Source organism: Thunnus thynnus, chromosome 4 (genome assembly GCF_963924715.1).
Source record: "Thunnus thynnus chromosome 4, fThuThy2.1, whole genome shotgun sequence".
Lineage (NCBI taxonomy): Eukaryota > Metazoa > Chordata > Actinopteri > Scombriformes > Scombridae > Thunnus > Thunnus thynnus.
The window spans coordinates 30,114,196-30,176,997 of record NC_089520.1 but is presented as its reverse complement, the minus strand read 5'-3'; the positions used below and the strand labels follow the sequence as shown (position 1 = coordinate 30,176,997).

The 62,802-nt window shown below is 41.2% G+C and overlaps 3 protein-coding genes across 5 annotated transcripts in view; 2 read left to right on the top strand and 1 right to left on the bottom strand.

Moving 5' to 3' along the window:
- The first annotated feature begins 2,836 nt into the window (after window positions 1-2,836).
- Window positions 2,837-50,798, top strand: frmd4ba (FERM domain containing 4Ba). 3 transcript variants are annotated; one of them, XM_067588278.1, is made up of 24 exons: window positions 2,837-3,078; window positions 27,145-27,210; window positions 27,316-27,410; window positions 27,611-27,703; window positions 28,054-28,138; window positions 29,457-29,513; window positions 29,888-29,910; window positions 34,107-34,190; window positions 35,582-35,647; window positions 36,092-36,149; window positions 36,792-36,878; window positions 42,078-42,154; window positions 42,656-42,794; window positions 44,070-44,211; window positions 44,316-44,449; window positions 44,533-44,649; window positions 45,579-45,807; window positions 45,952-46,008; window positions 46,116-46,251; window positions 46,876-47,040; window positions 47,275-48,035; window positions 48,149-48,284; window positions 48,661-48,909; window positions 49,858-50,798. In XM_067588278.1, coding segments are annotated over exons 2-24 (3,057 nt in total). In that variant the 5' UTR covers window positions 2,837-3,078; the 3' UTR covers window positions 49,859-50,798. The 3 variants fall into 3 exon arrangements, with proteins under 3 accessions (XP_067444379.1, XP_067444377.1, XP_067444378.1); XM_067588276.1 differs by lacking the exon at window positions 2,837-3,078 and adding an exon at window positions 22,149-22,430; XM_067588277.1 differs by lacking the exons at window positions 2,837-3,078; window positions 48,661-48,909 and adding an exon at window positions 22,158-22,430.
- Window positions 50,799-54,960: 4,162 nt separating this feature from the next.
- Window positions 54,961-58,756, bottom strand: arl6ip5a (ADP-ribosylation factor-like 6 interacting protein 5a). Its single transcript, XM_067588275.1, has 3 exons — window positions 58,486-58,756; window positions 55,992-56,209; window positions 54,961-55,721 (listed from the first exon to the last, which is right to left on the bottom strand). Exons 1-3 carry the CDS (start codon window positions 58,662-58,664, stop codon window positions 55,546-55,548), a joined length of 573 nt encoding a protein of 190 aa, XP_067444376.1. The 5' UTR covers window positions 58,665-58,756; the 3' UTR covers window positions 54,961-55,545.
- Window positions 58,757-59,033: 277 nt separating this feature from the next.
- Window positions 59,034-62,802, top strand: part of trnt1 (tRNA nucleotidyl transferase, CCA-adding, 1) — a 7,485-nt gene continuing 3,716 nt past the window's right edge. The window contains exons 1-4 of the mRNA XM_067588273.1: window positions 59,034-59,181; window positions 59,374-59,503; window positions 61,847-62,040; window positions 62,697-62,802. The exon at window positions 62,697-62,802 is cut by the window's right edge and continues 33 nt beyond it. Of these exons, the coding sequence (XP_067444374.1) occupies window positions 59,374-59,503; window positions 61,847-62,040; window positions 62,697-62,802 (430 nt within the window). The 5' untranslated portion in view covers window positions 59,034-59,181. The remainder of the gene's footprint in view (window positions 59,182-59,373; window positions 59,504-61,846; window positions 62,041-62,696) is intronic.

Below are 62,802 nucleotides of genomic sequence, written 5' to 3'. Positions count from 1 at the left end.
CCTCCCATTTCCTTGTGGCTGTAGTTTCTGTGGATTACTGAGCTTTTCCATTGTTTAGCCTGCCATGAAACCACAAAAGAGTGGCACTCCTTTCCTTCCCTTTGCAGTGTAGTCACTGGAAAAACTACAGTATGTCCTAAATGCTACATGTAATGTTCCAACAAACCTGTAAACCCATCCTTGTAACTTATGATGATTCTGACTTTAAAGTGATAGATAAATCACAGCACAGCAAGATTCAGGATTGTTCTTGGATATTAAAAAATAATGAGATGTATTGAATACAGTCTGTTAGAAGTCTGTTATGTAATAGTCCAGAATTAAGGGCTAGCATATTACATATCAAGGATATGGTGATAATAATACTAAAAATAGTATTTAAACCTGCAGTGCGGAACTTTTACATATAAATGAACGTCCATTACATTCAAGCCTTTGCCAAATGAGTTCACACAATGCTGTTTAAGCCTGATAAATCTCTCTGTATTTCATTGTTTGACATTCCCGCGTTGGCCAGCTGAATGCATACTGCGCATGCGCAGCAGAGACTTCCGCTGGCCAGCTACTCAGTTTGCTCTCTGCTACCTTTAATGGGGATAAACACGACACGACTTTACGCTTTCAAATTGTGGGCAATGCATATGCAAAAGTCCAATTTTGCATGCAGGCGATACATGAATCCTTCCCAGGTAAGTGGCGTAACTATAATGCGACTTTCTTTTATTTTACAAGTTGGTTTTTGGTTTATTAGAAGCAGGTGGTTGGGTTGATGGCTGGATAATTTGTTGGCAAAAATTTGCAAAAGCAACAGGAGAGCACTGTTCAAGACCACCAACCGGACATCTTCAACGTCATATCGGACATCTTAACTGGAGATTTTTACCGTCACATTGGACATTTTAGCTGGAGATTTTTAGCATCACGTTGGGACATTTTTACTGCATTTTACTGTTTTAACCCAAACCATGATCTTTCCCTAACCTTAACCAAGTGGTTTTCGTGCCTAAACCTAACCAATGGCATTAAATGACATGCCAAAAGGTTAAAATGCGGCGTTAAATTACCATATCACCTACATGCAAAATTGGATTTTGGCATACGCACTGCACACAATTTTCATTTCATGGGGGTTGTGTGATGCTCAAAACAATTTATTCACCACTTTACAGCCACAACAGTAGTGACGGAGTAAGCCACAGCAGAGCTTATGACATAAGCATATGTCGAGAGTGTTTTTGTGATTACTCTCCCTGCCAGAAGGGGGAAACAAAAGTCCTGCACTCCAAAATTGGCTTTTGCTAGCAAACAATTGCCTCTTTACACATCCACCGATTCCTGAGGGAAAATTTAGCCACCAAATGCTCCACTATGTTGAGCCCTGACCTGCTGTTTGGTGCTGCAGGTAGTATACAGTGGGTTAGCTTTTTACTGAAAACAGCTGCCTGTGGCTGGCACCAATGCAAGCAGCGAGATTTAACTAAAACATGAGCTGAAAGACACTTAACTGGCCCACAGAGTTGACGGCAACTGCAGAGTTGGGGGGTAATTGTCTGTTGACTCACATCTGTCAAATCACAAGTGACCCATTTTACATTAGACATAGTAATTTGATCCATTTATAATATGAAAATGTTGATCGGTGCAGCTTTAAGAATACTTTATACTATGTTAAAGGACAGGTTCATAATTTTTCAAGTCTGTCTTAAAACAACAGTCAGGTGTTCATATGAACACTGAAAGAGGTTTTCCTTGCTGTAATCATCCCTCCTGTTCATACTGGCTATTAAAAGATCCTCTTCAAATACTCTTACAATGTAAGTGATGGAGGCCAAAATCCACAGTGTGCCCACACAGTCATTTTGTGCAAAAATGCATTTAATGGTTTATCTGAATCTTATATGAGTGTTCAGCAGTCTGAATCAGTCATATCAAGAGGATATCTGTCACATTTATAGTCGTTTTAGCATCAAATTCCCTCTTTGTGTTTCCTCAGACAGTGTTTCCCTGTTGAGCTGCTGTGGAAGTATAGTAACAAAAAGAGGAACTTTGGCACTAAAAAGACGTTGAAAGATATCTACTTGATTTGACTCATTTGGACGCTGAAGCTTCATATTAGCTTCAGATAAACTTTTAAATACATTTTTGCACAGAAGGAGGACTGTGAATTTTGGCCCCCATCACTTACATTGTAAGTGCATTATGAAGGATCTTCTAATGAACAGGAGGAATGATTACAGCAAGAAAAACATGTTTCAATGTTCATCTGGGCACCTGACTACTGTTTTAAGAAAGACTTGAAAAATTGTGAGCCTGTCCTTTAATCACAGGTTTTATGAATGGTGCCGTTACACTACCCAATTCCTTCCTGGGACGTATTTTTTGACTAATTAAACAATGGAAAACAAAGAATACTTTATTAGACTGAAACTGGTCTGACGTCTGACAAATTATCCCACAATGGGCCTCAGGTACACATTATGCGCCTGTCTTATGAAGAGCACAGACAGTTCAGAGAAGATAATTCAACAAATGGATGAAGACAGACCACATATAGTTTGCATATTCATGTGAAAGAGGCACATTTCCTACCAATCATATAGCCTAAAATTGCCCTTCGCAAACACAGACCTCAAATTATTCTGATCCACAATTTAATGTTTACACTTTCATTTGCACTGAGCAGTAGTGTGTTTACGCAGCAGAGAGCGCTCCTCCATTGGCCAACAGCCGTGCGCTGAGGCAGCGGCAGAGGGAAATTCGTCTGTCCCATCCTGAATGTGTGGAGGTAGCGGAGAGGAGGAGGCGGGGAGTGTGAATGGATGGGACTGCCTGTGTGGAGTGAGAGACAAGGTTATTATATGCCGAACAGGCAGCCGCTTCTTTTCCTGGACTTTTCACTCCGATCTCTGATTAACTCTACAGAACCAACTCGTCATTCATTCTAATAAATATTTTATTCTGTGTGAGCCTCGGCTTTTAAGGGGAGGGGAGGATTTATTTGACTGACCCGGTGCCGGCGGAGACCCTCAGCGCTCAGACAATAAGTGGGAGCGATCAGATCACAACAAAAGACACAAGGTGAGAAACGTCTGATTATCATATAAACACAGCTCATTGGAGCTTATTCGGGATAAAGTTTAACCGTAAAACAATATACGACTGTTTGCTCACCTGTAACAGCGTTTGTGGCTACCACACGCGTTTTGTTATCTTTATTTACAGTAACTTACACACTTTTCTCTTATTTTGTACTTTAAACATTTCTCTATGCGTTATTGTAGACTTTTGATCTTTTATAGCCTATGTATCATTCTTGTGGAGAAAGCGTGCTTATTCATCACTAGCCTACATCAGTGCAAGACACGTTCACTTGCTCTGTTTGATGATACAAACGGATCCACGCCTCCCTTTAACTGGCATGTAGTCTGAATGTCTCTTATGTGAAGTCTGGTGACTGAATGTCAGCTGGGTGTTGAATTGTTGACATGTAAACATGAGTGCTTTGCTGGTCAGAAACGTGTATTTTGTATATTTTGTTTTCTTTTCTGGGACAGTTTAAGCACACTGACAGGAGCTTGTGGAGACTTCAGTGATACCTGTGATGCACCTTATGCAGAGAGGATGCGAGAAAAATAAGAGCCTGTACTGTTTTTTCAGTAAAAATGGACATACTTTCTGCTCTGGTTCATGTGGTCAGCCGGTCAGCTCTGTGTGAATATCCTGTTTCCTGGACAAAACAAACAATGGGGAGGCAGGCATGTGATATCCTGTATGAGTCTTGTGTCACCTCAAACCATGAGAAATAGGAGTGTGTGGTGCTGGGGAGGCCAAAAAGTAGAATGAAAACTTTACAGCAGAGCTTTAAAATACATATATATATATATATAACTGGTTCGACAAAGTGAAAGGCCTTCTTCTTTTTCTCTCTCATTCATTTGTTGTGACACAGCAGGCCTGGCATGAGGAAGCTTAGTGACAGGAGGTGTGTGAGTGACACAGAACAAAGGCACAGGGCTGGTTTGCGTAGGTGACAATATTGAATTTGTGCCTCATGAGAGCAACATGTGCTTTCTCTCTTTCTGACACACACACACAAACTGCAAAGGCAGCGCGGCTTTGTGTTGACTTTAGTCTAGGATGTTCAGCTGCTTTTAATGGGGTCAGCACTTCCAATTCAATAAAGCTATTAACCGTCACAGAATATTCCAACGCTGCTGCTCAGCTCGGCACAGATATTTACCAATCAGGGTCCATTATCAGCCTTATCTGTACAAGGCAGTGTTTGAAAGGGTAAACAAGATTAAACACCACATCCAGTCAACATGGAGTGTGTGACCTGTGTCGATGAGGTGTTCCCACCTCTCCTCAAAGCCCCTGTTTTGTGTTAAAAGTTGTTCATCAGCATTTTTCTGTTTCTTTCCCACACATTGTCATTATCATGTTCTGTGCACACATTTGAATGAGAGCATTTGTCAGCTAGGCTATGTGATACTGTTGTCATGCAGGTTCATCCAATTCAACACTTCTGCTTGAAAACAAGTTCCTGCCAGACTGGTTCTGAGTACAGATTTTGTCTGTACAGATAGGCCAAACTATTTATTAAAGTCTGGCATGTGACGGATGAGAATGTAAATGGAATCCTTGGAAGTTAAGTCAGAGCACTTCCTCGTGCATGTAACAGTATCGGTGTACATACTTGTATGAATACATTCAACCAAGTTAATGAAGCTTTTACATTTGGTGTTTGGTAGCTTTTTTTTTTGGGAAAAAAGTCCTATAGGTGAAAAGAGGCAGACATTTAAACATATTACTGACAGAAACTTACAGGGCTTCTCTAGTGATTTTGTGTTGCACTCCCATAAAGTTGGGGTACTCACAATAGACAGATTTTAAAAAGAACAGTCAAAATGAATGCAGTAGTGGCCGAGAAATCCTAACTTTTAGTCCCTACCAGGAGATAAGTTTCAAAAACACTGGATCCTGCAGTATAACCCTGGTGACATCATCAGAGTAAGACTTTGGAGCCCTCTTTCTAGGGCCACAGCAGACATTATTCAACTCACAGGATGAGTAGGACTCCTCATGGTGAGTAAACTAAACTTCATGTGTAAAATCAGCAAAGTACACCTTTAACTTAAATAATATCCAAGTAAAAATATGTCACATCACTGAGAAAAGAGTAGCTGTTGTCAGAATCGAACAAAATATGGATCTTGTGCATTAGCACTTTAATATATATGTAAACAGGCTTGCTGCTGGAGGCCTAATTCAGGGTCAGGCACAGGACTATTTTCTAGCTAATGTGTTTGTGGGTCAGCAGTAATCTATAAGCTTAGAGATGTCAATTCAGACCCCATCCAGAGGGGACATCTGAGTGAAGAGGCTGGGGCCTTGCTTGTTGTGGATGTTTAATAAAGTGATTTAGTCCTAAAACTTTTATCACAAATCTCTCAGTTCTCCTGCATTTGTTGTAAATGTCCTCAGTGCTTCTAGAGCTTTCCGTGGCATAATCACAGCAAATACAGTTCACACCGAAAGTTGTACCAACAAGAATCTGTTCCTCATTGGCTGCAGACCAGCTCAGCGGTGTGCAGACACCACATCTCTTTTCCTTGTTTCATGTCTGCTTTGTGCCCTCAGAAATGACATCCTGAGTGAAACAAAGAGTCTGGTCTTGAGTTTCATGTGGAAAGCAGAGACACATTGTGAAACAGTCCACGCTGATTGTGTGTTTCAAAATTTACAAGAAATACCACGTGCAAACAGTTTTATGAGACAAATATACTGTTGTCTTTTCTTTGATTTTTGAGAGATTTGGTCCTTTCATGTGGATATGTAGTGAAAAATGATGTTCAGAGGTTGGTTGATGTGTTTATTTCCCATCAGAATACAGCAGAAAACACTCATAATCAGCCCTGGAGAGTGGCTCTCAGCTGGTTGGTAATTCCTCTGGGAGATGGTTTCCATGTCACTTAGATGAAAGAGATTGCATTAAAATAAGCTCCAATCTGTTTAAGGACAGACACGTAGCAGCTTGTGGACAAACTCCCATCAAAATGCAGTGCTCAAGCCCACCTCCTTATGAATTATTTAAAGAACGGACAGAAGGATGGATTTATAAGTTGTCCATGTGTATTAGTGGTTATTGACTGGGGCACTTCAGAGTAAAAACCTTCTGTCCCAGGGGAAGGTTTGTGGGAAATTAATCACAATTCCAACTGTGCGTGGTTTATACTAGTACGACAACCTATATAAATTAGGTGAAACAAATTGGGCTGGTGATATGTCATCATTTATCCTTTAAGCTACTCCTGCTTCATTTCTTCAATAGCGACCTCTGATCCTGGTTTCAAGGTGTTAATATGTAGCAGTTATATGCAACTTCCTCTTTTATATTTTAGTTAAGTGAATTGTCACTAAAACAATATGGCGCAATTCAACCCAAAATGTCTAAAATCACAGACAGCAGGAAGCTGCTTGTATGTTAATGCCAAGAATTATTCTTTAGTCTTTTGAATGATTTTGGATGATTTTCGACAAACTACATTGAAACTTACTTTATTTAGTGAAATAACAAACTGAAGATGGTGAAATCATTGTAACAAACAGTTCAATGGGCCACTTCTTAATTGGTGTTTCACAATGTAACACCCCCCTTTTCGAATAAGTGCTGTCAATGGATTGGTTTATTGATTGAGTACCTCCCATCCTTATTAACCAATGAGTGATTATTCTGTGTATATATAGGATGAAGACATAGTGCATGTCAAAATGTTAGTCGTTTGCACCTTAATAAATTACTAAAGTGAATTGTGTGCTCCAGTATCTTCTTTGGGTTCATTGAACTGTTTTCAACTGTTTACAATTTGTCCTTTTCTGTGAAAACTGACCTCTGCCTGTGGAGTGGCTGAAGTGTAAGAGATTCCTTCTACTATGGTGAAATCGTTGTTCGTGTGGGACACTTTAAGCTTCCTGGGAGTTAAAGTTTATCTTAGGAAAGATGCTTACTTGCTTTTTGCTTCAAGAGTCAGATAAGAAGGGTGATACCACTCTCATGGCTGTATGGTGAATATTGCCAGTAGCCGGTTAGCATAGCACAAAGACTTGAAGCAGGGTGAAACAGCTAGCCTCTTCCTGACGTTAATGAAATACACCTAACAGAAGCTCTAAAGCTCACTAATTAACACTGTATATCTTTCTTTCTTTGATACATACAAAACCCAAAGTGTAAAAATGATAACTTGTGGTGTTATAGTGGTGTTACATGCCAGTCAACCAGCTGAGACTTCAACACAGCCAGGCTAGCTGTTTCCCTCCATTTTCAGTCTTTATACCAAACTAAGCTAACTAGCTGCTGACGTTAGCCTGAGATGAGAGTTGAATCAATTTTCTCATTTGTCTAGACAAGAAAGCAAATTCACGTTGTTCCCCAAATATTGAACCATACCTTGAAAGGTCACATGTTTTGACAGCAGATTGCTAAAAAGTTGCAAAGATTCATTTAAAGACAGTGTTGGTGGATATCATTGATAGGTGAGAGTCACAGTAACAATAACATGTAATTAATGTTCTCATGCTGTGTTTGAATATTTATATCTGACATTCACACCTACTTCTCTCAGTGATTGTTCGGGTGTGAGAAGGTGAAAAAGTAGGTTTGAACTTCTTTCTCAAGCTCCCCTAATTCATTCTTCACTCTACTCCCTCTTTCAGAGACTTCCAAAAGTGTGCATTGTTCTATCTCCATGTATGATTAATTGCATCCCGCTGCCTGCTACCATGGCAGGATTTTTTAGAACAGCTAATACTTTTGCCTTAACAGATAGCTTCACAATTTTTCAAGTCTGTCCTCAAACAATAGTCAGGTGCCCTGATGAACAATGAAACAGGTTTTTCCTGCTGTAATCATTCCTCCAAGGACCAATCTAATGGCCATTACTGACCATTAGAAGATCCTCTCCAAATGCACTTACAATGTAAGTGATGGGGGACATAATCCACTGTCTTCATTTTAAGCAAAAAAATGATTTAAACATTTATCTGAAGATAATATGAGGCTTCATCTGTCTGAGTTAGTCAAATGAAGTGGATACCTTCCACAGTTACGGTCTTTTTAGTAAAAAAATCACTCTTTGTGTCTCGACAAAGTGTTTTCCTGTTTAGCTGCAGTGGAAGGATCAAAAAGAGGGAATTTTGCCCTAGAAAGATATTGACTTTATTTGACTAATGTGGACGGCTGAAGCTTTATATTATCTCCAAATATTTTTGGACAGAAGTAGGGGTGTTGTCCCCCATCACTTACATTGAAAGTGCAAGTGTCTCTGAATGTGTAGTATTAACAGAAGGAATGATTAAAGCAAGAAAAATTCAATTTTCATTTGGGCACCTGACACCTGAAAATTACAGTGAGAGTGAGATAAGACAAAGATTAAGGTTAAAACAGAAGAGGACAGTTTTTAAGGAACAAAAATGTAATTGTGTTTTTTTAAAGATTTATATCAAGAGCAGTTGTTGTTTCTGTTCAGATGGTCACCATCTAGATTTCTTATAGTTTACCCAGGTCTCAGTATTCATACGCCTTCCAAAATCAAAATACTGTATGCTACTGTGCAGGTGGGCAGGTGAAATGTAGATCTGGTACTGGATCCAAGCAGGGGGGGCACCTGCCTCCTGGTGAGTTCAACCACATCCTCGGGCAGTGAACCCAACAGATCTATGCAGCATCACACTCCAGAGCTGAATACCCCTCTTTTTGTTTGTGTTTTGCCTCCTCCTCCTCCTCCTCATGTGTCTCTCAGACTGGGATGTAATTGCTGTGAGGCTGAGAAAATGAAAATAACAACAAAGCGAAGCCCTCCACCACCTTTTTCTCTGTCTGTGCTGCTGTTGGCTTGCCTATAGGAGGTTTTGGAAAGATGGAAAGGGGATGGCCTTTCCTGTAATTATGCGGTTTGTGTGCTGCTCTCCATCCATATCCATCCATTCATCCCCCTCTTGTGATCACTCTCCATTTCTTGCTATTTTCCTCTTAAATACACACTACACAGGCACACACAGATCACATGCACTTACACACACAGACACACACACACACACACACACACACACACACACACACACCAGGAGAGCGGTGAGGTGATGATGTAGAGGGGATGTTTGAAAGCCCTGAATGGTAATGACCAGAATGAGACTCCCTACACCGCAAGTGTGTATAAGGTAAAGGAGGAGAGGAGGATGGACCAATAGGGCTTGAGCTGCTATTATTACCGTCTCAGGCGCAAATAGAGAGGTACATGGTGTCGAGTCTGGGGGAAAAAAAAAACATGCTCCCACTGCAGGCGTACCTTACAGTCTTGGATCCACAGTGATCAATACTACTCAACGCTTAAAACCCCATGCGAGTGTTTCACATGGTAAGTGCCAGAAGGGATGGAGGCACAGTAAAGAGACACGCTGGAGACTTGTGTGAATATGTGATGTACTCAGTCTCACAACCCCCCACCTCAGTCTCTCAAGCCCTAAGTAATTTCCTGTTGTGCTAGATTTTTCTTGTTTTTTTTAAACCTGGCCTGATGAGTTAATTTTGTTTGGGTTGGTTTGTTTAAAGTTGTATTGTTACAGACGGTGTAGAGCTGTGTCTGGTAAACATTAACTACATATTTGATCGTTTAACCTCATTATCAAACTTAAAATGTAAAACAAAACAACCAAAGAAAATGAACAGGAAAAGGTGGTTTGATACAGACTGCAAAACCATTAGGAAGACATTAAGAAAAGTCTCAAACTAAAAACACAGGAATCCAGACAGCCATGAACTCTGCCTTAGTTACTGTGAGACTCTAAAACGTTTTGTTTGAGACACTCTGAGAACAAAAATAGAACAATATCGACAAAAGCAATTACAATTAATTGACAAGTCTGTGGTCAAATGAATTCTGGGAAAAAAGAACTCATTTACCAAGAAATGCTACAATGAACAGTCCATTCAAAATGGACATAGATGGAAAATTTTGGAAGATCTCTATAGAAAACCTCCAAAGAATCAAGCTCAAGAGCAGATTTCATAAAAACTGAAAGATCTTTAAAGAGCTATTAAGAATGATCAGAGCCCACTGGGTTACCATATCGCAGAATTGGAACTGGAAGACAGTTCAGAGGCATCTGTAAGTAGTAACCTGGGGAAGTTATTTTTATATAGACTTCCCCATCGAGTGTCTGAAGCAAAAGTCAGATTGAATTCCTTCCAAATTATAGAACAGCCTACACACACTAAATGATAAATATGTCAATCAAAATAAAGTCACAATTCATGCATGCTTTGTTGATTTCCAAAAAGCTTTTGATTCAGTCTGGTGTGAGGGATTAATTTTTAAACTAATAATAAGTGGTTTATGAGGGAATTAAATCAATATATGAAAATAACAAATTGGCTGTCAGAATTGGAGATAAACAGACAGACTTCTTCCCACAGGGTACAGGGGTGAAGCAAGGCTGCAACCTCAGCCCCACCCTCTTCAATATGTATATTAATGAATTGGAATTGTTATTAGATCAGTCACCAGCACCTGGTCTCACTCTTCAAGACACAGAAATCAAGGGTGTTTTATGCAGATGACATGGTGATACTGCCTCCTGCTAAAGAAAGTCTTCAGCAGAGCCTGGACAAAGAAAAACCTCAAACTCTGCATGCAGGGCTGAATTAGGCCAATATCCTTTACTTCTAAGTATTCAAAAAAGATTTATCAAATTCTGAAGCCATATTGAAAAGAGCAACCCTGAGTCCCCTCAGCCAACTGGTCCTGAGACCGGCAGACATTTCATCTTCTGACATCACAAACCCCAGCCAGTGTCAGAGCAGTTACACTATCCCTCAGAAGACTAGACTTAATCAAATTATAACTAAAAAAAAGAGGAATACATCACTGGAAAACTCAAAATATAAACTAGAAACATATTTTTCCCTAAACAGACAGTGTACTGTGGCAGACTACCTAACCACAGTAACTGATAAGAACCTGAGAAAAACTGAGACTGACAATGTACAGACTGTGTGACCATAGTCTGGCAATAGAGAAATGCAGACACAGGCAGACCTGGCTGCCCAGAGAGGACAGGCTGTGCTGCCATTGTGTTGACAGAATTGCACTTTCTAACAGAATGTCAAAACTACAGAAATGTTAGGGAGGAATTCTTTCCAAAATCTGAAAAAAAATTGCCCCGAATTCCAAAGTCTGACAGAAATGGAGATATTACTTCTTTTTCTGAGGGAAAAGAAAGTATGTTCAGTTTGGCTGTTAGATATGTCACCTCCTGCCAGAATAAAAGAGACAACCAGTAGGATAGATAGCCGTTTATAAATATACTTATACTTACCATATTCTACTTACCTCCTCCATCTCCTTTTGTGTTTTCATTTTGTTATTTATAGATTAATTGCTGTCTATTTTATTCACATTATTTTTGCTAATTTCATTCGGTGACATTGTCTTTCATAATCATAATTGTGCTTTGGCAACGCATCTCAAATGTCTTGCCAGTAAAACCTATTGAACTGAATTGAAATAGTGGATTTATGCTTTGGGCGTCATGAGGTTGCTGTGTGGTAGACAATGAAGATGGAGGCTGTATAGACGCTCACCCACTAAACCTTAGTATTCATCATTAATGGAGTGTTATGTGAGCCTCCTCTTTTACTGGCTTCATACTGGAAACCAAAACCCCCACCTAGTCCAGTACAGATAACACACACACACACACACACACACATACACTGTATCCCAGACACAGCTCACCCCTCCGACTCCTATCCCCTGCAGTTTAGAAAGAAAGAAATCATCCAGCTGCAGTCACCTTCACCACTGCAGCTTGAGATGAGAAGGAGAAGCAGGGAGGGGAGTCATTATCACCTGCCCCATGGACCGAAACCAAGCACCCCGCTGGTCCACTCAGACAGGCCACTCTGTGACAGGGACAGAGGGCTGGGGGGGAGAGACAGCATGTTAACCAGCAACATGGAGGAAACATGGAAGTGTTTGGTGATACAATGACGAGGAAAATGTGTCAGAGGAAACCCTGTAATTCAACAGAAAAAGGCTGTGTTTGATCTAGAGGTCTTTTCAAGGTTGCATTGTGCTATTAGGAGGCTTGGCTACTTCCTTTTGAAATACATGGGTTGTCATATGAGTAAGTACATCCTTTCACATATTGTACTGTACTCTTTTGTAACAGCAACAGAACATGTCTCATATAACTGGATTGGTCACATTTACAGAAGCGTGCCCTCTCAAGACAACAACGTTTAGGTGTCCATTATCAACATTAGCCCTTTTAGTCATAGTCAGTCATTGGCCAGCAATGAATGATGTCAGGCCAGTGTTTGGTGATACTGTGGAGGGACTTGGATAGAAAGCTGATATGGAGGTGGTGCACAGGGCACAGTTGTAACAGGTGTCAAGCACACTGGGAGGAAAGATAATACTCAGTGTCCCCAGGGGACGGCAGGGGTTGTTAGACTGAGGAAAATGAATGGTGGTGTTAACGTTTGTGAAAATACATTTACAGTTATTTCTCTGCGTTTAGTATTGCAGAAATCTGTAACACTTATTTTGGTTGCTGTATAAATTTCTCTTTTGATTAAACTCAAAATGATATGAAGCTGAGAATTCAGTTTTTTGTTGCACTGTGGTTGACATTATGTGGCACATCCCTTGATTAGCATGTTCCCCCCTGTAATTTATTTAACTGTCCAGATGACTGATGATTTGTGTGGATGGTTAAAAGGCAATTACTGCAATCCCCTGGTAATACCAATTCCACAGAGATACAGCTTTACAGTTCATCTGGGTGACAGTAATCTGAATGCAGAGTCTCAAACTACTGTAAGGCTGCCATCATGATCAAGGAGCATCAGTAATTAGACACAACATAACACACAAATTAAATTAAATTAAATCACTTAATACTACTACTATCTACATTCTTGAAAATGTGTACTTTTGAATATACACTATACAGAAATGGATGTATTGTAAAGTCAATGCAGTTTTAATGATTTTTTTTTTTGCCAGCTTATTGCCATGGTCACAGGTCACATCATTTTGATTGGTTGCCAAACTTTAAGAGGGCTAATATAATATGAGCCTATTAGAGGGCAGCTGTTGAAGAAACAAAGAGTAGAGATAAGAACACACGAGAGTGGCATGCTGCTGATAAAGAGCAACTTTTGAGACTATTTACATATCCACCAGAGAGCATAATTAGCAGTCCTTTTTGTGTTATGTTTCTGGCCACCTGATGAATGTTAGGTCCAATATCCAATATTCTCCCTTTAGCTCTGTTTTGGTCTTTACCAATCCCTGATAAAATAATCTGTCTCTTTAGCTGCTAGCTAGATTTTTAGATTAGTCACTAACTTTGTCTGTCTGCTGTTTAGTGCTGGTCAGGTAGTGTACAGTGAGATGAGCCTTTTTGCTAAAACCAGCTGCCTGCTGAGGTTGGAAACAAAGGTGATGAGAGCAGTGAGAGTGAACCAAAACAGTAAAGTTAAGGACTGCAAAACCAAATCAACCAGCTGAAAGATGCTAAAAATCTCCTTAGAGGAGAGGGGAACTGCAGAATCAGGTGATAATTCTCTATAGGTTTTTCATTGCAAGTGAAACCTTTTACATGTATTTATTTGACCCATTCTTAGTATAAAACTATTAATTAGTGCAGCTTTAAGTTTCAGTGTTCAGCCTGATCTGATGGTATTTTTCCAGTAGTTGCCTCATCTCTTACCCTTTTTCGTTGGATCTAGGTCTGTTACTTAACTATGAAAAGAGAGCTCTTTTTCTGCCTCGACAGCAACTCTTCCTTTGAGAACATTTGCATTGTTAAAAACTTAATTTGTTCACATGTGGTGTCTATTCTAAGCAATAAAATATTGAAAAGCTATGAGACATGTTTTCCATCTGCATTGTAGCAGCTGTTTCAGAATATGAGATGGTGTAAACAGTAGAAGTACGGAATTAGACGTTCTAGCTGCAGTCAAGCAGGAACAGATGCCCTATTTTGAGGCTCTTTGCTCTACAAGCTCTACCAACTTATAAATCCCCATTTGACTCCCACCGAACTCACCCTCCCTTTAAATCATGGCACCTCTTGAAATCACTCTGACAGAGCTGGAACCTTTGAGAGTGTTCGGCTTACCGAGAGCTTTTGTATTCATACAGCAGGACAAAAATAGAGGTTTTCTGCCATATTGGTGGCTTATTACTGACAGGGCGGTGGCAAGTAATCCTCTGAGACCACTCTCTTTGTTTCAAAGTGATGTCTACTCGAGCCACACTGGTTGCAGTGTGTCTGTACAGCATCTACTAGAGGGCAGTTTTCAACATACAGCACCGATGCATCAGTTGTGATTTCTCAGGCATGTGTTGTCTGCTCAGATATGGCCATGTAATGGATCCGATTATCTAGTTAGTAAATTAGATTGAGAGTGATATGCCAGAGGGTCTTATATCATCTAAATGTATCTATTAACTGCCAAAACTCCACTAATTGCAGATTGTAGCTGCAAAATTGATTTGTATAGACACACTTCAGTGTGTCTATATATTATGTTAATATATTGGTTTAATTGAAGGGAGCTATAATCCTTGCAAGGACTCCAGGGCACTATTTCTAGTATCAGATTAAACCAGGCTAATACACTTATACATATATTACTGGTGTCAGACAATTTAACATCAGATACCACGTGCCAACAAGATTTCTGAGAACAAAGAGAAGTGCTTTCTCATTTTTCACAAACAGGATGTAGAGCAAAATGGGACAAATCACAGTGTTTAATGTCAACTTCCATTTCATTTGATGTGGAAATTTACCTTACAAGCTCCTGTGTTGAGAGGCTCAACGTGAACTGTGACTTTTTCCAGGTTCCCCACACATTCTCCCTCGGGCATCATTCACAATTATGGATGGAAATTGAACAGATGATGGTCTTGATTTATTTATAGTTTCCCTATAAGGGCTGTTATTCATATGTATTTACAGAGTAAGGACAATGTGCTTCCCAGAATGAGTCTGAATGATAACAATTGGTGCTGTTGTCATTCCCATTGAACTATGAGTGAACTATGATGGTTTGTTGAATGACAGATCATCTATAAAGGACATAAAGCATAATCACATGGCTTCTTTAAAATATCTCTTACTTGGCTCCTCAGTTTTAAATCTGCAACCTTTTTCATACATATATATATATATATATATATTTTCAGACACATTATTAGCACTGCAGAATATACATTATCAGAAGAACAATTTAAAATGATGCTGTTTTTTTTTTTTTTTTTGTTCCTTTAATAGTTCCACCCCCTCATTTGCCTCAAGGCTCATTACAGCCCCTCACCGGTGGTGTCTCCTCCCCTCCCCCTCCTCTGCTTCATCTCTCTTGCTTTCTCTTTGTTTCATTTGGACGCCTGTGGAGATGTCCACAGTGGCCATTCATATTTTCCATCACTTGGCTATGATATTGAAATCTAATGACACAGGCCCTTTATGCTGCTTCTAAGAAATGTCTCTGCAAATCTGGGCTCCCACAATCCCTCGGGGCAACATTTTGACACGGCAGACAGAGCTGCTGGCTGACACGGCAGCCTCTGTCCCCCACGCTTCCCCAGCTCTGACCTCCTCCTCATAGCATCTGGGTTATACACACACATGGTTTGTCATGGCCTGTGGCCTACAGTGTGCCCCTGAGCGCCGTCCCATACAGCAAACGGAGCTGGCCCCAAATCCCCAGACACAACTAACAAGCCTATAGGTGGATGGTGGCAGCCTGAAGTGCCCAGGCCATCGCTTCGCTCCCTGCCTTCTTTTCTTTTCTACCCCCTGCCTGGCCACACAAAGCCAGGCTTGACTGTACTGCGTAAACAAAAAGCTTCTCTGTCTTGCCATTCATTTGCCAAATGGAGCTTTATCACATGTTGTTAATTGGCTGTAATTAAGATGTCTTGTGGTTTTTTTTAAACAGATGCAGTGACAGTTTCAGTCAAAATATATAATGGCAACCTCTTACTCACTGGCATGGTTTGCAAATTTGAAGGCCTTAGGGTAGACATATTTTTAAATTTTGAGCTTCTTTTGTGTTGATTTGTGTTCTCAATGAAAGACGAGTCAGTGGTGTGTCTAAGGGAGATTAAACAGAAGCAGGATCAGGCAGAATGCGTGCTATTTCATTTTGAACTATTTAAACTGTTTTGTCAATTTTCAACCTAATCTTTAGCTATACAAATTAGGGATGTAGTGTGGAAAACGCTTGCAGTTGTTGCTGATGTTCTCAGTGTCTCTGGGGCTCAGCTGCAAAATCTGTTCTTCCGGCACCAGCAGTGTCATTTGACATATCCATTGACGTAGTTGGGGGCAAGGAAGAACTACAGGCTATATTGGTGGTGGTGCCTTCAAGAACAGTCAAATGTGGGTTTCCCAAAACACTCCGCCTACCATTTTATGCTAATTTTACGAAAAGCAGACGCTAAAATATTATACTACTAAATGCTTTAAAATATCAGTATATTTGGAAGAAAACTAGTGTCATGATAGGCGGCCGAATTGGTGCCGCAGCTTGAGTAGCTTTGCAGCATTGACCGGTGGCAAGTGAGGATAGTCAGAAAAAATGGAGACAGACTGAAAACTCTGCACTTCAACAAATGTAACAGTGCTTTGGCAAACCTGACTTTGTTTTCTGTCAGAATATTATATCGGACTATTATTCTGAATACAGAACAGCACAACAGCACCTGTGTTACCTGTAACTTTTACAACTGCTTCCAGCTTTGAGCACAGTCTGGTCCCTGCTCTTCGTCATCCAAAACAATGAAAGAAACAGTATTTGGTTGCAGTTTTTCACCCCTTCATCCAGGATTGTTTCCCAAACCAAGCTGAAATGGAGACAGCAGACTGTGAAGTTATTTGACTGTCCACGGGCAGCTCTGGCAGCATTCTGGCTAGTCAGTAAGTTTGCAATGATTTCCCTTAACTGACTCCAGCACACCGTTTGTGTTATGATCCTTGCACACCAGTATGATATATCCAGACTCAATGAGGAAAAACATTTCGTAAATGAAAATAAGCCTTGGTAAAAAGATATAACGCTGCTCACTAATGTTGTCTCTACTAACTGGCCACTGTGCTGGGAAACATACTCGCCACCTACGTTCCGTAAGCACACTGTCTGTAGCGGATTGGACGGGATGCGCACAAAGCATTCTGTTTGTTGTAGGATTCCCCCTTAAGAGCGATAGGAAGCGAGGGGAATCTACAGCCCATTCTCAGTTTTCTCTAGTCATAGGGCACCAATTTCAAAAATAATTGCACATTTCTGCTGCATAGGTGACCTAGTTCTAAGAAATCATCATTTTCACAGCGGTGAAGTTTCCCACTTTTTAATGTAGCAAAGCCCATTAAAAAGTGGGACATACTCTATGCATGACCAGAGATGACCTCTTTCATGTTTTATGAACTTAATCTATTCATGTATGATGTATGACTACAAATCATCCTGCTATCGAGTATCATGATTTCTGACAGCTGCGTCCACCTGCTCCATCTCTGGGAGTAAACCCTCCCGCATGTGTGCGTGTGTTATGCGGTGTGTCAGGCATACTGCACAGAATGTCTCCCATTCAGCCTGTCAGCTGCAGTCTCAGTATGTGGCATAGTTCGTCAGCTGTAGGTCCGTGTGGATGACAGCTGCTTCCCTGCCCCGCTCAGGCTCTGTTACCTTCACTCGGTGGCCTTCCTCTTTTAGACAATTAATCTACCACTTACTGTACACTCTAATTGCCATTGCATGTTGAAATGAGCCCGGGGACAGAGAACTGTGATGATCTTGGCAGCGCGGCTGCCCCTGTCATGCCCTGCCTTGTATTCTCAACAGATTCAGACCTATTAATTCTGAACTTCTGGGACTGAACAGAGCAATGGGCTAAATTGTAACAGCCTACCCATCTGTATTCTTATTAAACTTTCAATCCAGGCATCACGAGTGAAATGAGGCCCTTATATTAGCAAAAGGGGCATGGCATTGGCATATAGGTAATAGCAAAGCCCCCCAGACAGATCATAATTCACCACACAATTTCCAGCACTAAATGTATTTCCTCTTTTTGTCCCCAAGGGTTGTGTGACACTCAATTTCCCCATCTGCTGGCTATAAAGGGGCACTGCAGGGTGAACACTAAATATGTCAGTCACCGCTGCGCTTCCACAACAATTGATTGTACTCTGCCTGAGGGGGGAAAGTATAACAACAGCTTGACAAGAATGAGCCTTTAAATGAGCAGAGTCTTGTGTACAGCACATGACTTGCATAGAGAAATGTTTGCTGGAGTGACATCAGAGGGGGTGACTGACCATGGTGTGAGGTCATGGTGTTTACAGCCGTGGTGCCAGGCTGGGGATGGGGAGAGTTGGAGACAGTAGCCATTTAGAGTAAGTTACACAGGCAATGCACACTGCCTGTGAAAAGATATTACCTTTAAGAATGAGCCATATTTTCTCTGTATACTCCAAAACATGTGTGTTTGCCTTGAGAGTCGAGGAGAGTCTCCTCGGTGATGTCACCAAGGAAACAAAGAACCCTCATTTTGAGGACATTGACTTTATTTAATACACAAAGATTAAAGTTGCTGTGATCAATATTTTTATATTAAAAATGGCTCAAATGTCTATGTGTACCGTGAAAGGGATCGCTCATAGTGACAAACCCACAGAGAGTTATCAGCCTCTGCAGACTCTGCTTTTCCCCTCAGCTCTTTACTGTCTTTCAGCTTATTCTACAACTTCACTGTTTTGGGTTACGTTCACTAATCTTATAACTTCACTAGCAGCTAAACATATCTCAGGAGTTGGTTCAGACCAAAACAGAGCTGAAGGAAAGTGAATATTGGACTTACATTCAGAAACACAACTCCAAATGAATGATAATGTTGCTATTTGTCTGCTGTTCACTAACTAGCCACATCAACTTTATAAGGTGATAATATATTTACAACCTGTTCCACTGTCCTTAAGTGCCCAAAAACAAATCAGTTAATAAAGGTTTTTGCATGATAATGATACATACATTTAGTGAAAGATGCTACAGAGCTGTATCTTTTAAGATGGACATGGATAGTTGTTGAAGTCACACTGCTTATTATACATCCTTCAGAGTTAGCACAGACAGTTATTCCCACTTTCCACTGGGATGCCCTCTCTGAGTATAGACTCCCACAGATTGATTCTAGCTGAGGTCGTCGCCCCTTCCTACATCCCCACCCCACCAAAACCCCAGTATAGAGCATGGAAATCAACCGGGATTATCCACCGCCTGCAGGCATTTGGCATGTGCGTGTCTGTATGTGTGTGTGTTCACAAGAAGTGTGCATATGCGCTGCTCTCAGTAGACAATGCCTGCATGCCCTTGCATTGAAAAAACACTGTATTTTTTGTTGGACTAACATAGACTATTACAAAAGTAATTTAATTTATTTTGACTTTAAATCTTTTACTAGAAATTAGTTTTCAGTATATATTGAAAGTCAATTGCATATTCCTGAACTAATTTCTTGATCCTATCCGAGCTATCTGCAACTTCTTTTGATGTACTGACAACTGTCTTTTAAAAATTCCTGAAACAAACTGCTTCATCTGAAATAAGTAGAGTTGGCATTTTTAACCTCAGAAATATGTGCTGCAAATACATCTGAAATCCTGCATGTATTAACATGTGGACCTTAAAGTAATGCTCTCCTTTACACACGTGGCGATCATGTGTGTGATCAACAGCGGCTTGTGTCCACCATATGTCTGGCTGCCTTGCCCGCTGTTGCTCCAGGCAGCTGTGGCCTCGCACGTCTGTCTGTATTTATCATGGTTATATAGCTATGGTGCGTCAATACCTTCAAAATGGGTCTCTGATGATGAAACCTGCCCTCCAGAAATAGATCCATCCAGTATTTAATCCTGTTAGGACATTTTTTTTACACTTCAAAGGGGACTTTAAAATGACAGGAGAGGAATGAAATTGTCTCCCTGTTATAGTATTCTGTAAATTAACAACACATTTGCTGTATCATTATTATTGCTGGTGAAGCCTTGTGCATTATTATTCTTATGTGTATTTGACTTTCTTCCAGACAGCCTCCAGTATATGTTAAGAACTTTAGTATGTCTATTGAGATTCACTGCCAACCAGAGAGAGGTTGGGATTTATTTTTCATAGATTTAAAGGAATATGTCGACATTTTGGGAAATATGCTTATTCACCCCGTTGCCAAAAGTTAGATGAGAAGATCAATACCACTCTGATATCTCTGCTAATTATACAGCCAGCCAAATCTACCCCTTAAGCTCACTATTTAAAACATTTATCTTGTTTGGTTAATTTGTACAAAAAACGTAAAGACGACAGGTTGCAGTTTTACCAGGTGTTACGTGCTGGACTATTTCTTGGCAGGGAGCAGTGACTTCCTGGAGTCTGCTGGCTGCAGCATCATATTTATTGTAAATATATAGGCTATATGAGAGTAGTATTGATGTTCTTATTGAAATCTTGCCAAGAAAGAGAATAATCATATTCCCCAAAATGTCTAACTAGAGTAATGTCCATGGATCTGGCACATTTGTGGATTAAAGTGTACATTCGCATTCTCCTTTGTAAATTACATGTAATCCCATTTTCTATAAAAGCCCAATGTCACAGCTGCTCAGCTCAGCCAGTTCACTGCCTGCATAGGCGGTAATTGAGATGTTTATTTCCACTATGTATGCTTCGGAGCGGATTTACACTTACATGCATAACTGCACGCACTGAAGCAATTAGATGCATGGCCGATCCTGATCTGCACCAAGATTTTTGTTTATTATTTGTCTGCGTGGTGTACGATGAATGAACACATAAGGGAAGTTCTATATTGGCTGTAATTGTTTCAGCAGCTCCTCTGATATCCTGTATAAAAGTTGATGAGGCAGGAAACAGAATCACTCATTTATTTACTTTGCCTGCTATGTTTTTTGAGGAATTATTAAAAATTTTTTCAGTAGAAGGTCTGCCTCTCTAATCTTTCGTCTATATCCTTCCCCCGTGATATTACAGCAGATTCAGGCCACCACAGTGTGCCTGCTCTGAGACAATTACGCTGATCATGTTCAATGAAACAGCACCGTGTTGACTGTGGACACTTAAGCATTCTTGGAAACTGGGGTCACATAAACAAACAGCAGGATATTGTTTCCAGATGAACTGCAACATGTCGCTGCAGAGAGCTGCTCCATCTCTTTCTTCTCTCCTGTATTGCTTACTCGGTATTTTTCCTGCCTTGTTTATTTGAGTCAGGTGTGTGGCTTGTGTGTGACATTTGCTTATTAATGGCAGCTGTACAAAGGAAGACATCTGGTAGTGAGTCACAATTGCTTTTCCTCCTAAATTTGTGCATCAAAGCCTTTTCGAATGCTTTCCCCCTCACAGTTTCACTTTTAGTTTTGCCCTCTCAGATCCACCATCCCTGCTGGTCCAAACCAGACCAATTATTTTTAGCACTCCTGTAGAATATAATGGGTGGGGATGTCTGGTCTCCTCAGGAAATTGCTCCAGCATCCCAGACAAAGTGACAGACCATACCCACACCCTTCTTACACAATGAAGTTGAAATACATGCTGAAATAAAACAATAAAAAATATGATGAAGTAATTGGCCTTAATTTAGCATGTTAAAAAAAAAGAAAACTTCAAATTTTACAAAAGGAGAAAGTTCAAAATCACAGATCGGATCATCAAAACAAAACATTTATACTAGCGTGAGTCACAGAGGAAAGTATTTATGAGTTGAGGGGTGGAGTGGCCAGCCGGAGTATGTTTCTGTGTACGCTGTGTTTGTATACAAGTGTGTTTATGTAGATGGGGAGACGGAGCCTCTGCAGCAGGGGCCTCGTGGTTCTGTCCTGCCCTCCCCTGCACTCTATGAAGCAGTGTTTTGGACCGGGGCCCAGGACCAAGCCTCAGGCACGCTACTCCACTCCAGCCTCTCCAGAGCGCCGACTCTCACTGACATTACATCAGCTGGGGAGACATAGTATACTATGTGTGCTTATGCTGGAGGGTAGATGCTCCTTTCAATTGTTGCTCTCTCAGAGTGAAACGAACCAAAGTGGGCTGCAGATCATCTTTTCTCCTGCTTCTGATTCTGTGAGGTGTTATCAGTAGAAGTAGAAACTGGCCATCAGGGATTAAAAGACAGTCAGTCATGGCTGTGCGCATCATGCGTGGAATGGAGGACCTGGTGGCATCGGGCAGCCAGCTCATCTGGAGCCTAGCTCATCAGACCTTAAGGAGGTGGTACAATCGTGGGCTGATGCCATGCAGACGCTTCCTAGAAGCCTGGTTCAGGATTGGAAAATGCTACCAGGTATGGCAGCTCCTCGACAGACGACATTATTGACAGCATATGTGATTGATCGTTCCTTGCCAGATGGATTTCTTTAATTATCTGTTCAATTTTCATGGTTTATATTACCCATAATTTCCCCACTTTCCTCCAAGCCCAGGGTTAGTGAGTCAGTACTTTTTCTCAACTGGCTCATTAGTGTATGCATGTGTTTATTTGTGTGAATGCGTAAAGGCGCAGGCTGCTTCTTGGTGAGTCACAAAGCCTGTTTTTTTTTTAACAAGGGTCTCTCTCCTGGCACACATGGCAGTCATTAGAAAAGCAGCATGACCAGCCGTTTGATCTCACTGTCTGGCTGAAGAGGAGAACTTTCAGAGTTAAAAGTGTTTGAAATGCACTGTGGCTGGAACACCTGAACGCTGTCTGTGTGGTTTACACATCATGCTCTCTGGGCAAACTTGAAAGTTATCAGGTTCCTCCTTTTTGCTTTTTCTCAGCATACTTCCATGTGAAAATGACTTTTGTTGTAGGTGGCACTTATCAGGGCTGTGTTGGTTAGTTTAAAACTGCTTTCCATAACCCAGTTACATTTAGATTACTTTGATATATTCAAAGTATAAAAGGTACAAATTATTTTTAATGTTATTGCCCTGAACAAAATGCAGCATTAGAGAAAGAAAGATTTTCTGTTTGATGTGTAAACCAACAGAAATTTCCCTCTGTGTCACCTTTTAGAAACACAAAGGCTCTTTAAACTCCTGCGTTTCTTGCTTCCTGTTTAAAAGAATTCTCAGAAGTAACACAAGTATCAGATCCCTTTAATTTTTAAGCAACATACTTGAATACTGTTTTTCCCCCTCAGAATCACATATACTGTGTACACGGGGGTGGAAGAAGTTTTTACAGTATAAGAATCAGAAGAAGTCCTGCATTCAAATTTTTTACTTACATAAAAGTATACGGGTACTGGCAGCCAAATGTGTTTAAAGTATCAAAGTGAAAGTACTCATTAGGTGTCACATTATTATTACTGATGTACCAACATTTAAGAAGTACTTTAATGTTGAGGTTGGTTGAGGTGGAGCTTTAACTCTAACAGTGTTTCATATTTTATAAACTGATTGTATGTAGAATCTTAATTTGATAGTAATTAGTGACAATAGCTGTTAAATAAATGTGTTGGAGTAAAAAGTACCATATTTCCCTCTAAAATGTAGCAGAGAAAAAGTAGCATAAAATGGAAATACTCAAGTAAATTGGTTTAATAATCATTAGTTACTTTCCACCACTGTTTATACAAGGATACTATAACCACTCCACCCAGCTTTTGGTTTCCTAGGCTGAACCGGTGAAGTGGTAAGTTTGTAGACCTGGTCAGAGCTGCAGGGTGTGCCCAGCTCAGCCTGAGCAGGTCAATGGCTGAAGGTCGTGTGAAGAGAGCACCATTGGGGCTCCCTGCCCATAATGACAGGGCTTCAGGGGGATGACCTCCCTGACACAGTCGTGACCTCCCTTTTTATCATCAGGGACCTCGCTCTGAAGCTCAGGTCCTCTCTTCAGCTGGACGGAGGCCAGTGATCACTGTCAGCCTTTTTTTTTTTTTTTTTTTTTTAAAAAAAGGACAGCATTGTTTTTGAAAAGCTTTTCTAGTGCTACTTTGTTACTGATGTGGAGGAAGATGATGCAGATGTGAATACAGTATATCTTTATCAAATGACACACATCTTAATAGTGAGTGTTTTTAAGAATTTTGAGTCACATACACAGATTTTGAAGGTGAATCTGAAATTCAGGGGTTGTAGCTAGCTGTGAGTTTCAAATCAGATTGTTAACTAAAGGCCTTTGTCCACGTTTTGATGTCATTGCCCTGCAACAATACAGCATTGATAAATGAACCCTTGGAAGGATTGTGCCCCGGACAGCCACAGCAATTCATGAAAGGGTTACTATAGTGAATAATCCCTGATAAACAATGGAACAATGTGTAATCAACAGTAACAATTATTTTTCCTAACAAGACATATATACTGTAGGTGTGGTTTTCATTGAGGTTTGTTCCAGTGCTTTATTTTTCCATTTTTGTGTAAGTGACACAGATTCTTGCCTCTTCGGGACCACTGAGATATGGTACTTAAAAACATCCCGCTGTGCAGCTCACATTAATACTTGAAATACAGTAGAAAGAGTGGGTATGGTATTGAAATTTGGGCTTCAGAGCAAAAGTTTGCATAATACCAAGTCAGCGTGACTGCAAATGAAACCCTTTGTTGAGAAGTACATCAGCTATGCCCACAGAACTGTAAATCTCACTGAGGTTTAGGGCACTGAAAAACAACTAAGTGGAAAAGTAGCTTGTACAATATAAAAGTGAAATGACAGCTCTGTTGTGGTGCAGAGAACAATATGTCCTGGTAGACTGAAGTTTAACACCATGCCAGAAGGCATCTTCCCGCCCGGACTGGACGTCAACTTGACCCTCAATTTCCACCACAGAGGCCAAGCAGTTGGATGCCACATGTTTTTCACTCAAGTCACAGAAATAAAACAAGTCCTGGACACATTCCTGGGCAGCAAACAACATTCAGGCAATTCAGTCTTAGCATTGAGGGTCTCCCTATGTGTCACAAAGATCAGTATAAAAATGCTGTTACTGTTGCAACCTAAACACATGAAATACAGTAGATTCAAAGATTGATGGAATAGGAAAGCAGATTTTTTTATAGCATAAGCAAGATCATTTTTCTGGCTCACTAATTTCCCAACCACTAAGAAGTATACTTTTAATGCATAAAAGCCAACATTTGCAAAATTCTAATGTGATTATGTGTCCATCTAATTATTCTGAAGGAATAAGTTTTTTGTTTGTCAAAAATTCAAATCCTTAAGAATTGGTGTTTTCAGCCTAATCAGGGGCACTGGAATGCACAGCTGTCTGCCACTGTGTCTTTTTTTATACTGCCACTGGGGGGCTCCAAAGTCACAAATTTTAAAATTCATAGAGTGGCTTTAAAGGTTCAGTGTCTAGAATTTGGTGGCATCTAGCAGAACGGACTTGGCAGAGATGGAATATAATATTGATAAGTGTGTTTTCGGCAGTACGGCGGTGCAGTGGTTAGCACTCTTGCCTCACAGCAAGAAGGTTCTGGGCTCGAATCCTCCGTCTGGCTGGGGACCTTCTGCATGGAGTTTGCATGTTCTCTCTGGGTACTCCAACTTCCTTCCATAGACCAAAAACATGCAGGTTAGGTTAAGTGGTGACTCTAAATCGCCCATAGGTGTCTCTATACTATATATCAGTCCAGTGACTGACTGGTGACCTGTCCAGGGTGTTCCCCCGCCTCTCATCCAATGTTAGCTGTGACCTTCTAGAGGAAGTATGTTTTGATTAGTGTATAATCCCATGAAAGTAAGAATTGTTGTTTTTTCGTTACATTTGAATGAGGCATTTATATCTGCAGAGGGAGCGGGTCCTCTTCCACGGAGCCATGTTGCACTGCCATGTTTCAACAGTAGCCCAGAACAGACAAACCAAACACTTGCTCAAGAGAGGGACTTATGGTTTTTTGTGAGTTTCACGGCTACTATAGGTATTGCTTGGAAGGGGAGGGGGAGAGAGAGGGGGTCAGTTGGTTGCAATCTGCAACCTCATCGCTAGACATTCTTCATCTTACAAATCCTTGCTCAGTTCAGTACACTCAGGGGTTTTGCTGCTACAGCCTTATTTATTCTGACATGACAAGTAGCTCATAGTGGCTAATGTTAGCTAATGTTAGCAAACTGTAGATTGATGCTGTGTAACTGCTAATTATTGAGTCAGTTTGATGGCCAATACCACTTCCATTAATACCACTCTCTATTTTGAGAGTGGTATTAATCTTCTCATCTGACTCTTAAAAATAAGGCAAATATGAGTTATTCCCCAGAATGTTTAACCATTCTTTTAACATGAGAATTTCATGACCTAGAAAAAGACTGATTGAACAACTCCTGCAAATATAAAGGTGGGTAATTCAAAAACATTTTAAAATTTCAGAATATGAGCCTGAATGTTGGCAACAACTTAAGACACTGAAATATGACTATTATTCATGCCCATACAATAGTAATATTCTATCTTGTGCTGCATTGAAAGGCAGCTCTGCTGACTGCAACAGAATTAATCTTTAAACCATTCACTGTAAACAATAGAATGGGAATTCAATTAAACTATGGACCAGGACGTCATTGTCCTTCAGTTGTGTTTCTTTACAGGAGAGGAAAACGTGGGATGTTGACATTTCAGGGATTTTCATTAGACCAGTGTTGATGCAGAGGAAGGATATGTGGGAGAAAAAATGGAACCGTATGAGCCAAAAAACGTCAGCCTGTTTAAGATTCACTGTGCACTTATAAAGAGAGGGTTTATGGCTGAAATATCTCACTGCAGCACTTTTTTGCACCTTAAACAATCAAATTAAGTATGCCGATCTTGCAATGTATTTGATCAGTTGGAGTGAGCGTCCCATGTGGACACTTGCCCAATGGCTCTTCTTACCAATTCATTCAGAACAAAAACAAACATGATATTGAGGTGAGTCCCTATTCAACTCGCAAAAGAGAAACCATTTTATCCTGGGGCTAAAATAGTGGAATCATGGCTCTGAGTTGAGAGGCAAAGGTGGAGGTGGAGTGTTTTTGTAATGATGGCATTGTGTTGTGGGAGCTGTCATGTCTCATGTTTTCTTTCTTTTTCCAGATGACAGAGGGCCGTCTGTGCCAGGTACACCTCCTCGATGGCAGGAAGCTAGAGCTGCTGGTTCAGGTACAGGACATTTTCTGCTTGCCGCCTTAGTGACAAAATATGCTGCATATAGTTTGAGTAACTCTAAAATGACTTAAACTGAACAACTGTATTTTAACCTTCCAGCCCAAGCTTTTGTCCCGTGAGCTGTTAGATTTGGTGGCGTCACATTTTAACCTGAAGGAGAAAGAATACTTCGGACTATGCTTCATAGATGACACGTATGTACATTTTTCAACATAATAGACATTTTAAAGCTCGAAAAAGCATTAAAAAGATGTTTGTGTTTTATTTTAATTTCAGATTTGGTTAATTTAATCCTCATTTACATCAATATTAAAAAAGAAGAGAAAGAAAGGGACAGAAAATATTTAAGATTGCAGTATTCCAACATATGATTCATTCTTTTATCCCTGCTCAGTGGCCAGAATAACTGGCTCCAGCTGGATCGTAAAGTCCTTGATCATGACTTCTCCAAGACTTCAGGTCCTTTGGAACTCAAGTTCCTTGTGAGGTGAGTGCTCTCGCTGCAAACACTTGCCAAATGTGGAATACTAGTGTGCTTACCGGAAACATTGGCTTTCCGGTAATTATAATGACATTGTGTAATCATGTTTTACATGTTACACTAAGTTGTGAATAACAGAAGGTTATTTTGTAGGACTTAAAATTGCACTTAGTCCAATGCTGATTTTGACCAGCAGGTGGCACTGATGTAACACAATTTCAATTCTGCTCTTTGGCTGCCAAACAGTATCTCATATCGAACATGAGACAGTATATGGATAATGCAGAGGCACTGGAAGAATGCATTGATATTCTGTTTCAAATGAGCTTGTATGACCCAAAATAAACTCTTTGCAGGTTTTACATTGAGAAGATCACCTTCTTAAAAGAGAACACAACAGTGGAGCTGTTCTTCCTGAATGCAAAATCTTTAGTGTTTAATGTAAGTATTTTAAATTTTAAATTTTTAAAAGGGTGTCTCAAATATTTATTTATTAAACCTAGTAACCAGATTTGGCATGTCCTTAGGTTCTAGATCATCGCAATGATTAATGACTATTCATGATTAATCACTATTGATTTGTCATCATTCTTGATGGTTAACAAGATAACTCATGACTCATAGGACATAGGACACATATTGTTGTTCATACAAAATTAACCTTGTGCAACTCTGTATTTAGGCCCATATTACACAAGACTTAGTCAAGCAACATTTTGAATATCCATTGCTTCTGCGAATAGCATAAATGTCATATTACCAAAATCTGCAGTTCGTTCTTTTCACAAATTACTTTGACCCCATCTTTATGCTGAATTATTGTGCATACTTCAAATGTATAAAACTTTATCCTTAACGTGATTTATTTGGGAAAGAAATATTTGTACTCTCCAAAAACCTCCACATTTACATTTTTGAAAGATAACACTGCCACATGCCACTGAGGTCTCAAACAGTTACTCAGAATGCTGCTTTCATGTGCTGTTGGAAATTTTACAATATTGCGCAAAGTTAATGACTTAGTGTCATGATAGCCATATGTTATTGTTTAATGCAATTGTTTAGAATTAATTCAGACGGTGAAAGACCTTATGCAACAACCACAGCTTAATAAAAAAAATAGCCACAGACTCTGATTTATATGACAAGGTTTCAACCCCCGAGTCAAAAATTGATTGTTTTTCAAAATTACTGGAACATCAAGTTACGTTTCCAAAGTCCATGGACACTTTCTAAAAAAGTATTAACATGAGCATTATAATAGGACCAGTGTTTCTGGTAAAATTAAGACAGGCCAAATTAATTAATAGTAGGAGTTTTTGAACCATACGAGGAGCACGTGAATGCAGCATGTGATCAAACGTTGCAGTGCAGTTTTTTTTCGCGGGGATAGCAGACTCGTCACCATGGGAGACGGAGACTGTTGAACCTGCTTTCGGACCGTACCACTTTACAGAGGGGGCTGCAGCCTCAGACCGGACAGCCAGCCTCGGCTTTCTACGCACCAGTCTGTGCTTAATTTTAATTGTCTATAGGAAATAGTCAAGACACCTCGTGTTTTGAAAAACATTATTAAATACTGTTCTCGGGCTATTTTAAACACAGTATTGGCCCTGTGGCAGTGGTTCAGTCGGTAACGGTGGGACCGAGGTACGGGACGGGGAGATTTTCTCTTAAGTCAAGTGTTTCGGACAGGCTGGACTTTTTGTGCGTGTAAATTCTCTGAAATCCCTGTTATTTTTCTTAATCTATACAACAGGAAACCATCGAAGTGGAGAGTGAAAATGTTTTCAAGTTAGCCGCATTCGCATTGCAGGTAAGAAAGAGCTTGTCGCAGGCTTTCAAGACTAAAAATGTTGTCACTCACCCAAAATGTGAATGAAGACCGTCGGGGCACGCAACATTTGAAAACATTTGTCTCTTGTGGTTTGGTCGTAGCTTCGTAACTTGCCTTGTAAAAGAAATTGACCGTTTCATATTAATACTGCTTATTGAAATGAGGCAGTTTGTAGAGAAATTAAGACTATGTCAAACTAAACTGCAACTTAGCCAGTGGTGTTTAATGGTGTAACGTTAGCTTTGTGCAGTTGTTGCAGGAAGCATAGCATCAATGCATTTGGCAATTTAGTAGCTTAAGTGTTCAGTTTTCTTATAAAGCTTTTACTAACTGCATTATTTCCCTTTATTAAGGAGGCCAAAGGAGATTTTACCAGGTAAGACGTTTTCATTATTTAAGCTCTTAGTAAAAGAAATGTAGAAAGGTTTACACACAATGTCTTCGTCACATTGAGTGAACAGTGTGATACATTTGCTTGGGAGAAATGGTAATTTCATTAATTGTTCAGCTACAACTACAAATGTAATGTCTCTTCCTTTCATAATTACATCTACTAACATATTTCATGTTTTTGCTGTGTGTGTATACTAAACCAGCGGCCTGATGTGTATCAATTTGGGGGTCCTTGACACCAAAAAGGTTGAAAACCATAGTGATAAACCATAAACTTTCATTAACTAGACATAAACTAAAATCTGCAGTGAAATATAATCACTGTGCAATCTATGAATTGTTTGTTGCTGTACTCTGACAAGGAAGTAGGGTTCAGTTTTCTAAGTTGTTTGGTCAGTGCTCAGTGTGCAGTCTGTTAATATTCAACTTGACTGACTCAGATTTTGATTTTACGCTGGACTTCCCTCAGTTAATAATTCCCTTGAATTTGTTCGTGTGACATTGACCTGAACCCTAGCTGGCTCGCTGCCATCCACATGGCCCTAACTATGTCTGTTTAAACCAGAACACTTGAGTTCCTTTGTCATGCTGTTGTCTATGAAGACAGATGCACCATGTTTATAATTTCAACACAACTTAACAAAGACCGCTCTTTCTGGCATTTTGTGATTGCGTCATCTCTTTATAAATGTCATATATCCTGACACACACAAACACAAACACACGGACACTGTGTACGTGATTTGGTTGATGACACTGCTGGGAGATTTTGTACGAAACCTCTATAATCTGCTCGCTAGTGGAGATAATGTTTTCATAGTGGGCCTCAGAGGCTTGACCTGCTGATAAGGTATGTTGGGGTTTTTTTTTGCTAGCTGTAGGAATGAAGGGCACTGGCTGCAATCAGTAAACACTCTGTCTGAGTGTGTGGCTGAGCAGGTTGAAGCAGCAGAACCTGTGTGCTGTCCCAGTGCTTTGCCTCTAAAGGCCTCTGTCCATTATGTGAACACAAAGATTTGTGCTCTGTAAGGAATTGTGCATGTATGGTTTGAATGCACCTAGTGACATATGCAATGCTGAAAATGCAGTTTGACCCCTTGTCAAACCATTGCCTTTGTTTTCTTGCAGAAACAAAGAAAAAGAATCTTGGCTGCATCTGTTTGTGCTCATTTACTGCCCCATTATTTACAAGCATGATTGACCTGATAAACATCAATTATTATTTATTTCAGCTTTAGTACAGATTTATGCCTCAGTGTTTTGACTTAAAACTACTTTACCTTCAAGTGTAGTGTGGAGTCTGAACTTTTAGCCCATGTGGGTGTAGGGATGGGCTGTATTTTGTCCTGATTCTGAAAGCACAATAAGAGAGAACTTGCCAACAAATCTGGTAGAGTCAGGGAGGATGGGAATGTGTCCAAATCAGGCCGTCTTTTTCTTTGATTTGCACAGATAATACGTTCCCCCTGCTCATTCTGATTATAGTTTCCTGATATTAAGTTGTAAGACACTTTGAACATTAGTTTTGTGTCATTTAACAATAACTACTTCTCTGGGGGAAGGTGAAGAAAATGGCAAAATAAAGTTGTGTTTCTCAGACTTCTCTCACTTGAGCATAGCACTGGCCCTGATTTCTGATGCTATTATCATAGTGGTGCATCCCCCCGCTGTCCTGTGGCAGTATTTCTCTCTCCTGTCAGCGATGTCCTTTATTTCTACTTCTTTGAGAGAACAGGCCCAGTAAATCCCCTCATAAAGCATATAATATAAATGTGTCTCCTCTACACTGTATCAGCAAAGGGCCTGGAGCAGTGAGATTAGCTGTGGAGGAGTTAGGGAGACCTCCTCCTCCGACAGCCAGCTGCCTTAAGAGGGATGAGCCAGGCCCACTGTCCAATGGTAGACAACTTGGCGTCAGGAGGACTCACTGTGGTCATGTTATTGTGGTGGTGTGGGCCAACCCCCCGTTGAGCATTGAATTAATGCACCATCAGGTTTCACATTGTACTTGTACTGTATCAGAATTTCCTTTTCTGTGTTAGTATAAAAAAAAAAAACATCACATTGCATCTTGTTCTTACTACACAGTTTCACACAATATTGCTATTGCTCTCACCACCTGCAGGTATAATCCATAGCTCAATGCAACAAGTTACAACTGTTGTCTGGCAGTTGATGAAAGAGCTTGTGGGACACGTAGGAAATCACAAGATTTACTGATGTCTTTAATTAGGTGTAACAGTTTAAGAGTAACTGGGGGGGATTTTTCTTGTACAGTTGTAATCAGCTTTAAAAGTGGGCTTCAGGCGTCAATACCACTATATATTAACTATTAGTAATTAAGATTTAGCTTGGATTAACACAATTCCAATTGTTCTAATTGTGCCACACATAGACCAGTATTACAAACAGTTTTAGTCCTTAGTTCTATTTGCAGGTGTAGCCTGTAGTTAGTGGTTCATTCACAGCAACAGGCTCTCTCATTGTGCTCCCTCTACAGTCACCACGTCTCAGCCCACTGGAATAGCTGACACATGAGTATTATCTCTCCCATACTGGGTAGGCTGAGCTGGCCTGGGCTGTACCGTGTGTAGGAATTGCCCCCACGCTGCAGGCTGCGGGGAGATAACAGACGTAGTAATGAATTCCAGATTGCTGACAGGGCAGCATGGCTGCGGAGTAGATCACCCCGACAACGCCAGGCCCCAGCTCCCCATAAAATGTATGCCATCAAACAAGCAGCGAAGTGCCGTGGCAGCAAAACCCAGTCAACCTAGGAGAGGTAGCTACAGGGAAGAGTGATTCAAGTGCCTCTGCCCTTGCAGAGGCTCACCCTTGTTTTTGTTTAGTAAGCTGGTTCACATAACTTGATCATTATTGCTCTGTCCCACCATGTCAGCGGCTGTTAAATTTCATTATTGTTTAAAGAAGAAGAGTTAAAGTGACATTCGAAAAAGTCAACTTGAGGTCAAATGGCTATAGGCCTAAAAGCATCTTTATTTTTATGTTGAAGTGATTGTTAAAGACTTAGCTGGTACAATAGTTGATGGTGTTCTAATAGGTTATGTTACGTACAATCTGACCTACACATTTGAGTCCAGTCTGAGAGGCCACGGGCTGTTTTGTAACAGTGCTGGGGCTCATACAATACCTTTCAACACAGGCAGAGGCTGCCAAGTGCTTGTGAATGGCTTTTGTTCGGGTCCCCACTGGACTGGCCCGCCAAGCCAGAGCCCTTTTTGTCCGGCAAAAACTGTAGACCCAGTGCTCCCTCCTACGTGATGCTGGAGTGACTCATAGTTCACTATCGCAGGCCTTGACAGTGACACACACCACAGTTTGTCTTTTCAGATAACATGGTCAGTCTCTGTTTGTTACGACACTTGAAGCCTCTTGCTTGACATTTTTGGCAGAGATTGTGGGTGAGAGATAGTCTACCTGTCGCATCCATCATGTTGTGATCATTGGCTAATCTGTGAAGGTGAATCAATACACTGTAGTTTGCCCACAGTACATAGAAATAGCTAAGTGCATGAGAACCTGCATGAAATGGCTTTGATATTTTTAAAAAGATTTCTTGCCAAGCCCCTTAAAAGGCTCTCTATGACTTAAAGGCCCTCCATGAGCTTTTATAAATGAAGCCTGGCAAGACATGAGTGAAACTAGAGTTTAGTCTTGGCACACAGTACTACTCTTTATACTGTAGATAAAAAAAGATGAAAACAATATCCTGACACTGCACCTTTTCTAAAGGTTTGCAAACATGAATTATTGCTATCATGCCTTAAACAGAAATTGAAACCACACTGTGAAAGCACAGACATGTGGAGAAAAGTTCTCTACACATTTTTAGACTTTGAGTTGAGATTCTTGTGTAAACATTTACCTTAACTTTCTTTACGTTACCCTAGCTGGCCTGGAGCTCTACTCTTTTGAAGGTCAAAAAAAAGGATCTTTGAGATTTCTGAATTCAGAGATTCTCGTGTTTTATGAGAGTTAGTAATTACACCATAATGACATGTCTCTCATCAATCAACGCTGTAATTTTGATGTCTCTCCCAGCTCAAAGGATAGACAAGTAACTCTGTTTCTCAATCAAAACGGCTCCAGAAAGAACTCTATTATTTTGAATAAATGCATTTTTATTCTTATTGTTGGGGTATGATTTTCTTTTTACAGTGCTGAGAGTGCCAGATCAGACCTGAAGCAGCTTCCAGTTCTGCCCACTCGAGTACTCAGGGAGCACCCGTCTCTCAATTACTGGTAAGTTATCTGGGCTGCTGAGGTCTCTCAAAACCACAAAATGCATGAGTAAGGGGTGCAGGGTCAGTTTTCGAGGATCACACACAGCTCTGGAGATACTTGCGGTTCAACCAATACCACAGCCATTCCTCCACAATGAATGCTAACAATCCAGCTGTCAAATGGCCTCTGCAGTCAGAAACACCTGGTTGTATAAAGCACTCATTTTCCGCAGACGAACAGTTTTGGGTGGTAAGGTGCATACAGACCTGCTTGCCACTTGGCAGATGGTTTTTGTTCGCTTTTGACTGTGACTAATTAATGCCAGGGTTGTGTTAATTACGTTTGCCCATTAACCCTGAGAGAGCACAGGGAGGTGCTGACAGCTACTGGCTATCTTAAGGATGCTGTCTGTCTCTACAATCCACACTGCTGTTTTTTTCACCTCCGCCTGCCTCCTCCGCTTCTGGCTTAACGGTCATCTGAGGCTACAGCAGCCTCTGAAGCAGTTACATTCAGTTTAATATCCAAATTAAAATTATAGTTGTATGAGCACATGCTTTCTGTTTCTCTCTCTTTCTGCCTGTTAAGCCACAGTCAGTTTGAAGTCTCACTATGCTATTAGTTAGAAGGGATGGTTACAGTGGGAAGTAAATGGGATGCATTTGCAGGAGAGGTGCAGATGGGTGACAAATTAAAGGAAAAACCGGTACAGGTCTGAATGCTTGAACCCTACAGTCTAGTGGCTTTGTTATGCTGTGGGGGACATTTTGCTGGCATGGTTTGGGTGCACTTGTCCCCTTAGAGGGAAGGGTCACTGCAAATCAACACAAAGTTGTTCTGGGTGATCACCTTTATTCTATGATGAAACATTTCTATCCTGATGGGAGTGGTCTCTTCCAGGATGACTATGCCCCCATCCACAGGACATGAGGAATCACTGAATGGTTTGATGAGTATGAAAATGATGTGAATCATATGCTATGGCCTTCACAGTCACCGGATCTCAACCCAGTTGAACACCTATGGAAGATTTTGGACTGAAGTGTTAGACAGTGCTCTGCACCACCATCATCAAAACACCAAATGAGGGAATGTCTTTTTGAAGAATGGTGTTCATCCCTCCAGAACAGTTCAGAGACTGTAGAGTCAATGCCAAGGGACATTGAAGCTGTTCTGGCGGCACGTGGTGGCCCAACACCTTACTAAGACACTTTATGTTGGCTTTTCCTTTAATTTGTCACCCGTCTGTAGATGAGAGCCATCAGCAGGCCAGTAGGCCAGACTGCATTTTCTGCATGAGCAGACAGAATGTGTGTCAAAAAGAAAGGGCCCTCTCACAATCCCTCTGTGGCTGGAATGTGTAACACTTGATGGATTATTCATTAAATGTTTTATCTATCCATTTGCAGTGAAGACAAAGTGATTGAACATTACACAAAACTGAAGGGACTGACCAGAGGAAAAGCCATTGTGCAGTAAGTTATGAAAACAAATACAATATCTGCATGATTTAACTTTTCAAAATGTGTTTCCTTGTGCGTGTTAAGCTCATGTGTCTGCACTGCGGTGGCTGTTGTTATAAGAGATGGCTGTCGCCATGCCAGAATGTGTCATCAATTAAAGGAGGTGTTCTTAGTAGGCGGATGTCAGTCCTCTACTGTGTTTTTCCTGGGACTGTAACTCAGAGCAACCCGGGTCATTTATGCTGGGATGTTTTATGCCCTTGAATTGATCAATGGACTCTCCCTCCCTCTGTCATGGCCCTGAAACAAATCAATCAGCTTGCCACCGCAAATGACTGTGGTTTCTCAATGACTGTAGCTTAAATCCCACTCTGTCTGTTGTACAACAGCCACTGGTTGACAGTGATGAAGTGTAAGTGGCTGAATTTCTGTTAACCTTTTCCTCTTTCTCTGAAGGTATCTGGCCCTGGTGGAGTCCCTGCCGACATATGGAGTCCATTATTACCCAGTGAAGGTAACAGCGCTGCCCCAAGTCATACAGCAGCTTAACCTCTGAACAAGCTTCTGTTAACATGCTGTCTTCATTTCTTTTCCAGCATCTAATCTAATACATCAATCTAACCATTATTCGTGTTGCTTGATGTTTGAATCATGAGGATTTTTCCTGTTAAAATCTGTGCTGCAACTAGAGAAGCAACACTTGTATGTTAGGGAGATACAATAAGATTTAATGCTCAGCCTGCTTGGGTGGGATAAGATTATAAAACAAACTGGCTTTGTACAAAATTACACTTTATTTAATTCAAAAGAATAAAGGCAAGAATCCAATAAACCATTGCAATGCATGTTTAGTTTACCACATTTTAAGTGATTCCTCAAACTTTCCTTGCTTTTACTCTCACCCACCGACTTTTCCTACCAAACCCTATTAAATCAAGGTGTCTGAGGAGATCAAACAGCGGCGTTAAAATGACTCAGTTGGGTTTGCAGAGATTTTAAGGCCTTTAATGTATTTGATCTCTTCTTGTGGTGCTATAGCTGTGAGCCTAATGGGGCAATTGCTTTGGTAACAGGCATCTTTTTCTTTTTTTCAAACTCCCACCAATAAAGCTACCTCTAATGAGTGGTGGTGTGGTGTGTTTGTGCTTTCATGCAGGACAAACAGGGAATACCGTGGTGGCTAGGAGTCAGCTACAAAGGCATCGGCCAGTACGATTTACAGGACAAGCTGAAACCAAGAAAGGTAAGTTGACCTCTTTTTTTACAGCTGCTGTATTTGCCTTAATTGTTGTAGTTTCATTTGAATTTTTTTTTAACAAAATTCCACCACGTCTTTGTTGTTGTTTTTTGTGTGTGGAGTTCTTCCTTATCCGTGTCACAGATCTAAGGATACAGGGTTTCATATATTGTACAAACTGTAAATCCCTCTGGGACTCTTAGTTTGGGTGTGGGCTTTATAAATAAACTTGACGTTGCTTGGTTTTCTTATGAAGTGACATTTAATACTTAAACAAGTAAGTTTAAGTTATTTTTTTTACCTTTTTTTGTGGGAGCATTTATTATAGAGAACTATTGAAATACTTTAATTTCCAGTTGAAAACTCAGCCTTAATCCCTGTGCCTCTTGTTAGCTGGTTAATGATCCATCCAGAGCGTAAATAGGTGTAATTAAGACCCTGCTTTTCCCATGCCAGTCAGGAGAAAGAGGAAGACAGATGGGGAAAATATTTTGTAGTATCAGTATGGGTGGTGTGCAGTCAAGGCTGTAGCTTTAAGAGCAAATACAGTAAGGACCAACACTAGCAACAGTGGAATGAATTGTCAAAGGGGTTATTAAACAGCTCAACTTACAAAGTTTAAATGGGAACATGCACAAATACCTGCAGTCTCAGACAGAAAATGTGCAGAAATGATTTTAAAAGCTTATCATCAGGGCATTATACCATACAAATAAAAGTACTGTTTTGTTCCTCTATCATTTGTAACTTAAAAAGTATAAATGTACACCTTGTGACAAATATGTAACTTTAAACAGTTAGTATTGGAGTTACATTGACCTTAATTCAGGCAGAACTGGTAAAAGTGTGTTCCTTAAACTGTTAGATGGTACTTTTTAGCTTTATGGTGGATCTTAAAGTAGAGGACCCATCATGTGCCTGATATAGTACGATACATTTATTAAAAATGTATTGCTCCTGTTCCACAGTTTGTATGTGCTGTCGCGTCTGTGATTACCCACCCCTTTATTTGAGAGGTGTTATTTAATAGTGTCCCAACTGAGCATTTCTCCTTAGCCTCTTTCATAACCCTCATCATAGCTATTGTTATATGGCAGGAACCTGTTGACATAGCAGGGTGTGCTGTTACACTGAATACCGAGGCATTAATGGGCACAGCCACAGCATGTCTCTCTCCTACGCTCCTGGTGGAAGGTGTAATTATGGTGCCCTGTGGGAAGCAGCAGGCCTCTGGGACTGGGGTTGGCACTCTGCCAGCTGGGTGGGTGGGTGTTTGGTGTTAGGGGACAGCAATAAGGATGTTTGGGTACTGGAAGGGTTCATCACTCCTCCACAAAAGGAGGGGAAAGTCACATGAGAACCTCACAAGAGTTTCCTGTTGTTGGAAAAAATGTAGCCTTTTTAAATGACCTTTTTTGTTGCTCTTAGTGATAATTGGAAGTGTATGGCTACTTTCCTTTTGCTTCGAATGGAGACCTCTATATCTGGTGAATACTGATAGTGCTTCTTGTCTTAGTTCACAGCCCTTGTATTCAACCCAGCCCAACGCTCCTTGCCCTATCCCCAGCCTCTCTCAGCATGCTGCATTCATTATGGTAATCTGTGTGTGTCTTGGAGGGAACACAATTGATCAAACAATACAAAACAATTATCTATGTAGGGAGCTGTGGGCTGGGTTCAGTGGGGTGGTACTGGTGGCAGGTCAGTCAGTAGTTATGTAGTTCTTAAACATATGTAGATTTTCTAGATAAATCCAATAATTATTTATATATAAATTGCCAGAAAACAGTGAAAAGTGCCTGTACAACAGTACAAGGTGATGTCTTAAAATGTATTTTTTTGTCAGACCAAAATTCCAAAACCCAAATATATTCAGTTTACTCTCATGTATTACAAAGAAAAGCATCAAATTGTCACATTTGAGAAGCTGGAACCAGCAAATTTTCAGCACATTTGCTAAGAAAATGGCTAAAACAAAATAGTAGAAACAGAATAGTAGCTGAACAATGTAAGCAATGTCTAAATAGGTAAAAGGCATAAATTAAGTATTCCAAAGATCTGGATAGGACAAAGACAGAAGTGAAGATGCCAAAAGTAGAGACAACATAAATGGTGCACCACAACAGTGCTTAGACTAAAGATGTGTGTTTCCAGGACATAGGATGGGACTGAAGCAGATGGCAAGTCAAGACTTAAACCAGGAGACTTTTCAGTCTCTTTCTGTGTCACTTGGGCTTTCTCCCAGCGGGTAACAGGACACTCTTTAAGACCACATGCTGGTCCACATATATGATGAGCCAGCAGAACCAAAATAAATCTTCTGTTTATTATGGGTGACATATTGTCAGCTTTAGGGTAATAAGTGACACGATGCGAAAGACTTGAATGAAGTCTAAAGCATTTTAGCCAGAAGAAAAGCTAAAAAGAAGTTGAGATAAAAACCGAAAAGATGCTTTCCCCCAGTCGCTTTTATTTTGCTTAAACTCACTCCATAATGATGAGGATGACATTCCTTCCGCTGTTTTCTTGTGTCAAGTTTTCACATCTTTAAACAATGCGTCATGTTGTGGAAATGTACAGTGTTGCCAGCCAGCTACAGCCGGTGTGTGACGTGGTATGTGAAGGGTAGGGCGGATCTTTTTCTGTACATGTGTGTGAGTCAGGGCCTTTGACACATTTTCATCCAAGTATGATTTTGTAGACACGTGGCCCTGGGGGTCCTTGGGTTGTGGGTGTGATCTGGATCTGAACAGCCTGATCCCATCTGAAACCACAGGCATTTCTGGCACACTTCCACCCGCCTGTAACGAGACGTTTGGCAACAACAAGAGAGATGTAAATACTGAAGATACATAAATTCTGTGTACTCACTCAAATCAAAATATAAAGATTAAGCTAATGCATCTTTGCAGTGTATAATAAAGCAGTTACTTTGTGTTTATGAGTTGCTGTTTTCACATAAATGCAAAATATGTCAACTCGCTTGTGTGCAAAGGCTTCTGGGATCGTTTTCTCATAAGAAGACCTCTTGCAGTCTTGTGATTGTAGTGTTTGGGGTGTGTCACATCCTTGACATATTTTGGCTTCAGCAGCAGTCACAGGAGAGTCCTGCATTAGTTTCATCCTTGTACTGGCACACAGGTGTGGAGTTTCTCTAATAAGATGAACCATCCGGTGAAAGTGTGTGTTTATTGCATAGATTGTTGTTATCTGTTGTTACAATGTAAATGATGCTAAAGTGATAGCAACTACGGGGGTGTGAATTGGCGTGAGGTTCCTTCCACAATGGGCTTTTTGGAAGCGTCCTGCCGCCTGGTTCCCATTGTTCCCATTAAGTACCATGCTCTTCGTTTCACTGGCTATCTAATGCAGTATTGGCTGGAACTGCATGTTGAGTTCTCCACCATGCCCACAATCATCATCCACACAATCATTGACATTCAGCGCTTTCGTGGATAATAAAGTAAAAGTATCTACATTTAAAATCTATAGAGAATGAAAGCCTCCTGTGAAAGTCTATGAGTAGACAGATTAAATGTGTAACTTGAAACTCTGAGGTGGCATGCTTATTGCTTAGTGTTAGTGGAACATAGTGCATAGTGTTTCCTTTTCGCCTGGTAGGTTAAACGGCCTGACAAAGTGTTCCCTTTCCACATGAAAGCAAAGAGAGCTCCTGCTATTAATGATTAGACCATAGTAACAGATTCCTGACATGTTTGGTTAGAGTGGATGTGGCTACACAACAGTGCTTTGTGTGGTATTTACAATATGAAAAGCAGAGAACTCCATAGATGGAAGTGGAGTATTCAAAGTCAGTAAAGGATCAGTGGCTTATGTGTGAGTGACAGGAAGCGGAGTTAGGTTAAAATATTTTTAAACAAGGGAAAACCTGGTCTCGCATATTTACTTGTGTACAACCTGTTCATCTGGTCTGACTGAAAAGGAAGTGAGTGGTGTAGGAGAGAAAGAGAGAGCAGTCCAGAGTGGTTCAAAGCCTTGAAGGCAGCGTGTGAGGTGTCTGTGATGTCAGAGGAGAAGGAGGAGGGGGGGTGGGGGTGAAAGGGGCGTGGCCTACTCAGCTGAAACTCTTGCAACACCTATCTGGCTCCCTGAGAACAGACAAGAGTCAGTATTGTTCGAGGAAGCTCTAGCCCTGTGGGAAACTCAAAGTCAAAAGGATTCAATACAAACCCAGGAGAATTCACCAGGGATTTGATAAGCGTAAAAAATACCCTTCACGGTAAGCCTTTTATTGTGTCCACATAGTACCTGTCAAGCTGTGTTAAATAGTCAATAGGTTTTAACGTTTTATTTTCCTCGTGTGCTCCCTTTAAATAAGTGCTTTAGTTGTGGTTTTCATATAAATTATGCTTGGTATATATGTTTTTTTCCAGTGGAAGTGGAGATGTGTCAGCTTCTTATGATTTCTTACCCAAGGCACAATTTCTCACTGAGGGTACAAGATGTATAATGGGCTTTTGTAGTTCAGAGTAATGTAGGTTGTTACCTTCTAGGTCAGTGTCTGGTGAAAAAGTGGTTATAAATTCTCTTCTACGTTCATTTCAAGCTCCACTGTCGTGCAGCGTCTTTTCTTTTCCAAAAGGAGAGCAGGGAAGAGTTGTTCACAGGCAAGTAGCTCCAGATCTGTTTAGTGAGCTCAGTGTCGGTGGAGCAGATGTTTGATTCTGACATGGAGAAGTCCTGCCTCTTGTTTTCAGCAGCAGAATGAAATTAGAAGCTGGCCTGCCGCCTGCCACAGTTTTACTCTCTGCAGTTGCAGCAGCATTATAATTGCTCTTGTGTTAACTCAAACTTACACCTGACTGGCTGGCCCACTGAGCCCCATTCACTGCTTCAGCTGTTATTTTGTTTCTGCTAATGTTGCAAGTTGACCAGGAAAAAAAAAAAAAAAAAAAAACGTACTAAAAGGCAGGCTGCTGTGGCTGAAACAAGGCCAGTTGTTTTTAATACCTGCCTCCCTGTTGTGTTGTCTTTTAGCGAGATTGATTCCCTCGTGCGGGAAGCTTCTAGCTTTTATGAGTAAATTGGTGCAAATGTGTGTCTTTCTGTATCAAATGACATTTCTGTTTATGGACTGTAAATCCACATTTGAATCAATAGTCCTGTGTTGGCTTGTGTACTCAGTGGTGTGTAATGTCTGTCTACCCCTCCCCTCTTTCTGCCGAACTGTCTCTCTCTCTGCAGTTGTTTCAGTGGAAGCAGTTGGAGAATTTGTATTTCCGAGAGAAGAAATTCGCAGTGGAAGTGAACGACCCACACAGGTCAGAGAAGGCAACCCACTTAATCTATCTTAACTGATCTTAATAGCTCCTTTCCCTGTTTTTTGAAGTGTTCCCATTTTAGCTACAGACGTCCTTATCCTACACCTCGCACACTGTGAAGGGCAGCAGCAGCAGCCCCTGACCCATTTAGGACACTGTGTTAATGGCTGTAACCTGTCTGTTAAATGAGTGTTTTCCTGCTGTTTAAGGGCCACTTTGTTATTCGAAGGTTGTTATAAGGACCTCTGCTCTTCACACAGGCTGTAATGTGGCACCTGCAGTCACCAAAGCTCTTATTAAATCCCACTATCTGTTTCACAACGAGTTTAATGTCGCTGCTACTCTCCTCTTCAATATACTATTACACCCACAAGTTTAATTAGATAAAGATTTCTTTTCTAATCTTTTGTTTGAATTGTTTCTTTTATTAAAGCTTTGTTTATCTGCCATCAAGTGTTTAGTTGTTTTTGTAGTAACGAGTATTTGTCTTATCTTCTACAGAAGAACAGTGACAAAGCGAACTTTTGGACAAACTGGTCTTGTTATTCACACATGGTATGCCAGCCACTCTCTGATTAAAACCATCTGGGTGATGGCCATCAGTCAGCACCAGTTCTACCTGGACAGGAAGCAAAGTAAAGTGAGTCTGGATCCTCCTCACTGTTCCACCTCCACTTTACTTCATTCACATTCCCTGCTGACTCAGACTTCAAAAACAATCTCATACCCACTTTTACACCGATACTTTGTAGATCAACTTGCCTTATGACCAGTGACCCACATAGGTGACGCACACACACACACACACAGAGAGTGACACCTGTGTGTGCAATGTGACTCCATTATGACTAATTAATTTTGTCTGATAACATTTATTTCACCTCAGTAAGTGCTATAATGTTGACCTTTTTTACACCAAGCTGTAAAATTAGCATAAAAGTAGCAACACGGAACTTGTCTTCCTCTTTCCCTTTGAATACAGGCATTAGTGCACTTTGTAAAGTTATTGTGTCAGCCTAGTGAAACAGTGACTGTTCATCATGTGATGCACTGCCTGATCCGTGTCCCATGCCTGCCTGTGACTTGTGTAAATATCTTGACAAAGGGGATATCACAAGCCTTCAGGTTTAATGCAACAGATACCATGCTGGTCAGCCTTATGTTTGGAGATTGGACATTTTTGGGTGTAAAAGGAAAAGAATTGCTGTTATCTATTAAAGTAACAGAAGGTTAGGTAGTTGAAATGGAGCTTGTAAATTGGAGTAAAATATTTTTATCACTTCTCCCATAGTAGGTAGAATGAAATAGGATAGTATTGCCTTTTAATATTATGCCTATTTTTGCCTTGCGTGTGGTTGAAGAGGAACATGTTCATCTCAAAACTATGATGTGGCATATCTAAAATATGAGGTGTGTAATTTGGAAAGAATATATATGTTTCATAACCACACCATTGAGAATAAATAGGAAAAAGCACAGTGTGTTTACAGCCTAGGTCCTTGTGTGAGTGTTAAAAAGTGTCAGTGTACCCTGAAAATACACATCCATGCTTTATGTGTTAATGTTTATGATGCGTATTTACAGAGCATGGAGCTATTAAACATTATGAGTGCTGTGTGATATGCGTTTTGTGGCAGAGTAGAGTGAGCGTGTGTGTGGCTACGGTCAAATGAGGTTATTCAGCCACTGTCTCTCTCAAAGGCAGATGGTGTGTCAGTGTTCTTCCAGGAATAGAGCCCACACTGATTGATGAGAGAGCAGCGCGCTTGGAGTACTAAGCATGCAAATGGAGCCGCCACTATGGCAGTGCGCTATCATTAAAATGAAATACTCACAATCCCTTTTTCACTTCTCTTTGCCCTCCTCCCTCTCCTCCTGGTTTCCTCTTCACGGCCGTCTCTTTCCCCCCCGACAGTCAAAGATGACCACAACCAGGAGTTCAGGAGACATCGCCATGGACCTCACAGAGATCTGCGCCCCGCGGATCAGTAAACTTTCCAGCCTTGAGAGCAAAGATCAACTTATCATGGCCAGCAATGGAAGCCTCATCTCAGCCGGTATGCAGAGAGTTAATCAGTTAATGGCCTCTGCTCTGCGTTAAACTGATGAGTGATGATTTATGGGTATAATTTGTAGTTAATCAGACATGTGCTTTTTATAGGTTCTGCTGACTCGGAAGTCAACGAGGAACAGAAGAAAGAGAAGATTGCTGAATTGAAAAAGAAAGAGATGGACCTTCAAGACACATTGACAAAGAAACTTGAGGAATTAAAAAAGATCTGCATGAGAGAAGCTGTGAGTATCTCTCTCATCCTGTTCTCTTCCATTTCAAACATCCACACTCTCAGCTAACCGCTGGTTGTTGTTCTCATTTGCAGGAGCTTACAGGCAGATTGCCTAAAGAGTATCCCTTGGCCACAGGTGAAAAGGCCCCACAAGTTCGACGCCGGGTTGGGACAGCCTTTAAGCTGGATGAACTTTTCCCCTATAATGAGGTGATTATCATTGTTTCTTATCTGTTATGTAATTGTCACTCCTTGATGAAACAACATTACTGCACCACTGCCTTTGTTTACCAAGAGATCATTTAGACCATGTTTGACTTTTTGAAATGAGGATTAAGAGTTTAAAGGCTTACATTTAGAGATGCACCAATGGAGACGCACCGATTGAAACTGGCAGATTTCCAGCTGATCAGCCATGACCGGTGACCGGCCAGTCAGTCTCATATATCTGATTTTTTTTTTACTGGTCAAATTTACACACGTGCCACACGATGGTTCACGTCATGCACACAGCACCTTTCTTAGAAAGAAAGAAAATTGGAATCAGCAGGTCAGACTTTTAAAAAATTGGAATTGGCCAACAAAATTGCAATAATGTTTTGAGTGTAACACTTGTTAACAGTTACAGATGGTTTCAGTTTACAAGTTAGTTGGGGAAATGAATAGAGCTGCAAAGATTAGTCGATTAATCTGATTCCAGCCTCTGGATTGTGAATATTTTCTGTTTTTTTTAGTCCTCTATGACAGTAAACTGAGTATCTTTGGGTTGTGGACAAAACAAGACATTTTAAGATGTCATCGTGGAATTTAGGAAACAGTGATCGACACATTTCACCATTTTCAGACATTTTAGAGACCAAACAACTAATCAATTATTTGAGAAAATAATCAACAGATTACTTGATGATGAAAATAATTGTTAGTTGCAGCTTTAGAAATGAATGTGAATGGGAATATAAATAAAAATATGTCAGCATACTGAAAATGAAGTTAACCAGATAAATTCCATATTGTGTATTATAACTTGGAGATGTTTGAAGTTTGTTTCTTTGTTCAGGGTACAGCTGTTGACAGGATTTGTCTGTATTCTCTGGAAATTCCCCGTTAATTGTGTGTGTGTTTTGCGCATTTCCCTGCAGGACCCACATCTGAGGAATCTGGAGAGCAGGTTCGCTCTGCAGCAGAAGATCGTGGAAGCAGCCATCAAGCTATCCAACGAGGATGACCTCTGCAAGACAGTGAAGAAAAAGAGGAGAAACAACTACCTGGATGCAATGAGGAAGCTGGAGGAGATTGAGAAGGAGATCAACGCCTATAGGATCAAGAAAGGAAAGAAACCCACCCAAAGAGCTTCACTGATTTTAGCAGGTACGCAGACAACCCAAACAAATGTCTGGCCATGCTTTATCTGCATGTTAAATCACGAAACAGAAAACCACCGTACAAAGATAGAATCAAAAAGCGTATTATTAGACGAGTCTCTGAGGATCCATTTCTCTCTTGTGTTATCAGATGATGTCAACCCTTCAGACCTCAGCTCTCTATCTGACAGTCTCACTCTGGATGATGGTAAGTGCTCAGGCATAATCATGCTCAGTGTGCATTTGTTGACTCCCACCTCCCTCTTTTCTGCATCATAGATCAGTTTTAACAGAGCTATTACTTTTATCTCCCAGATGATGAGTTTGGCTCCCAGAGGCAGCGATCAAGGTCGGTCCAGTACTCCCCAAGACCCCACCATGCAGAAACTCTAGAAATCCACTACAGCAAAGACAGACGAGCCTCTGCCAACGACCAGAATGCAGACAGAAGGTATACAGTTTGCACTGACACCCACCCAACATTAATATTTGTAATTTCCAGTGTGTCTCTGACTGTTGTTTTTGGGGATGGAGCTAGTACAGACCTGTAGAGTAGATCCAGAGCTACATTCCTGCCAGTCACCTCCTCCCTCCTTCTCCTGCCTCACCAACAATCTCCCTCTTATCAGCCCAAACGCACCAGCTTTAAAAATAGATGGAAAAGAACATGTTGCTGCCTGTGAAGGAGCAGACAACAATCCCAAGCTCAGAGGAGAGAGGAAAAGGGAAACAGGAAAGTGGCTCTGGAAACTTAGTTTATATGGCAGCTACTTCATGTGTTTACAAAATACGATATGGGTGATGTGTTTGCTCAGCTCCAGAGATTTAAAATCATTTTAAACAGTCATGATGCTTGCTGTTGCATGAAAAGAAAGCTCAATGGACTATGAAATGACAGTCGTTCAGGTGGAAGCGATGACTTAAATGCTGCATTCAAGCAAACCCAAGGTGGCTTTTTCTTGTCTCCTTCAGATTTGAGAGCAAGTGAAGAGAGAGGAGTGGTGTTTTTCTCGATAAAAGGCTCTGCCCTAAAGAGGCGAATGCCCTGAAAACATTGTTCTTATCTGTGTTCCAGATTAAATTATGGCCAAGTCCAGGAATCACTCCACTACAGTCACCGTGATGCCTTATCAAGCCACAGCAGCCCATACAAACCGGCTTCCAGACAGCCACGTGACGCCCGCAGCATGCCCCCTACCCCCCTCCTCACCCGCAACGCCTACAGCAGCACCCAGCTCAGGTACGGCATCTGTGTTTTTTTTTTTTTTATATGATCTGTTTTCAGTCTTAAATATCTGCCTTGTCAACAGCTCAGAAAATCTATGTCTGTGATGGGAAAACACTTGTTAACAAACCCTTTGCTAATAACTAATGTAATGGAGGCAACATGATGATACTACCATTTTTTTGGGGGGTTAAAAAGTAACACAAAGTTTTAAAGAAAATAATTCACTCGTGTGTTTTCCAATTGTAGATCAGAGGACGTTCCACAACATTTCCGTCAGCGTAGCGGGAGTCTGGAGTCCCAGTCTCAGTTTCTGACGGAGACCGACCCCCCTGTGCCAACGTTCACCTTCTCCCCGGCCCGACGCAGCAACAGCACCGAGGTCCTCGATGACGGCTCCTCCTACACGAGTCAGTCCAGCGTCGAGTACAGCGTCCCAGGTAACCACACCCACCGACGCAGAACTCGCGGCCGCCACAGGAAAGACATGTACGCCAACACAGGCAGCATGCCCAACCTGGCTCAGCCGGACACCCGCTGCTACGCCTACCAGCCTCGGGCCCGACCCACCACAACAGCTTACTACGTCACAGGCTACCCCAGCTACACAGAGCCAGAGCCTTACTCCAATGGAGCCTACATGTACGACAACGAGATGGAGGGACACTACAACGTCAATCCTTCCTACCACCCCACCCCAACAGCTTACCACAGCCACGACATGCACAGTCACTACGGCAACGACGAGCTAGACGGCATGTCGCAGAACCCGTACGCAACGCTGAGGCCATCCAGGAACCGTCCGGTGCCCCGAAGCAACGAGCAGGTCACCAAGAACATCCAGAAGGCCTTGGTGGCTGAACACTTGAGAGGCTGGTACCATCGCAACGCTGCACACAAACAGCCCACATACAACTACGACTACGACAGAGGCTCCCAGCAGAGCCTGGGCTATCAGACCATGCCTGCACCCTACAGCCACACCAACAGGAATATCTCCTACACATCAGGTTAGATCACTGCACCATACATCACAGTCTCTAGTGCAATATGCAGCTGATCCTGGTTTTACATGTATTTGGGTCATTACTAACTTGTATGTTTTTTTTTTTTTTTTTTCCAGTGTCCTCAGCCTCCTCCACTGGGAACTGGCACAACCACATTAGTGGTGGTGGTATGTTGGAATATGACATGCCTATGCATGCGCCGCAGTCGTACCCTTACAGTACAGCCCCCTACAGCCACTCTGCCCACAACAGGTGAGAAAAAAAACAAAAACTTGGCTTCGACTCAGCTCCTTATCCAATAAGCCACTTGATCCTCCTTATCCCCAGAGCTAAGTGCTAGTTTTTAATTACAGGAATGGATGGCTACAACGACATAAAAGCTGCTGTTCAGTTTTGTTATTGCTTACACACAGCTATATTGTGGACTTATGTGTATTCAGTGTTACTGTTTTCTTACCCTCACACCTAAATTCTGAAATCAGAATCCACAAACTTCCACCTACTTAACATCACAGCCTGGTTCAGCAGTAGGATTATAGGATCTGTGCAGCCCACAGTCAGTTCTTCCTCAGAGCTTAAGAATGGTTCTCTCCTCCTTAACTGTCCACCGGCCCGTTCTTTCTTATAGATATGGCGCCTCCTCGCTTTTAAAGGGCTCCTGGCACAGCCCTGATGGTCGGAGGCGCTGTGCCTTTTTCCCTGCTAGCTCTTCCTCCTCAGCTTCCTCCTCCACCTCCTCCCTGCTCTCCTCCTCCTTTCCCTCCTCTTCCTACTCCCCTGGCTGTCGAGCCAGGCAGGTGGCCTCCAGCCCTGCACAGCCACAATCCTCCAGAGGGCACAGGCTCAGTAAGGTGTCCTTTGCTAAAGGTAGCTCATAGTAAGTAAACAGCCATAGCCGGAGCCTGTGCGTTTGCTTCCTTCATTCTGTCCGCAGCGTGACTACATAGTCTGCTTGTTGATGTTTTGAAGTGAACTTTGCACTTTTGAGATCATTCAGTGTCATGTATTATAAGGTAACTGCATGGCTTCTTTACACAACATGCCTGCCCTACTTCCTCCTCCAGCTGGCGTATTGTCATCCAGTGGTCACATTTCTCTGCAGTGTGCCTTTTACTGCTCAGATTTTTTTGTTGCTGTTTGCCTACTTCTTGGCCCTTTGCAGAGGCCCCCCTGCCCATGTGCTGCCATTCACCCTTAACCTTTGCCCCCTCTCATGCACAGATGTCCCCCAGAGTTTGAGTGGCGGAGCAGAGATAGGATGACGTGCCCTGCAGGGCCTTTAGAGAGGTGTGCCTATGCTACTGACCAGGAATAATAACCAATTTCCCCCAATAATCAAAGTCACTGCGCTAAAGAAAGGGTGAGAGACAAGAATGTAAAACTACCCCACATATCATGGTGATGGTGGTGTGTCTTTTTGTATATGTCGCAGGGATTTACAGAAAGCTCCAAATCATTTCTTTCAAGTTTTGCTGATTTCATTTGAGTTTTCTGGGTGTCTTGTGGTGGTGGGAGGGCACTTGTGTGGCAGAGGGAAAATGTGACCCCTGAACATTTTGGCATTTGAGCGCTATGCGTGTGTCTGTGTGCATCTGCTGTTTTGTTGGGTAAGAATGTTTGACCCTGGGGTTGAGATTAACATTAACACGTTTAGTACATGATCATTGTTCTACATTTCTTCTTTCTTGATCTCGCAAGATCAAGAAAGAGATCACAGGATGGTTTTGACTGCCCAGGGTTAATTCATTCTAAACTCACAGTCAACCTGTCTCAAGCTCATTTTACCTCCAATCTAATGTGTTTTAATCTTTTGTGTTTATTTCAGATCCTACATAGATGTCAATCAAATGGACCCACACATTAACCAAATGCACACTGGCGAGGACCCAGAAGACCAGATTTACTGGCACGAAGACTCAAAACCGGGAACAATAGTTTAGTTGCTCTCTCATCACAGTGTATGACATTTTCACCGTGACAAGTTGTCATCGTGCCTTAGACTGCACTTACCTGTTTTTCTGTACAAGGGGATGCAAAGAATGAAGGAACTTACTTCTGTGGAATTCAGAGTTTAAAAGAAAGAAAGAAATGAAGACTCTTCATTTTACGTTCTATTGAACACAAATGCCAAACGGACCCGGATCCTTGTGTTGAAATTGTAACAAAACCCCACAAAGCGTCTACATGTCTGGATTGCGAGAGTTTGTGGTGATGGCACTTGTGCACTGAAACTATACCAGGAGCTGCTGTGGACTGTGTGGTATAGCCAAAGGGAAAGGGGACTCCAGACCCCTTAACTTATCCAGTGTTGCTCTGTAGAGATGCCGCCGTCACAAACCGAGGACCAGGGTTGTCTCTATTAGAGGATACTGAGCCGCAATGAACAACTAGAACGACTCATCATGTTCTGTCAATTACACACATGTATGAACACTGTGACCACGAATTATCAGACGAGGACTGATAGGACATTATCAAAAATGAAGGATTGAACTCATTAAAAATGAGACAAAAACAGATGGCTACTTCCTGGAACATTGTGCAGTCACCAGATCCAGTTTTATCATTGCATTGCTTGTAACTACCACAGTGCTTCCTGTACTCTTGTTTGTTTTAAACATAAGTATTCAAGCTGTCTTTCTTTCAGTGCTTACAATACAATTGAGCCACATACCTGTACTTCTGTGTAAACACCATTTGAGTATTACTCCAAGACTTTAACAGAGGTTACTGCCACATCTGATGAATCTCTGCAGGAAGATAGAACTTTCTTTGGAAAAAAAAAAAAAACATGGTTATTTCATCCATGCTGGAAATCATGGACTGGTGCTCCCAACTTCTCTCAAGAGAATGAAGCTGTATGTAAATGTTGGTATTGTTAATACACTGGTTCCGTCTTTTTTTTTTTCTTTTTTTTTTTTTTTTAGAGCATTTTTATGTATTTGAAAAGCATGTAATATATAGTAAACAATTGTTGTTAAGCTGGTTCTTAGTAATTTGTATATTGCATTTGTTTGAATTAAAAAAAACTGCATTTGAATGAGTTGTTTGGTTCGTATGTCATATATATATTAAGAAGGAAAGAAGCTGAGGAGATTTAATCCAAAGAAAAAAAAATCTCATCCTTCGAAGTGCAGGAAAACACAGGATTTAAATCCAAATCCATTAAATTAGGTAATTGAACGTCTGCTCAGCCAGTTCACTTAATGAAACAGGGCTTAAAGAAAGTACAGTGACTGTCACTACTCACAGAGGGAAATAACTGAATAAACTTAAGTCTCTTATATTTTATGACTGAACATGTTTTGTCACAGTGGTTGAAAATGGCGGTCTGCTTTCTCCACATAAATGGTTTTGAAACTGCTTATCGGGTGCATTCAGGGAAGCAGATTATAGTCAGCAAGATAACTGTAGAGTCCTGGCAATATCTCAGTGATTTTTTTTTAGCCTGTTACAGTGAATGCAGAGCTGCAATCAGTCATGATGAGAGCTAATTATGAATAAATGATCTGTCTGTTTTTAGAAATGCTCTGCTGAAGCAGAACTGAGAGCTCTGACGCTCTGCTGTATTTTCTCACCGCCTTGCTGTGTTGCCAGGCTGGTTTTTTTATGTCCTTAAGCTGTAAACCGACCAAACCAGTCTTTAAAGCCCGTCACACCCACTATGAGCAATAACCTCTTCTTCTGTCCTCCCTGTGAATGACAAGCCAGTGTTTATAGCACCAACCCCTCCCTCTAGGCATCTGTGTTATAGAAGTCTGCTGTGCAAATGTACATGTACATGCACATGTATCACCCCCCCCCCCCCTTTGCAGAGCACACTATAACCCTTCACCTCATTCCCTCCCTTCCTTCCCCAGCCAGCACACATTTTCTACTAGTGTATCCTGCCACTGGTTGCCTCTTTAGGAAGGTCTCTGTTGAGCAGCTTTACTTGCTCGCACTGCTCCTCAGTGTTATGCTTCTTGAGCGAGCTCAGGGGAGGTCTCAGACACTTCCAGCTCCTCGGCTTTACCCGAGGCAGTGGGAGAGGAGGAGTGTTTTGTGTCCAGCTGTCTCCCTCTGTCTCTGTGCCTCTGCTGCTTCACACCAGTTGCAGCCAGACATCAGGGGAGGCTGTTCCAGCTGACACTCAGCTACATAAACAATGGACTCCTATGTACTTCCCCCTCATTTAGCACACTACAGACAAAGCTCCTCTAATGTAGAGAGCAGATTAGGGCTGGGTATCAAACCTCAATGCTTTTTTTTTTTGGTTCTGACAGAAATGTGTCCATTAGCACAAAGTGTTGAAACCTGTGAAGAACTGGAAGCTGACACCAAATGTCAGACTCATAGTTATGTTTATTTCTTTGATCAAATTGTTTCTGATTTAAAGCTGCACTAATCAATCTTTTATATTAACAATGGATTAAATTACTATATATAATGAGAGTGGTGTTGCTCGTAGTGATGAAACCACAGAGAATAATCAGCAGCTCATTCTTGTGGTTTTATGGCCCACATCTGGTTCACTCTCACTGCTCTCATCAAGCATGTTTTTAGCTGCAGTAGGCAGCTGTTTTCAGTCAAAAGGCTCTGATAAACCAACTATGCTGCCTGTCCAGCACCACACAGCAGACAGACAAAGTTAGCAACTAGCTAACATGGTTTTATTAGCTAATAATATTTTTGTCAGGAGTTGGTGGAGACAAAAACAGCTACAAGGAGATGAATATTGGACTTACATTTAGCAGGGGGACAGAAACATAACTCCAAATGAATGCTATTAACTGTGTGCAGCCTGGATGAGTAAATTAGCAACTGTTTGCTAACATGTTTGTCATATCATTTTTTTCCCCATTTTATTGAACTATCAGGTTCATACAATCAAAAAGGCACAGCTCAGTCAGAAACCACAATATGAGAAACAAAATAACATAAATATCACAATATCAAATTCACAAGTGATAATGATGTTAGCCTCCAAAGTTGCCAAAATAAAAAATCAAGAAATACTGCTTTAAATAGATATTTTGTCATTTTTAGAGGATATTATTTTGGCAAAGTAATCGCACACCCTCTATTGTTTCAGCTGCATTAACATTTAAGAACTTTATTTTGTTAAATGAAAATAAGGGTTTTGGAGAAAGTAATATCAGCACAGACAGAATGGGGGCAGAATCTGCACTAGTATCCCCAAAACAACAACAAAAAAAGACACCCACCCCTAAAGCACTAGGTGTCACATATGAGCAACTAAACCCGGCAACAGGGTTCAGCCAAGCCCAGATTAAAGTGACTTTAAATCATGTTGCGCCTGGTCTTCTCCAGGATCAGCACATTTTACCTTGATCCAGGGAGTAATGGCTCTGACAAGTCTTGTTCATGGGCTTATGTGGATAACCTTCCACCAAGGAGCTGGGAGAAAAAGCAGTGCGAGTGTATGTAAAGCCTGTAGAGAGGGTTGAGCTCACATGAGGATACAGCAGACTGCGAAGGTCACAGCGGGTCATCATTAATGTGTCACATGTTCGGCTGTAGTGGAGGCCGAAGCAGCCGGATCTGCTGAATGACAGGCTGTTGGAGTTATGAGGCTAGTTAACCAGCTTAGCCAGCCAAAAGCCAAAGCCTCTCAGGCAAGCCAAGGAGGAAGGGGGTGGGGATGGAGGGGTCAACCTACAGGCAGCGTGCTGGCAATGGCAGCGAGCCTGACCGAACAGAATTAGGTATTATAGTTTTCTTCCTTGTCTGGCGCCTTTCTGTTGTGGAAACTAAACAGAGGGCAGATGTTACAAGTCCAAATACTGCACAAGGAGAGCAGTGTTGTTACTACAACAGTACACAGGTTTGTTTTTGTGACATGTGTTGCCCCACTGACGACTACCTTTGGAGGCAATTATGGCTGTTTCAAAATGACAAGTTAGTTAAGTGTTGTTGATTCATGCAAAAACACCACAAAAGTATAAGTGCTGTTTTGTACTGTGTAACAGTGCTTCCTCTCCTGGATTACACATCTGTTGAGGAGAAAACACCAAAGAGACACCTGTTGAGTGTGCAGCAGTACACACACGTGTTGGTAGGATCCATACAGCAGCTGAAGCACCAAAAACAAGGGCCTCCACTGTGTCCTCAGAGACATGACTTTACTTGAGTGTATTGCCACCAGCGCTTGTGTTCATTCCTCCAAGTTGCACAATATGGACGGAGATGAGGCACCGCGGGAGAGGGAATAAATCACAGTTGTAAGACAGAGGGGGAAAGCCTTGCAGTGCGAGTCAAAGTTAAACTGGAGAGCCACTGGAATACTATTACACCTGAGTATGCAGAGGTCATCAGAAGGGTTCCTTTACGAAGTACTATGCCTTACAAACAGAGAGATCATGCTGCCTGAAATGTTATTAAAAATGGATTAAAGTGATATTGAAAGAGTTAAGGTGCTCACTTTGTTTGAAAAACTAGCTCTCTGAGGTGGTTACTCTTTTTAATGCCCATCATTTTTATCTTCATGTTTCCCCTTCTCCTTACATGCCTCGCCTTAAAACCAAATAACAGAACATTATGTTCCAGATAGATTCTTGTTATCTGCAGTCAATTTCAAATGGAATCCAATAAAAAAAAAGCAGACGAAGGAGCTGACACAGCGACTATCTCGGGTTTGGAGGTGAATGACTGCAGATGAATCCACTCCGTCACTGTGCAGCGCTCAGCTCTCCACACTATAATCTACTGCAGCCCATTGATTAGCATTGGGGTAAGTGGAGAGGAAAGCAAAGTTGGCCAATCCATCACCCAAGGGGCACTGTCAAGATTAAACACTCGGAGGTGCAGGAGGAATACTGATGGCCATGGGTTAAGACCTCACACTCCTTTGAAGTCTTCATTTTAAATACTGACACAGTGATCGGACTCGGTCACATGTATTTCATAGCTCAAGACAAAGCAGCACTTTCTCTTTTGTCTTTTTTATTTGCATGAGGGTAAGGTAGGTTGGTTTCTATTCAAATGTCTGCTTAAGTAAACCATTACATTTTATGAGGAAACATTATTCAAAAGCATAAACCAATCCAGAGAGAACAGTTCGAGTATCTTGGCAATGATGTGTGTTGAGTGCGCATTTTTTTGTTCTTTGTTAAATAAAAAGCAACACTTGCATTGCTTTCACAATTGTAGTTGAGAGTAAGCTGGCATGACTGACGGCTGTTTCTGAGACTCATTAAATAAGGATTTCATACCTAGGAAGGAGTGTGCAGCTGTGTTGCACAGGAACACTGACACATTGCATAGCAGAGGTGTGAGGCAGCACTGAGATGCCCTCACCATGTTGGAGAAAAGTGCCTTGACAAGTTCTGGGTGGAGTGAGTTATACCCCGAGGTAAAGATTAAGCCCTTCAGATAACAAGCTTATCATCTGCTTCACTTCAAAATACACACCAGTGTGCACACTATATGAAACAAACTTTTAAGAGAGTTTAGACAGAAATACAGAATTTTGTTACATCTGAGAAAGTCAAGATCTTTGGCTCAAGTCCAGTCACTCCTTCAGTTTGCCCTCCAGGAAACTCTGGATTTTTTGAAAGTTCTCCTCTTGCTGACCCAGAGCTTCCAGCAAAATGCCCATGGGTGACCTCTTCAGTCCAGCACCTTCTATCTTGTTCTCCAGTTTATTCTTCATGTTGCGGAGGCGAAATGAAGAGTGTGCGAATATCACTGAAAGACAGGCGGGAAAGTGACTGTTACTGATGTTTTACATGTTGGGCAGAAACAAAGCCATAAAGATTTGTTCAACTCAAGCTACAATAACATCACTCTTTGAGAATCTGAAACATGTTTCACTGATTTTGAAGGAACTAAGATTATTTCACAATACTTCAAAAGCACTGTTCATTACATTCTATAAAGATATTTGTTATATAATAAAAGGTCAGCTAATAAACCAAATATTTGTCTGACTGTCCAATACTATCATCTTGAACTTACAAGCCAGAGGTAAAGTGATTGCCGTCATGAACACCATGACGCTCCCCAGCATAGATATTAAGATGTAGCTGGCGACCATGACAGCAATCACAAACGCTGTGGGGTTCTGCCGCTTAAAGTTGTTGATCACAGCTCGGTTGTCCCCGGCCCACACTGAACCCAGGAAGACGCCTGACACCACGGCCATGGCTGTGAACATCCCCAGAGGATTCAGGAACCTGCAGGGCAGCAACACAAGACACATGAGAGCAGAGACATCAGAGCTGCTGAGAGGCAACTGGAGCACAGACAGGATGTCACTGGCTCCACCAAGTGGTTAGATGCTGACTGTACAACAAGAAAACTATTGGAATCATTGACCTTTTGCACATAATTTGAGATTTACAGAAGAGTATGATTCTATGTTTGGATTTCAAATTATAAGTTATTTCCATTATTTGATGCATTGTGAGAAACATTATATGAAATGATGCTAGTTTTCCTTCCTTACCTTCTCAAGGACGGTAAAAACTATCAGAAGTAGAGCTGAAACAATTAGTTGATTAATCAATTAGTCAGTCAACAGAAAATTAATCAGCAACTATTGATGACTGATTAATTGTTTCAGTAATTCACAAGAAAAAAAATAGTCAGATAAAACACGGAATTTGAAAACATCACTTTGGGCTCAGAGAAATTATAATGGAGGATTTTTCACTATTTTCTGACATTTTATGGACTAATCAATTAAACAATTACTTGCAAAAAATAATTGACAAATTAATCTCTTTTCAAAACAGTACATCAAGTCGTAAGTTCACACACACACACACACACACACACACACACAATAAACTTAAATTAAGTATATCATTTTAGGTATTATTTTTACTGCCTCATCAGTAATTTACATCTGGACAAAGATTTCATCCAAAGCAAAGGTACACATGCACTACATACAGTACCAGTCAAAAGTCTGGAAATACTTTCTCAGTCAAGTGAATGTACATCATCATCACAGCTGCTGTAGTATTCACCCTTGCCAGATACCTTGGATAGGAAACTTTTGTGTGACAAATCCAGTGTTGGCATCCCTCTGCAGTGATGTCACTGGAGTCCATGACCTCAGTGAGTGTGACCTGGACATGAACTTTCCATCACCGCACTGAACACAATCCTCACTTGCATTGACGAATGGAGAATATAACGGAAGATAAAACCTTTCTTCTGTTCTTGGATGGACTTGAAAAGTCTCCTGAACTGCTGTACCTCTCAGCTATGTTTCCTACTCTTTCTGCCTCCATGTTTATGGTTTTTTATCGTCATTGGGAAATAGCTGGAGAGAATATTATAAGCAGAAGATGCTCAGGTGAAATCTGCACTTTTTATGTTCTGTAAACTGTGTTTTTTATGTGATAGTTAACTGAAAGTAAAGAAAAATGTGTGAAGAGAACCAGAAACCACTAGAATGTTTAATGCTTTTGAAGTTATGATCACTGCTACATTAAATTTGAAGTGTTAGAACACAGAGGAAGCATTTCTGGATTCAGATTGTGCACTAAAACAATAAAGTAATAAACTTTCTGTCAATGCAAGAGCCATTTTCACTCAACAACTCCATCAATATGATAAGACATGATGAAGCCTAAATGTGTCAAAGGTCAGCCTTGTTGGTCATGGGTATCTCCTGACTAAATACCGACTCACTGAGGAAATATCCAATACTGGACTCTGTCCCTGACCGGGGGATTCAAAGCGGCAGCTGATTAAGCTGCTGTATTTTCACAACTGTGCTATCTGCAGTGCAACAGCTGACCAGTCAAACGGCTTAATGAGGCCTTCATAACCATAGCAGCAATATGTCATCACACAGCTCAGTGGACAGAGCATGGCAGGGCATCACTATTTTTAGTAGGCTAGGCTTTAAATGGAGCAAAGTGCCAGCTTAAGCCAACATATTTCATGAAGGAGGGATTCAACAGTTTGTCTCCTGATCTGATGGAATCTACCTTGTATGGAGTTCAAGTTACTTTTTGGTTGCTGGCTCCTCTTTTCTCTCTCTAATCCAGTCTGGATGTCCAAACAGCCCACATGATGCACCAATGTCATATGTGCTCAGATCTTAGGCAGCCCCAGTTTGTAGTTCTCAACAATTTTTTTGCAATAATTTGCACTAATACATAACAAAGTTTCAAAGCATTTTCCAACATGAGAGACACACACTGGGAAAAGGTCCTGACTTTGGTAAACTCATGTTGATAAAGTAAAGAGTTCACACTGAGACCATAATAGCAGCACATGGCAGCTGGCACAGTACCTCTCTGTTCTTCCTTATGTCAACATCCTGTCTGTATCCTCATTTCAAATCCTTTTTAAATCCCTGTTTACGAAAAACAAAGGAACAAGAAATACACCTGCAAAGGTGACGAACTGAACTACGTAAAAGGTGAATACCATTCAGCTGTGAAGCACCAAATAAAAACACAAAAGCTGCTTTCTTGATACCGTTACTCACCCGACGATGAGGAAAACAACCACTGCCATTGCCAAGTAATTGGTTTGATAATAAAGCAAGTTGCTGACGACTCTGTTATTCCACTTCGCTAAATCTTTCACGTCTGGTTTAGCGAATCTGTCCGACCCGGGGAAGAAGTCGTCCCATGGTCTGAGCGGTGTCAGCTCTACTTTGGCCATTTGCTCCGTTTACAGACCTGAATCTGAATCTGACAGCAAGACAGAAAGCCAGAAAATCACCTGAAAATCCCCGAATTCTCGCGAGAAGCTATTGATAGTGTGCGCTCTTAAAACCCCGCCTCTCTCGGGTCGTGTCTAAACGGTAACCCCAAATTTGGGAAACTCTCGCGAATTTGTGCGAGTTGTTTGTCATTGTACAAAAATGATCATGTTTTATGATGTGACAACGCTGTGGTTCAGGTCTTGTTGGGTTTAGGCACAAAAAACACTTGGTTAAGGTTAGCGAAAGATCACGAGTCTCTTGGGTCAAAATGATCACTCTCGCGAGATCTTTCGCAAATCTAGGGTTATCATATAGATACGACCCTTGTTGAGCCTGACGAACCGTCGCGCTATTGGTCAGTCACCGCGTGCTACCGAATCACTTCCTACAAACGCTTCATGGTAGAAGGGTAAAGCGTATCATGAAGTGTCTTCCTGCGTTGTGTGTGAATACAATCCTCGCTTTCAGTTGCAGGTCAGTTCTGTCTGTTATAATTTGAACGCACATGTTTATATGTCGCTGTCGCTCACGTGTTGGCAACGTGTGAACAGTGTGACAGGTGCACTGCGGTGATATTAGCCAGCTAACTTAGCTCAGTCACAGCAGACACACACCAAACATACAAACAGACGCACATGATGTGTGGTTTTGTTGTTGTTTTCACAGATGTGGCGCAGAATATTGAGTCCTGGTGTGATTGGTAGGACACGTTTCTGTTGGAGGAGTCTCTTCACCATGCAGCTGAAGACCAGTGAGTTCCAGTCTCTGTTCACTGATGGACTGAACGGACTAGCAGGTGAGGTGTAGCTGCGGCCAGATGTGGTCACCTATAACTCTGCTTTACCTTGTTGCCCACAGACATGTCAGTAACTTAGTTGTAGTTAATGTCTGTCTGTTTCAGGGATGAGAGAGCATGCAAAGAACGTTTCTACAAGTTTAAGAGGAAGCAGTGAACTTAATACATGTGCCCCATGATCTGATTATTGACAACTTGCCATTGATAATTCTAAAAGATAACATACATTGTGAATGCTTAGTGTTCACTGAAAAAATAGAGCTTGACAGAGAGATCAGCTCGGTCTATATTTGCTTATTGCAGATATATGGATATCGGCATATGTCGTCCAATAAGATGACAGTTGTAGTACAGAAATTAAATGATATGTTTGAGATAATTTAGAAACAATGTCTTCGTTACACAAGTTTGTCCACCAGAAAGCACTGACACGGTTACTGTTCAACTGTAATCAATACAATAAAACAAAGTAAGAAAACAAATGTCAGGGATCCTTATTTAAAAAATGTTTGTGTCAGTGTTTATGTAATATTTTTTTATTATAAATTTATTGTAATATGTTTATGTATTATGAATAGCACACAAAAGATTGTAATCAGATTTTCGAAACTCTTACATATCCATGTCAATATCGGTATCAATTTCAAAAATCTAGTATTGATTAGGATCTAAAAATAATGTTTGCGTTGGTCATTGAATCCAAATCTGAAGGCATGACATAAAGGCTGTTTAGTCCTGATTATTGTTCTGATAAAAGAATTTCTTTATGTTAAAGGGGCCATATTATATCCCTTTCCCACAAGTTAACTCAGTTCCCTGCGGTCTTAATAAAATGTGTCTGATATGCTTTGGTCAAAATACCACAATGACGAAGCACCACAGCAGCCCTCTCACCCTGTCTGAACAGTCCTGTTCAGAACAGCCGGTTTGAGCGTCTGTCCCATCCCCCTCCTGCCCTTTTATACAGGGTGTGCCGGCTACCATGGCAACTGTTGCATGCATGAACCCCGAAAAAACATGCTCTGCAGGAGAATAGATAGCGGGGCCCATGAGCGGTGCAGCAAAGATCATTTGTGTTTATTCGCCCCAAACAGCCAGAGAGCAACAGCAGGCACTGTCTAGTCCCCAACCAGTGCTGTGATGTGGAAGCTCAGCCTGAATGAACCCAAAATAAACCTAGATTTTGCTGTGATTTAATTGTAATAAATGTATCAAATGGATGCCGAGAAAGCTACATCTTTATGCCGATTTGAAAAAGTCTGAATTCATGCTTTGTCAAGTCTGTCAGCAAGACGACAAGCAAACAACTTTTAAAATGCTTGTTTTCTGAATGGAGTTCAGATCAATCAGAGCTATGCTAACATTGTAGCTGCTCCATCCACACTCAAAATAACATCATCTAAAGGCATACATATGGCAGCAACATTATTGTTTATACACACAGATATCTACATACTGTGTAACTTTAAAATTATATAAATTCACCAGCATTTCAAATTTTTATTATTGTTGAAAGCAGCTGAGGTGGTGTGTGACTCAGCTGTTAACTTAGCTCCGACTAGGTTTAGAAGCGAGTTTGAGGATGAATCCACTTGTATCCACTGACTCTCTGGCTCTGCTGCCCGGCTTTCTCCTCCAGAGCTGACCAGCGCATAGCAGCTGTCTGTCGGCAAGCAGCGGCTTGGGGGCAGTGGAAACAAGTTGTGAACAAAACATTGAGATATCATAACCTTTATCATAACCTTAAGTTTATATGGCAAACTTGTTAGCAAATAGTTTCTTATTTACGTATCAAGCAGTTACGGAGCAACATTATTGTTCACTTGGAGTCAAGTGTCTGTGAATTTGTCAAATTCCTGAGGGGACTTTCTAGGTCTTTAGCTGCTCAACAATCAACTATGTTCACCTGCTCGTCACTAAATGTGTCTGTTTGCTGTTTGGTGCTGAGCAGATAGTGTACAGTCGATTTTAAGAGTTTTTTTTCGCTGAAAACTGCTGCTTGCTGCGGATGAAAACGACGCTATGAAGGTGAACCAAAACAACAAAGGTGCAGTCAGACAGCTAAACAATGAGCTGAAACTGACTATAAAGCTCTGTTAAGCACAGTAGAGCTGCAGAGTCGCTGATAATTCTCTGTACGTTCATCGGTTCAAGTGAAGCCTCAACATTATACATTGTCATTTGTACATTGTTATCATGGAAGTATGGATTCTATCCACTTTAAGGAAACAAGTCAGAAATACTGTGATTCTTTGGCTTTAACTCATCAAGGGAGATTATTTGTGCCTCCAGACACACTGCCTGTAAAAAGTTACCTAACGTCTCTGTCTTTGATCTTGCCAGAGGTGTTTGAGAAGCACCAGCATGAGCTGAGAATAGCTGGAGGTGCTGTACGGGACCTGCTGTCTGGAAAACGACCTGAAGATGTGGACTTTGCCACCACAGCTACTCCAGAGGAGATGAAGCGCATGTTCCAAACTGCTGGTATTAGGATGATCAACAATAAAGGAGAGAAGCATGGGACCATTACAGCTAGAGTAAGAGGCTGACCTGGCTGAGAGGTCAGGATGTAGCCATTCCCTGCTTTCACTTTTCTAACAGGTCTTTTTCACAGCAGATATTTTCACACGTGATAGCAGGAAAACTACGGGTGGAACTATTAATGTTAACGATGACTGCGTTACATTTAGGTTTACCAGTTTGGTTATTGTGCATGCTGTCTCACAGGAACATTTAATGGAATGAAGCTATAGTAATATATTATTAAATACACCTGTGCTTTTCCTGTAATGACCACTCAGCATGTCTGTTGCATAAGATTATCCAGACATGGCTGTGCTAATTAAAGCTCCCTCCATGCAGGGGAAAAAAGTTCAGACTACTTTTTAAAGAAATGCTTATATTGTTGATATTTTGATGCAAGAGCAACTTAACACCAGCTGAAAATCTTTTCTGTGTTTGCTGATCTCCACTGCTATTAGTTCTCTCTTTGCTGCAGTGATGTATAAGTTTTTAGCCTGGTGTAAAGTTACTATTTAAAATGAAAAGCATTTATTAAAAAGTAGTAAAATGAGTTCTGATGCACATGGACAGTTAAGCAACTTTATTAGTGTACATGCATTACCACAGCATGGTGGCAGTCTTTGCTGTGCTTTTAGTCATCTGTGTTTTATTTATTGATCATCTCTCATAGCTACACAATGAGAACTTTGAGGTGACCACGTTGCGGGTGGACGTTCAGACAGATGGCCGTCACGCCGAGGTGGAATTCACCACTGACTGGCAGAAAGACGCAGAGA

Bases quoted from the DNA above. Each gene is read 5' to 3' on its own strand.
- frmd4ba (XM_067588276.1), top strand. From the start codon at position 22,269: ATGGCTGTGCGCATCATGCGTGGAATGGAGGACCTGGTGGCATCGGGC. The intron at 27,411-27,610 runs GTATGTACATTT...ATCCCTGCTCAG, and splicing joins CTATGCTTCATAGATGACAC to TGGCCAGAATAACTGGCTCC. The intron at 45,808-45,951 runs GTACGCAGACAA...TTGTGTTATCAG, and splicing joins AGCTTCACTGATTTTAGCAG to ATGATGTCAACCCTTCAGAC.
- arl6ip5a (XM_067588275.1), bottom strand. From the start codon at position 58,664: ATGGCCAAAGTAGAGCTGACACCGCTCAGACCATGGGACGACTTCTTC. The intron at 56,210-58,485 runs GTGAGTAACGGT...GCTGCCCTGCAG, and splicing joins GTTGTTTTCCTCATCGTCGG to GTTCCTGAATCCTCTGGGGA. The intron at 55,722-55,991 runs GTAAGTTCAAGA...CCTGTCTTTCAG, and splicing joins AATCACTTTACCTCTGGCTT to TGATATTCGCACACTCTTCA.